Source organism: Camelus dromedarius, chromosome 11, assembly GCF_036321535.1.
Source record: "Camelus dromedarius isolate mCamDro1 chromosome 11, mCamDro1.pat, whole genome shotgun sequence".
Lineage (NCBI taxonomy): Eukaryota > Metazoa > Chordata > Mammalia > Artiodactyla > Camelidae > Camelus > Camelus dromedarius.
Genome location: NC_087446.1, coordinates 72311807 through 72369164, shown reverse-complemented (window position 1 = coordinate 72369164; position 57358 = coordinate 72311807). Strand labels below are relative to the sequence as shown.

Sequence of the window (57358 nt, the reverse complement as noted above, 5' to 3'; positions counted from 1 at the left end):
GAAGAGCCCAGGTAAGACCAGGGATGGCTTTTTATTCACTTGAAAGCCAGCATTCCTGCCTTTATGGAGAAGCCTGTTGGACGTGACAGGTAGATGATCAAGGTCCAATGGAGGCCATTGGCTGCACAGAGCGCTGTGACTGTGAGAACTGGAGACCATCACCATGGGAAATCCTTGGCACCAGGAAAACTGCAGGGGAGCTGGGGAGCCTGTGTGTTAAGGATTTTCCAGTCCTGGGAGTGAGAAGAGCAGACTCTGCATTCAGATCTGAGTTTGAATTCATCCTCTCTTGTTTACTGGTCCTCTGACTTTTGTCAAGTTATATACCTGCTTTGAACTCCTGTTTTCTTGTGTCTCAAAATAGGAGAATTACAGTCTGCTGCTAGAGTGTTTGATCAGGGTAAATGATTTGTGTCTATAAGATGCCACGTACTGTCACAAGTTCAGTGAGAAATGGGCTGTTGCCTATTCTGCAACTCAGTGTTCGACAAGACATTGGGGGAAAGCCAGTCCCTAATTTGTGTGTGATGCAAGTAGGAAAAAAATTAATGTCTTGCTTTTCACTAGCAGTATTCTTACTCCTTTGCTTCATTTACTTCTTTCCTCCTTTCATTTCCCCTTTCCCCTCCTCCACCAAAAGAGCCTGAGAATGTCTCAGAACACTAGATTCAAATTACTTCAAAGGTTGTCTCAGCCTCATGAAATGACAGTAACATAAAAAAATCTGTACACATCCCAGAATTCATTGTATTTGATTTACACACACACACGCATGCGCACACACACACACACACACACACAATCAGGCTACCTCCCACTTACTGAGGAAGGAGAACCACTTATTCTGAGTTTTCATTCACTGACCGTGAGAGCAAAGTGTCTTACGCAGACTTTCACCTGGCTTCATGCATGGTGTTTTAGTTGGATTTCTGCTTTGTGGTCATAGAATTATTCTACTAACAGAAGAGAGGAAGTGGAGACATAGACATTCTGCTGAGATATTGGTGTCATCATATTTGAGTTGGGAAGGACTTAAGACAGCATAGAGTCGTAACTGTTTATGGGTGAGAATCCATGATGTTGTAACTTGGACAAGAACCTGGATCATCTACCATCGTGTCCATGCAGGTGAAGAGGCAACTTGGTGGGGGATGGCAGTGATCCTTCTTGCTTGAGTTCCAGGGTCTTGCTAGTTTTCATTGCTCACCTGCCTTTAGTTTATGTCCATGTGGCCTCTCATGGGAAGGTCACTCTGTTCTGATAAATAAAGTTACTAATCAGCAAAAGCTCTGGAACCACTAATATTTCCTAGAGTTTTTCGCTGACCTGCTGACACTTTATATAAATGAGACCTAAGAAATTATTGGATATAAAATCCTCTGTGTTATCATTAGCCCTCGAGTTCCATAGGAATGGGGTGCTGTCTCAGGCTGTCTAAGGCTAGATCTGAATAAAGATAGGGTGATAGACTTTGCTGCTGGACCCTCCACAATCAAATGTGTTTTCCACCTTAGTGTTTAGAATCAGGCAGATGAGATCAAATCTTGCCTTTACCAGTTATTAGCTTAGTGACCTTGGGGAAGAAACTGTACTTATTTGTGTCCAATTTTCTTTGTTTGTAAATAAGTTCAGTATTTATTTTAAGGTTTTTGTTTTAGAATTGAATGAGCTAATTTCCTCATTTATACCTAAAATACAGATCGCGTGGCTCTATGATGGTGCCTTGGTTGTTGATTACTAAGGCACTCGGCAGGGAGAAAGTGGGTGGGGGACCCCTGGATTCTAGAGCTTATATTCCAGGATATGCTTGTAAAAGACTGGATGTGCAGTGGATTTTTAGTAAATATCCATTCCTTTCCTAATCTGCATTGATTGTGTATATACCTTTATATTAATATATGAACAATTTTATAATGCAATTTAAATCTTTCTGTAGAATTTAAAATATGTAGTTGTAACAAAAATACATGAAATAAAATGATTTCACTTTTATTTTCTTTTCAATAAGCAAAACAAAATAAAATAGAAAAGAAAAAAAGGTTTGAAGGAGTAGAAATAACTTTGTTTCCGTAGAATCAATTCCCTAACATAGGTTTATAGGTTGTTTTGTTAAACAGCATATAAAATTGATAGGTTGTGACATATTGGAAATGAGGAAACAATGGAGACATACTACCACCAATGCAGTCATTTTGTTACCAAGTCCAAACTCATTCTGCTTGCTGCATGACAGGCCAATAAATCAGGAGATGAGGTGTTGGAGCAAAGAATAGTGACTTTATTTGAAAAGCTGGCAGACTTAGAAGATGGCATACTGATATCCTGGAGAACCCTCTTCCCCAAGTCAGAATTAAGTCTCCTTTTATACTAAAAAGGGGCAGGGGTGTGGTTGATTGTTGCAAACTTCTTTCTGTATGAATTGTTTGTCCTTGGAGTCCTTTGTTCTTACAGCTGTCCATGTGGGTCAAATCATGTGCCCCTGTAAAACCTCCAAAAATAAACAAAGTTTATTCTCTGTTTTAAAACTTGCCATCTATATATAAGTGCAGAAGAGCTAACATTCTTAAAGATCAGAGCCCGGAGAATAGTCTCTCCTGGATATTTCAGCCTAAAGGCAACTTTCTTTTACAAAAGGTCCAGAGCTAGCAAGTCTGAGCCTAAAAAACAAGGCAGAGGTTTAAAGCCAAAGGAACACATCTAATATGGAGTCAAATTTGTTCTTTTCTATTACAATTTCTTTTCCCACCTCATAAATAATTTTAGTAAGAAACATGGGCAATTTTTTTTTTTATTTTTGCTTCTTAATAACTGATAAGTGGTCCAAATACATTTTTGTGATCAGGGATGCTGTGCGTGCCTTGGGGTCACAGCAAACTCTTGTTGGGGGTGGTCGACCCTGCAACATGCCTGATGCCCCATGAGTGTTGGTGAGGGTCCCCCTAACCAGGGGCTCTCCTCAGGAACCAGCATATGGACATTGACCTCAGGAGACCTCTTTTTCAGGTGCAGGAAATTTTTTCAGATTCTGTGATTGAAAAATCACTCCAGCTTGGGAAAATTAGGGAATAAAGGAAGAGGAAAAGGGCTTGGAGTAGAGTAGAAGAGAAGGACAGAAGATTAGGGAGCCTGGGGGCTTGGCAGCGTGGCCTCCGGAGAGAGAGAAGCAGGGGTGGGGAGGTGCCCGGCTCCGGAACCAGCTCCTGCACCTGTCCCCGTGCCCAAGCCACACAGCCTTTAATTACCCAGGACTCTCTGCTGTCTGGGCATCACCCTAGGCAGAACCTTGAGAATCAAAATTAAGGGGTGGGCAGTGCTAGTTAGGGGGTCACAGAGGACTTTGTTAAAGTCCACGGTGCGTTTTCTGGTCATGTGTCTTCACTTGTCCTTTATCTTAGGATCTGAGGAACAGGAGCAGGGAACTCAGAGAGAGATCCAGGAAGACATCTGAGTGTGTTAGGGGGGACATTCACAGCGACACGGGGAGCGAGGACACTTGCAGCAAAGAAAAATGACTTTACAACTATTGCATCAGAGCTGCAGGTGTGAGAGAGCCTAAGCCTGTTTCAGAGTGCAGGGGACAAGCGGAAAGGAATGGTAAAATTTCCACTGACAATTGAAATTTTGTTAAATAGCCTGCTACTCTTAATTGTATCACTTGAATGTAGGCAGGTGTATTTCTGTGAGCATTTATAGGTTCACACAAACCCACCAGCCCCTCTTGCCCCCATCGGGGATAGGCTTTCTCAAGCACAGTGCACCTCCTGCTTTGGGGGACCACGCTGCATGTCCTCGCCTGGGGCTGGGCTGCTGCAGGGCACTGAGTCCCCGAGGCACGGGCTGTGAGACACGACAAAAACATCTCTGCTCATGACTGAGAGCCTCCGTTTCCCCCTGCAGTGTAAGGATGCAGGTGACTGAGTTAGAAGCATGCTTCGAAGCTGTCCGTGTCCTTGTCATCCAGAAGCGGAGCCTGGGAGCTTCCGAATTTCTCCAGAATGTGGTTTACATTCACCTTCAACAGGTGAGTGTATGTCCACTTAAAAGTGGAGGAATTACTGCAGTTTTTCTGAAACTTACTTACCACTATTCGATCTGATTTTTCTGTGCTAGGATTCAGTATACCCTGCTAAAAATTCTGGAGTCAGATCTTGAAACCCTGATGAAGAGGACTATTTATCTTATTTCTTTATATGATAGTATTTTACTTTCAAAATTCAGAGTTTTCAGTTCCTTGAGGAATTTTTTCGGGGGTTGGAGAATCAACTTTGCTATTACCATCTTTGTGACCTGTTGCTATATGCCTCTCACCTGTCTTCTGTCACTTGTGAGGCAGTTCCATTTGTGACCCTGTCTGGGTTGTTCATGTTATAAAAAATAAAGTCTATAAAAGTACAGTCCCTTTTACTCTGAAGACATTCCACAAGTACTACTTAAATCTGGGTGTGGTTTTTAGAAGACAGAATCATTAGAACATGTACTTGCAGGTTGCTAGTGCAAAACCCCCAAATCAATAGTCTAGCTCAACATCTAAAATCTTTCTAATCTACCTTGGATTTATATGGACAAGTGAAGCAGTTTGCTAAGAACAGAAGACCAGGTTTACAATACAGGCTGGTGTAACTCAGCAGGTCCTCCCATGCTGAAGCTCTGCCAGAGGGAAGGGGCCGACCGGAGAGGGCGTGTCCTGCCCGCCCTGAGCTGACAGTTTGATGACAAAGATCTTCACCAGGTGAAGAACTGGGAGATTCTTCTAAGAACAGTGGGTTTGAAAAGAGGCCTAAAACCGCGGGAGTGACACAATCCCATTTGTCTCAAGTAGGGGGGAGCAGCTGTGGGGCCACTTGGGAGACTCGTGAGTCCAGGTGGTCAATGTTGGTGGCTTCCTCTTGAGTGGTGCGACGGTCAGTGGGTAAAAGCGAACAGATTGAAGGCATGTTTAGATTGTTAACAGGAAAGGATGAATGATGTCTGTGAATGTAGGATGGAGTAAGGCCCAGGTTTCTGTGTGCATTAATGAGGTAAATGATGGTCCCGCTGTGCTCTGAGGAGGGAAAGCTGCAGAGGGATTTCTGGGGGAAATCTGATGAGTTCAGCTGTAGGTAAAGTGAAAGGCTGTTAGATGTGTGGTCTGGGAGCTCCGGTGAGAGCCAGTAATGAGTAGGGTGAGGGGAGAGGGGGGGAGAGAGACTTTCAAATCATTTTGTCTTGTGAACATACAAATAAGTGTGAGCAATGACACACTTTACACCTCTATATTCTGGATTTAAAGCCCTGTAACATTTTGCTATATTGACTGCAGAGATTCTTATTTTTTTAATAGAAATAAAATAAATAGAAACAAAATAGTGGAGTTAATGAACATCTTAGAGTTGATGTGTGTCCTTGTATATATTTTGATACCTCATCTGTTTATAACCATAATCTACAAATAGTTAACTTGCTTAGCATAAGAGTTAAACATAGGGACGTGAAACACACTGTTGGGGGTTGAAGCTGATCACCTTGGGCAAACTATGTCACCTCTCTGTGCCTTAGTTGCATCTTCTGTGACTGCCCCCGGGCCCCTCATCACAGCTGATTTCCTAGACTAGGTGTTGGGAGGGAGGCTGCTGAAGGGAGTAAGAAGAGGCAACTGCTAGGGATAATGAAGAGAGAGACAAAAACAGATTAAAGCCGATAAACTGAGTGCAAATACCCTCAAAAGAGAAAGAATCCCACAGTGTTTTGAGCCACTTAGCGTAAGGAAAACAAAATCACGTGAACCCAAAGCTCTTGAGAATGTGAGTATTGTGGGTAGGAGGGTGTCATCAGAAAACAGTTGAGAAAAGGCCTTTTGTTTTCCCTTGATGTTTCCAGTAAGGATGGGGAGCAGAAGCTAAAACCAACCGCTTCACAGTGGAAGCTGCTGTTTTGTGCAAAACTGACCAAAGGTTGGAAACCAGTCATCAGCGGTGCTGGCAAATGAAGAGACTTCTGGATTGGGTGGGACACTTGCTGTGACTTCCAGGTGAGCTGCTGGCTGGGGGCTGTGAGGTGGGCAGTAGGTTTGCAGGGTGACCAGGGCATAATCCCTGGCTTGAGGCTGCTGGTCTGATTAGCAGACCTGGGCACCCGCAGTCCTAATGGGGCAGCTAGGGATGTGGCCTGGGACATCTGCCATGCTGAGGGCGAGAAGAGGTCTCCCCTGAGGGGGTGTCCCTGCGGAGAGTGGAAACATCCTCCTGCAGGGGAGGAAGAGCCTCTGAGCAGGGGGCCGGATGCACAGGCAAGACCAGCCTGAGCATGGAGGGTTTGGGAAGCTGGAATTCATACAGTGGCCCAAACAGCCTTGTTCCTGAGATACTGGAGGGAAAAGATGATGATAAAGGAGGGCTAGGGTCCGAAACTGTGTTGGGTTATGAGTGACAGGAAAGGACTAGACGGGCAGGCACGAGAGAACCCTGTGGGTGTCCCAGCTGGGGCGTCACACCAGAGGGAGGAGCAGAGTTATAGACTTTGCCACTTATTAGCTGTGTGACTTTGAGCAATATCACCCCACCTCTCTCTGTATGTATCTTCATCTGTAAAGTGACAGAGTGACAAGCTCGTGTCATCAGAAGGCTTAGTTTAGCTCTGATCCTCTGTGTCCAGTCCTGTCAGTGCTGCCCTGCAAGGTTCTGCAGCGGCTGCTCTTACTCTGAGATGGGAGAGCATAGATGGACATTGTAGCACCCGAGGGCAGGAAGGGGTTGCTTTAAAAGCAGACATGTAGCTTCCTGCAGCTGCAGACCTGCAGTCAGTTTGATTGATGGTCGTGGAGAGGACTTTGGAGGCCTTAGCGTTGTCTTAAGACTTGTTTTCACTTGGGGACCAGATTTGCCTTTGCAGATTAATATTGAAAATTTGGGCTTCTAGCAAAGCTGTTTTCAGAGATGGGTATATACGTAACATATCATATAAATTAAAATGATTTATTTAACGTGTGGGACTTTGCAACTTTTGGGAACAGCTCTCTTCGCCTGGTCTCCACGGAGGACTCTAGGGGTCAGCAGAGCGTGCGGGAGGGCAAGCAGCCCGCAGTGCTTTTGCCGGCTCTTCTCCCCAGTAGGGCAGTCTGCTGAGTTGACTCTTCTCTGAGTTTGGTTGCCAGATGAGCAGACAGCAAAGTAATGAGTTCTGGTGGGATTGTATAATGACAGGAAGAAAGAGGAACCCGTAGATTTTTGAGACTAGAACACGCTTTTGGTTCCTGATCCAGTGTGTTCCATTACAGAATTGGTGAGTTTTGTCTATTCTGGGATTTGATTGAAAGAAACGTTCAGCCTAAAAGTTAAGAGTTATGTTTTATTTGGCGGGAGGAATCGAGCCGGGATGACAGCCTCTCAGATCACTCTGAGGGACTGCTCCCAAGAGGTAGTGGAGGAGCTAGGATATACAGGAGCTTTACAACAAAGACCAGGTAGTTGGAACAATAAAACAGTGCTTGTTATCTAAAGAAAGCCAGGTATCTCAAGTTCAAGTATTTAGTGCTTTTCTATGTATGGGAAGAAGCAAACATTTTGGTAATCGAATTCATTCATTTTACAAGCACCTAGCTATCTAGGGCCAGTATCCTGTCGTTTCTTATTCTGAGTCAGCTCAGAGGGCACCACTGTGATTGGCTGAGAGGTTGGGCTGCAGGAATGTCCTCGCTGGGGAGTTGCAGCAGCCACTGATGACTTGGGTTCAGCATTCTTTGTTTATTGACATGGTTGCAGTATTTTCATTCACATTGTAGTACTTTCATTCACAGTACTACCCCTTGGTCCTAAATTCAACCAATATTTTGACAGACATTTCATGACCTATTTTGTCCCACGGTGCTAGGATGGCTCATTCCTAGTTCAGGTGAAGAATCTTCTGAGCTGTCATTCAAGGTGTTAGTTTTTCTATCAGGACCTGTTGATACTAAAAGTTCTCTGGATCACCTGTCTTACTAGTCTATTATGATCCAGGAAATGTTTAGCCTTCGTTGTGCATTCCCATACCTAGAATCACACTATTACAATTATTTTATGCAGGGTTATAAATTTTATCTATTTCTTCAAGATGTTTGCCACCATCAATCTTTTAGGCCTAGTTACACATTGGGAAATGTAACAGACAAGTTTATTATATAGACAGGATATAAGTAATTCAGCTAGTAATGTTAATAAAGTCATGAGTAAGAATTTAATATTCGAGAAGTTATATTTTTTGGTTAAAATATTGCTTGTGTTTCCGATTGAGTTTGAGTGATCTTATGAGAAATTTCATATTTATGGTCAGGGTCAGAGCAGGTATTAATTGGCCAGGTGAGGTCTCCCACCTTGTAAGATCAACAGTGGCCTAAACAGAACTATAATTTCCTTTTTAGAATAACGTTTCTGAGGGCTATCTAGTTTGTGCCTTGGAGTAGGGAAACCCACCAAGGTAACACAGAAGTACTAGACATAGGTAATTTACCGTAAACTTAACAATTGGAGTAGTTCATAATCAAAGGTAGGGGAAATTATCAAAGTAATTGGTATACAGGCCTGGTCCGGTGTCTTGGGTCAGCTGTCTTACCTCAGATGTCGTCTTCTTCTCATCCTGTCCTGGGTAGCTTTTTCTCCATTTGGGCATTGTTTTAAGATGAGCAGTGCTCTATAGGTCAGGGCACTGTAGGGTCTGATTCTGATAGGAAATTAATTGGAAAGTCTGTTTCCTTCAGCTTTTGTGTGTATGGACTAGTTAAGAGTACCTGATAGAGGGTCCTTCCATTCAGCTTGGAGACAGTTCTTTAAGTCATGCCTGTTCCAGTATGTATAATCCCCTGGCTGCAGGTCTTGGGGCATTGGAACTTTACCCAAGGATAGATTACTGAGCTTCAGAAACAAACCTAGAGTATCCTTTTCATAATTCAATTAAACTTTACAGCAATGTGACATAACAGCAAGGAATGATCTGGGAAATGTCTTATTAAACATAGACCTCAATTAACAAAACTAGAATTAAATATCCACTAAAATATACTCCTTTTTCTCTCTAAAGTTACCCTCATTTTTCTCAAATATAGCCAAATCAAGATTAATTTGTTTACAAGTTAAGTCTGACTATTTGATCATATAGGCTTTTTTAAATTGGCTGTGTTGGAAGTTTTAATAAGGAGTCTCAGGGTAGAATGTTAATAAGGTTTCCAAAGGCCAGGAAAGCCACGTCAAGGGCTTGTCATGGGTTTCTGCCTTACAGATATAGGTAAATTCTTTTCTCTTTAAAATCCTTAAAATACCTTGAGATTCCTATATCTGTTAGGAGATAATCTTCCTAATTTGTCTGATAGAGCCACTGGGGACCTAATAGTTTTTAGTCTCTTGAGGGATCTGATAGAAAAGATAACTGTTCCAAGTCGGATTACATAGGTATAATTTATCAAATTTCTGTGAATCATAACTAGCTTAAGCAGAATAGTTTCCTTATGTCTGGGAAACAGGTTAAAAGCCAGTAGTATTTCAATCAAAATCAAAAAGTATAACCATATTCACCAGTTTACTGAGTCCCATGTAACTAATTCATTTAATCAGAGTTTTCATTAGACCTTTAAAATTTCTTACCCAGTTTACTTCAGTGCTATAGTTTGAAATTTATTAGAAATCAGTAAATCTCCTTGAAGAGAAAGCATTTTGCAAACTCATTAGAAGAAAACAATTAACTGTCTATAAATGACAATAGATTTAAAAGCATGGTTAAAAACCACTACACTATAATCAATAAAGAAACCTGGTCACTACAACCAGAATTATGACTGGTAACATTTCAGATATACCAGAAATTTAGGGAGTCCATATAATTTCTAGAATATCTATATTAATAATACTTTCTCATACAGTATAACCTAGGAAGATTTATTATTCATTTGACAATACCATGTTATTTAACATGCAAAATGAAACTTACTAGTTTAAAATCTCTCTTTGGGATGTTTCAGGGGCCCTCTGTAGCATCCCAAACTTAACTGGAGATTAAAAGAACTTTAATTAGAAATTGATATTTGGGTAGCTTGTTAAAAGATTTGAGAACACGTGGTCAGATAAACGTATAGGTCACTGTAAACAAGTACTTATTCATTAACAAGAAAATACATCAAAGGTAAAGGCAGAACAGATCAGGTAAGTGGTATAAAAGCTTTACAATTTGTTACTGAAAGTGGATTAACATTTTAAGAAAATTTTGTCCTCTTAACAGTGAGAAAACCAAATCTATTCTTGTACCAGCTTGCCTCTAAGATTAATTTACTTTGCCCAAGTTGATTCTAAACTTAGCCAATTCCGACCACGTACAAAACTCTTTCCTCAGGGTTCCTCTTCCACAAGCCTTCCACAGCTTTCTATACTTATATTAGTGTGTCCCTTATTTTCTCTTCCATTCATAAGTAGCCAGCTTCAGGAGAAAGTCACTATTTTTTATTAACTAAATATAATTCCATTCTTATATCTTCCTTTACACGTTTATCTTACTTTCCTAGGATACTTAGATCATTGCCTTAATAATAGAGACTATTTCAGTGTGGCACCAACCATTTATTAATATTTCTAAACACCTTTAGTTTCTCTGTAAGAAGAAGTTAAATGTTAAGTAATTCATATTTCAACCTTATTTTATCTGAAAATGGCATAGCTATTTAATAAAATCCTATCATTTAACTTAATTTAGCACAACTCTAGAATTTAAAGATAACAAACATTTAGAGAGTATCTTAACCATACATTTTAAAAATATATTTTAAAAATTTACCCAAAGCTCTCATCTCATTTGCATTTAATTTACTTCAAATTTTACTACACCACATTACTATTTTTTTTCTTGACAATTCTGCAACAGATATAACAGGATCTTATTTGACTTTCATTAAAACTAGGTAAAGTAAAGGTATTGTACTTAATATTGATGACTTTAAAGATGTCTATATTAATTAGAACATACTTAAACTAAACAATACCAAGTGTTATCTTAATATTGAATATTTTCCAGTTCACGTGACGCTGAAAGTCAATTTGGTAAGTTTTTATTTTAAAAATACTTAATTTGTAAGCTCTTATTTTTTTTACGTCAATTAAGCAGAGATCTTTGACTTTGATTTTTTTTTCAGCTGTAGAAATATCTCATATCTATAATGTGTACGCAGGCTTATAAACAGACAAAAGCTAGAGATCTCATAGGTTCACTTTAAAACTTACTTATAAGATAGGTATAATAATAGTTGGAGTAAGCTGAATTTGCTTGCTCAAATCACTAAGGCTTACTATTTATGAAACCGACATTTAAGATTTCTTGACAAATGCTGAAGGACGCGTCAGAGTTATGAGTTCTAAAATGCCAAAAATTTCTTCGCCTTAAGTATTATCTCGTTGAGCTAATTAGGCTCAGTCCTAGGTCACTGTTTGCTGTATTTATATTTCTGATCTGCAAGACAAAGACAGAAGCTTCCAGTTCCCCAGAGAACTGCTCTGTCACGCAGGTCCAATTGTATCTCCTTAATTGGCTTTTTTGTATCAGTGAGAAGAGCTGTAAACAAAGAATTCCATGTTTTAAAACTTTAAGATTTACTTTAGCATGTCTTCCAAAGCTTGGATAAGGTATTTAGTGAGGTCTCTTTTCCTTGAGTTATAAGTTAAACCCAGGGTAAACTTCTTATTTTATTGTCTATTAGCCACTGAATATTAGTTTTTAATTTTACGTTATATTGGAAGGCTCACAAAACTCTATTGGTTTCCTTCACTTTGTTCAATTAATATTTTCTAAGGGACAGATATGTGCCCAGCCTTATAATACCAAGAAGGGGAAGCGTTTTTCCATTGAAATATATCTATCCCACAATATAATTAAGCAAAAGTTTTATATAAAGCCCATTTAATATACCAATTTTACAAACTTTTATCTCAATTTTATTAAATCTTGTACCTTTAATTTTTATATTTATTAGGTTTAATCAGTAATTCCTATTTCTAGAAGGAGTGTCAGAAGCTTTTTTTTTTTTTTTTTTTTTTGTGCACTGTATCTAATTACATAGAAAAGTCTCTGGGATTCCCAAGTTTCAGCCAAAGAGCTTAGGCCCTTCTCAATTTTCAATTTGATTAATAGGTCTGTTGTCCCAATCATTGATCAAGTATTTCAGTCTATAAATATGTATTTTTTTTAGCTCTATAAATACATATATTTTAAACTGTGCTAAAGCGGACTTGTTTGAACTTTAATGTTGGGGGGCAGTAGGTGATCTCTTTGGCCCTTTTTTTTTTTAACTTTACATAGTGTAGTATCAAAACCTTGTATCTAAATCCAAAAATGTCCATTTTATTTATCTCATTCAAAATAACCATATAAAAATATTTATCCATTTGGGATAAGCCCCTTATCTTTTTTTTTTTTTTTGACATTTTTACAATCCTTTATCCAGTTATTCAGCATAATTAACATTAATTATTCTAAGTATTAATTAGCATCTTTAAAACCATTGATAGGAAAGGAAAAACACAAATGTAGGTTTTCAAACCATTTTTTTTTAACTAATTTCTTAGGTTAACCATTAGATATATTTTTCTACCTTTAAACTTGATTTTAATAGGTACCAATAAAACGGCTGTTTATAATGAGAGCTCTTTCAACTTTCACCAATTTAAAAGTTTTCCCAAATTAAAAGATCCATCATATGGCCATCAATTTATATATATATATATAGTGATTTTAAACCAATAAGATGAAGAGGCTTTTCCACATGAGAGTGGGGGTGTTGCTTAAATAAAATTCAAAAGTTTACTTTCCAAAAGCTAAAAGCCTTTGTGGTCCAGGCTGATGCAACAACGGTTAAAATGGCAAAATATCTGAAAATTGGTACAATCAAAGGATTTTTGAGAATCCCAATTTATTTGCGTGGCCACAATATGTACACAATACTTGTACCTTTTGTATGACAGAGTCCAAGGTGTCGTTTAAAAAAAAAGAAACACATATATACATACATACACACACATAAAACACCCAGAGAAAGATAAAACATTTACATTTCAAGGACACAGGAAGAGAAATCCAAGTTCCCCCTAAATGGGATTTTGTTCTTATAAGTTCAGAATTCCAAAAAATATTTTATCAGGCCTGGTTAGTTACTTTCAGGGTGAGTTTTTTTTTTTCTAATTCCTAATTAATGTTGTAAGTTTTGTACGTATATAAACCTGGCTAGTGTATTAGTTGGAGGCTGGCAATCTGTCATTTCTTTTTCTTTTCTGTTCTGTGTTTTTATTTTTTTTTTAATTTTTTTTGAAAATTCTATTTCCCATTGTAAGTTCGGGTTCTCAGAATAAAATTGCTGGTAAGATTTCCCGCAGGGACAACACTATGACATGAAGTCTTTGCCTCTACCATTCCTGAAAGTTTCTCCGTCACCCAAGAATGCTGTTACCAGCCAGGAGGAGGGTCCCATTTTTGGAGTTGAAAGGTTCCTCATAAGAGTTTTACTTTTATTCCGAAAAATTCAATGGAGGTAACCAAATCGAGGACAACATTAGACCAGCCTCTTACCTAACCACTTAGTCCTGAACCCAGTGTCTTTCAACTGGGACCCACTCAGGACGTTTTCACTGGGTGAGTATTTTCCTGGTATGTTTCCACCAGCCCCACTTCAGACGTCTCCTCAAGATGGGTGTTTCCTGTTATCTTTCAACCAGGCCCCACCCAGTATGTCTCCACTGGGTGGGTTATTCTCCCCCAGTATCTTTCAACTGGAGGGCCAGGTACCTGGATACACTGCCAAATAAAACTCAGGATCATCAACCAATATGGGAGATCCGAGAACTAGGAGAGACTCACCCAAATTCACCTGGATTCCCCAAGGAGGCAGATGGGCACAAAGTGCCAATGCTGGTACCAAGGCTCCGGTAACTCTGAGAGTTCAGCTGGAGAGAAGTCTGCTCTGGGTCCCTTCCTGGTGTCCAAAACTTTTGACTGAAATACATGTGCAGCCTAAAAGTTAAGAGTTATGTTTATTTGGTGGGAGGACTCTAGCCGGGATGACAGCCTCTCAGATCGCTCGGAGGGACTGTTCCCAAGAGGTTGAGGAGGAGCTAGGATATATAGGAGCTTTACAACAAAGACAAGGTTGTTGGAACAATAAAAGATTGCTTGTTATCTAAAGAAAGCCAGGTATCTCAAGTTCAAGAATTTAGTGCTTTTCCATGTGTGGGAGGAAGCAAACATTTTGACTCACTGAATTCATTCTTTAGACAAGCACCTAGCTATCTAGGGCAAGTATCCTGTCCTTTCTTATTCTGAGTCTGCTCAGAGGGCACCGTTGTGAGTGGCTGTAGAGGCTGGGCTGCAGGCCTGTCCTCGCTGGGGTGTGTTGGCAGCCACTGATGACTTGGTTTCAGCATTCTTTGTTTACTGACATGGTTGCAGTATTTTCATTCACACTGTAGTATTTTCGGTCACAGAATGATTATGGATAATCTGCAAACTTGGAAAGCAACCGAGATGGAATTACTTCAGGTACCTTCTAATTTAATAAGCCGTGTGCAAACATAAACATGGAGGAAGCATACAAAAGGATTTGGTGGTGTAGGGAAGTTGTTCTGCACATTCCTTTTCTTTGTGGGCAGGGACGTAAGCCCACCTTTCTTTTCCGTAGTGGTTTCTGAGAACAGTTTATGGTAATTAATGAACATTGAGAAACGGTGGCAAACATTGCATTCAAGAGCTGGCCGGCTGCAAACTTGTGTATTGGACAGGTGGATTTCATAGGCAAGTGGTCAAGTGGATGGGAGAGAGATGGAGCCCAGGCCTGGGCCCAGATTCAGGTTTAAATTGCCATTTCCTCACCATGGGGCCTTGGACTAGAATGTAACCTCTCCTAACCTGTTGGTGAATCTGTGAAATGGGCATGAAAATATTGGTTTCTACCTGGGATTGTTGTAAGTTGTAAAGAGTATTATAGCACACATGAAGCACTTAACACACTGGCACTTAGCAGTGTTCACTGTGTGTGGACGTCCCGCTTCACGTGTGTCAGAGCCGTAAAGGCAGCATTTGTCTGTTGAGGATGCACTGATAGCCCCTTGAATAGGTTGTGAATTTGGTGATTTCCTTTTATCTTGGTAAATCTGTGTGCCATGGGCAGTTATTTTCATGGACAGATGAGGAATCTCAGGGTAAAGAAGACTGTGTAATTTGCCCAAAGTCAGACCATAATTTTGGGTGCAGGGGCCTCAGTTCAGCATGGGCCCCTGGGCCTTCTGCCCTCTCCTTTCAGCACCTGAGCCAGATGTGTGCTCGGCTGTCTCCCAGCCCAGAATATCCAGCAGGGAGCAAGACATACCTGGCCCTGTGCTGCTTGAGCAAAACTCAGGGGTGGAGGCAGTTACAAAAAGGATAAACATAAAAACAGATGACTGCAAACTGTGATCAGCTCTGAGAAGGAAAGGAACAGGCCTCGCCGTGCAGCGCTGGGAGCTTACCCATCGGGGCTGCTCTGGGGGCGTTCAACTCAGCTAAACAAGCTCTGCTGCTGCACCAAGGCAGGAAGGCAGGGCACGTGTGACCAGGTAGACTGGGCCTCGTTAGTCATACTCATTCCCCATTAAGCGGCAGCTGTCATGGGCACTTACCTAGTAAACAGTTGTTGGCCATAATCATCACGCACTTTGCTTGGTAGTTTTATTGGCCCCACCTTTGAGATGAGGTCATTGAAGCTGGGGAGTTTGCTGCATGCCCGTAATCACCTTGGAAATACCCCCACTGGTCTTTCAACCTAGACTGGTTTGGCTGTCATGCCCCAGCCCTGTAAATGGCATCGTGTAACTTCTCCCAAGTGGCCCAAATGACTGACATTGATTTTCTTAATTCGTAGGAAATGGTATGTGACAATAGGAGAAAAGGGTAGTAAGAAATTGTTTGGAAAACTAGAAAAAAATTGAATTCTTCCCCAGCTGGGGGACCATACCCTGTGTTACTCACCCCACTCACTGCCTGGCACCTCCTCCCTGCCGACTCCCTGTTCAGAAGCCACTCTGAGCCTTTGAAGAACATTTTGCCTCATGACACTCTTGACTAGGACCTGCGACCTCTCTGTCCCTGGTTAACAGTCTATACAAAGCCATTTAAATTTTATGCAGGCTTCTCTGCTCAGATGTAAGAATAGCCTCTTTAAACTTCTTGATGCAGCTCCTTAATGAAGATCTTGCAAAGGAAACCTAGCCAAAACCTGGGAGGTATGCACACAGTGACTGCAACCTCAGCACTTTGTGAAGTTCAGAATCAGAGGGGTGGGAGACTCAGGAAAGGCTTTTTAAGGTAGAAAAGGGAAAGTGAAAGGATGATGGCTGTGTGAGACTGAAACATCTTTGTCCCAGCCAGCAAGGCACCTCAGTTCACGATGGTGTGTGGAGAGTGCAGAGTTGTCACAAAGAAAGAAGTGGTGGGATGGGAGGGAGGACAGTTAGGTTCTTTATTGGGGAAGGAAAATTTGGGCTGAGCACTTCCTGGTTGAACAAGAGGATTGTGACATGATGTGCTTGTATTTTGGAGAGAAGGGTTTTGTGGGGACAGGCCTAGAGAAAGCTCTCTGGATGGGGAGTCAGCACAACAAAGAAACACAGAGAACCAGGCAGACCCCAGGGCCCCTGCTGGGGGAGAGGTTGCCCGCCAATTAGAGCCCTGGGGGCTGCTTCTGTCCCTTAGCTGGGGCCTCAGAGCTCCCTTCACAACACAGTCCTGCTGATACAAGAAAAAATACGTGGGGCATGAGAAGGGCTGTGTCCCAGGCTTTCGTTGAAACCCTGGGATGTGCCCCGCCAGATGTTGGTCCTTGGCTTCATGCAGGAAAGGATTCAAGAGCAAGTCAGTGTTGAGTAAAGGTAGATTTATTCAGAGAGATACATAGAAAGGCAAGAGAAACGCCACGAGGTGTGGGGGTTTGATGCTCAGATTAAAAGTAGGTACACAATCCACAGACAGATTGTGGGCCTTCTCCGAAGAGGGAGAGAGAGAGGAGTGACCGAGTGGTGGCGCTGTGTTGCTGGTTTTCATGGGCTTGGTTGTTTTATATGCTAATAATTAGAAGGAGCAGCCTAAGGGCAAGGGGCTGGGATTCCCAGGGAGTTGGCCATTTCCCACCTTTGACATTTTGTGGCTAGCCTTGGGACTGCCATGGTGCCTTGGGGCATGTTATTCACCATGTTACTATTACAACGGATGTATAATGAAGCTCAAGATCAGCTAGAAGTTAAATCTCTTCATCCTGAGCCTCAAGGCCTATTGGGGGTTGAATCCTTCACCATATTGATGTTAATTGCTGTGGCCTTCATTGAATGGCTGTGCTCTGCCCCCTTCCATCCTGTCTCACTGTGTTGACACAGAGAGAGCAAAGGCCGGGCCCTGCCTGTGCTCCTGCATTTAACAGGGGGAGGGGTGGTGTGGGCTGAGGATGACTCTGAGTGGTGTGAATGATGTTTCAGATTTTCCCACGTGGGACATGGGGACGTGCCAGCAGCCACCGCAGATTTATCTCATAGGCATTATCACTTGTGTCACTCATTTGTTTCTATTTTTCTTTTTTTTTTCAAGTATTTAATCTAAATTTAATATCAGGATTTTTTAGGAAAGAAATTTTTCTTTTTCTTTTCTTTGGGGCTCTTTTGAGGGGTAGGTAATTTGGTGTATTTATTTGTTAGTAGAGGCCCTGGCGCTTGAACCCAGGACCCCATGCACGCTAAGTACACGCTCTACCACTGAGCTCTACCACCCGCCCCATCATCTTTTTCTTTTTGCTTTAGCTGCCAAGAATCTTACAGCTGAATTTCTAATTGGCCTTTAACACTTACCCTGACGTCATGGCAATCGTTTTTATGACTTTACCTTCCCCTGGTTTCATTTAAGTATTGAATCTCCATTTTCTCTTCACTCTCAATTTTGTCTTTTTGTTGTTATGGTTGTTAAGTTGTGTTTAAAAAATTGATTAATTTCTCTTTTAGCAGAAGGCTAAAAGTAAATAACTATGTAAACAAACTTATCACAATTTAATGTTTTATACATTCTAAGCTGTTTAGTAGTTACTTAAAAACCGAATTGAATACTAAAGTGATAAAATTTTTAAATTATTTTTTAATTTTTTATAAAGGTAGAGCTGATTTACAATATGATATAAGTTTCAGGTGTACAATAGTTGCACAATTTTTATTGTTATGCTCCATTTATAGTTATTGTAAAACATTGGCTATATTCCCTGTGTTGTAAGACACATCCCTGTAGCGTGTTTACATAACATGTTACAGTTTGTATAAGAAAGTTGGGTAACACAGAGTCTGGGGCGCCGCTGTGTCTGACACAGGTTCACGCTCACCCTGCCTGTCAGAGCCCAGGCCCTCACTCCTGTCTTCAGGGCAGCGAGTGGAGGCAGCTCTCATCAGCGCTGGCACCATCCTCTGAGTGGCAGTGACAGCAGTGACTTTCTGTGGACGTGCAAACTGTTGTTCCAGGAGTTTTACATGCATTTCTGCATTTAATAATTAAAACCCTCCTGTGAGGAATCATTTTATGTTTTTAATGAATAATACATTTTATTTTGATATTGATAGACTTCAAACCTCCAGAAAATGTACTGGAATAGTACAATAAATGGTTAGATACAGTTCACCTAAAAGGGAACTATTTGCTCTTTTGTGTCTGGCTTATTTTAGTATAAACTTTCAAGGTTCATCCATGTTGTAGCGTCAATCAGTACATTATTCTTTTGGTTTGATAATATCCTTTTTCTTTTTTTTTTGTTTTTTGTCTATTTAAAAATACTTTCATTGAATTCTAGTCAGTTTATAATGTTGGATCAGTTTCTTGTGTACAGCACAACCCTTCATTTATATAGAAACATACCTGTATTCATTTTCATATTCTTTTTCAACATAAGTTACTGTAAGATATTAAATATATTCTCCTGTACTATACAGTATAAACTTGCTGTTTATTCTATACATACTGAGTATCTGCAAATCTTGAACTCCCAATTTATTCCTTCCCACATCCTCTTCCCTCTGGTAACCATAGTTTGGTTTCTATGTCTCTGTGTCTGTTTCTGTACTATAGATATTTTTATCTTTTTGTTTGTTTTTCCTTTCTTTTTTTTTTTTTTTTGATTCCACATGTGAGTGATCTCATATGTTATTTTTCTTTCTCTTTCTGGGTTACTTCACTTAGAATGACATTCTCCAGATCCATTGATGTTGCTACAAATGACATTATTTTATTTTTTTTGTGTGTGTGAATAGTAGTCTATTGTACAAATATACTAAAACCTCTTTATCCAGTCATCTGTCAGTGGACATTTAGGTTGTGTCCATGTCTTGGTATTGTAAATAGTGCTGTTGTGAACATTGAGGTGTAGGTGTCTTTTTGAATTACGGATCCTTCTGGATATATGCCCAGGAGTGGGATTGCTGGGTCATATGGGAGGTCAATTTTTTGTCTTTTGAGGAACCTCTGTACTGTTTTCCACATTGGCTCCACCAAACTGCATTCCCTCCACAGTGTATGAGGGTTCCATATTCTCCACAGCATCTCCAGGATTTATTGTTTGTGAACTTCTGAATGGTGGCTATTCTGACTGGTAAGAGGTGATACTTGATTGCAGTTTTGATTTGCATTTCTCTGATAATGATATTGAGCATTTTTTCTTGTGCCTATTGGCCATTTGTATGTCTTCATTGGAGAAATGTTTCCTTAGGACTTCTGCCCATTTTTGAATTGAATTGTTTGTGTTTCTTTCTTATGAAGTGTAAAAGCTGTTTACATATTCTGGGAATTCAGCCCTTGTCAGTTTCATTCATTGCAACTATTTTCTCCCATTCCATAGATTGTCTTTTTGTTTTGCTTTCTGTTTCCTTTTCTGTGCTAAAGCTTGTAAGTTTAATTAGATCCCACTTGTATATTTTTGCTTGTATTTCTATTGCTTGAGTAGATTGCTCTAGGAAAACATTGTTGAGATGTATGTCAGATGTTTTTTCTATGTTTTCTTCTAAGAAGTTTATAGTGTCTTGACTAAATGTTTAAGTCTTTAAGACATTTTGAATTCATTTTTGTGTATGCTGTGAGGGAGTAGTCTAACTTCACTCATTTACATGCAGCTGTCCAGTTTTCCCTACACCATTTGCTGAAGAGGCTGTCTTTACTCCATTGTATGTTCTCACCTCTTTGTCAAAGATTCAATGACCAAAAGTTTGTGGGAATATTCTTGGTAATTGTGTTTATCCATTCATTGATGGATGGATATTGTTTGTAACCTTTGGCTACTCTGAATGATACTGCTATGAATATTGATTGCAAGATTTTGTGAGAATACGTTTTCATTCGGTTGGCTGTACAGTTGGCCAGCCATATCTGTAGTTTCCACTTCATGGATCCAGATGGCTGATTGTAAAGAGACTCGAACATCCTTGGATTATGGAATCGAGGGTGGGGGGTTCCTGAAACCAACCCCCCGAGGATACTGAGGGATGACTCTACATGTAGGAGTGGAATCGCTGAGCCATATAACTCTAACCATTTGAGGAAACACCAGACTTCTGCAAAGAAGCTGCACCATTGTCCCTTTCCACTGGCCACATATAAGGTATCTCTTCCTCCTGAACAACACTTGTTATTGTCCATGTTTTGATTATAACCATCCTAGTGGGTGTAAAATGAGATATCGTTTTGATTTTGATTTGGCTAGTGATGATGAGCATCTTTTCATATGCTTATTGGCCATTTGTGTATTTATTTAAATCCTTGGCAAATTTAAAAATTGGGTCGATTTTCTTTGTATTGTTCAGTTGTAAGCATTTGTTATATATCCTGAATACTAGTCTCTTATTAGATACACGCTTTGCAAAATTTTTCCCCTATTCTGCAGATTGTCTTTTCACTTTAGTTTTTTAAACATTAAAACAGTTTCTTTATAGGGGAGGTAATTAGATGTATTGACTTATTTTATTTTTCTTGCTAAGCACGCACTCTATCACATGAGATACCCGATTCCCCTGTCATTTCACTTTCTTGATGATGTCCTTTATAACAAAAAGGTTTTAATTTTGATGAAGTCCAGTTTATCTGCTTTTTTCTTCTATCACTTGTGCTCTTCGTATTGTATCTAGGAAACCAAAGCCTATCCTAGGGCCACAAATATTTATACTGTGTCTTCTTTTAGAAAGTTTATAAGTTTAGTTTTTACATTTCTGTCTGTGATCCATTTTGAATTAATTTTTATTTGTTATATAAAATATGGGGATCCAGATTCCACATTCATTCTTTTGCCTGCAGATACCCAGGTGTCCCTGCACCATTTGTTGAATAGACTATTCTTTCAATGGAGTGTTGTTGGCACTCTTGTGGAAAACTGACTGTAAATGTAAGATATTTCCCCCTGGATTTTTATTGTGTCTCATAGATTTATTTATCAAAACTTATGTCAGTACCATAATGACTTAGTACTATAGCTTTTTAGTACACTTTAAAGTGAGTCCTCCAAATTTTCTCTGCTTTTTCAAGATTGTTTTGTCTGTCCTGGGCCCCTTGCACTTCCATATGAATTTTGGTATCAGTTTTTCAATTTTTGCAAAGAAGTCAGCTGGAATTTTGATAGCGATTCCACTGAATTTGTAGGTCACTTTGGGGAGTCTTAACATTTTAAACAATATTGTCTACCATTCCATGAACATGGGATGTCTTCCATATATGTAGATCTTTTAAATTTTAATTCCGTGATACTTCAAAATGTTCAATGTACAAATATTGTAAATTTTTGTTAAATGTATCTCTCATTTTATTTTTAATGCTGTTGTAAATGGAAAGGCTGAGCTTCTTGTGGGTAGGACTATACATCAATTTGTTTATTTCTAGGATTCCTACACAGCAAATCCCCTAGGTTTATATTTGCTACATAAATCTATCCACAACTCTTACCACCCCCGTGTTACAAGAAACCAAGACCCAGGTTAAGCTACCTGAACAACTATGTGGAAGTGAGAAATGAGACATTTTTGTGGGGCTTTGTGCAGATGATACTGAGAGCTTACTTAGGATGGCTTCATCTTAATTTCTTTTAAACAACACTTTCGGTGTTGTCAGATACATTAAGATCATGCCTTTTGATGTGCAGAGGAGCTAAGACTATCATTTTCAAATAATTTCTAGTGAGACTGTTGTACTTGAAATCTAATTTGAATCAGTCTTTGAAGATTTATGTTTCAGGAGCTTTGACTAAAGAACACATGTCTTTATTCATTAATGACAACTAAATGCTCAAGCAACATGTAAGAGTTTGAGCAAACTGCCCCCGCCCCGTAGTGCTGGGTGGCTGCAGCTGTAACTGGAGTCAGCGCTTACCTCTACCAGCATGCTTGGGCTGATCTGCTCAAAGGGGTTCGTCCAACAATTTATCTGTAGTCTGTTGGACAAAGCCATAAAACACTGAGTTAAGATTGCTGGAATGCAATATATTCTTATTAATATTAAGTAAGCACATATTGAGTTCTTACTGTATGTTGGGAATTGTCCCTCAGCCTCACATGAATATTATTTCACTTAAAACCTCACATATTTCCTTGTTATTCTCACTTTACAGATAAGGAGGCTGAGAATTAGGTCTTCTTTCTTTTGGGTGGAGCTCATTATCAATGATGGGAAGTTGTAAGGAAAAAGATATTGATTCACCCCGAGAAAACATTTTTCTGAGAGTCAGCAGTGAAGAGGGTGAACACTGAAGAAGGTGATCATTGTTTGATTGAGATGAGCCCCGGGTTGTACGGAGTCAGCATCCTTGTCCTGGGCACAGCCAGTGTAGTGCTGCATGGTGGGTGAGGCGGCGCAGCCATGCAGGGAACGCGGATGCCGGGCCGTTGGGCTGTGCTCAGGCCCGGGGGGGCTTTCTCCTAAGGGCAGTGGACTGTCATTGACAGATTTTAAGTAGGGGAGTGGGGTGCTCTTGTAGATCACTTTTGTCTTGTAGAATGGTTAGAAACATTTAGAAGGCTCAGCAGGAGGTGATGTGATGAGTCAGAGTAGGGTGGCTGCCAGGTGTAGGAGTGTAGAATTTTCAAGTGGTTTTCAGTCCCATGTTTGTGGCTCAGTAGCCATGTCACTTTGGATGATGCACTCAAGGAAGTGAAACAATTTATCTAATCAATTCAAGCAGTGATGTACCGACCTCCCAGGACTGCTGTGGAGATCCAGTGAGATAACGTGTTCGCAGTGTGCAGCGTGGTCCCCAGCACAGAGTCAGTGCTGCGTGAGTGCCAGTGAGTATCTGGTAGGACAAGTGTGGGTGGTGGGCCTCGGTAACTGATGAAATCTGAGGCCTTAAGGAGGGGTCCAGTCACATCTGTGAGTGATGGGCCTGAGCTGGGAGAGGCAGAGAGACCTTGCCACCCGACCAGGGGCCCAGGGCAGGACGGCTATGGGAGGAGAACCGTGAAGTCAGCTCTTTGCAGGTGGAGTTGGAGTTGCCCTTGAGACATCTAAGTGCAGTGTCACAAGCTGAAAGTTTAGGTCTGGGCCCGGGCTGTGAATTTTCCTATAATCTTAATCCCTGAGGATGCTGAGATATTGATCACTGAACGTGAAGACATACTTTACAGGACAAGTGAATAGTAGTATCATCTCTTTCATCAAAGCTCATGTCTCTTTATTCATCACTCACTTTGCTATTTGGGTACTTACAGAGCTCACTTCACTGCCCTCCCCTGGGCTCAGGCTCCACAGTAAAGAGCTGGTGAGACTCCCTCCTTTCCAGAAGAAGACACATTTAGCTGGTAGCCTTCTGTACCTCGCCAGACTTAGAATTTTAGTTTGTTGTTTTAATTCTATTTTCTGTTAGCCATCTCCTGACAGGAGAGACGTTTTACATCATGGTCATATTTCAATTAGCTGTTACTGAGAATTGCTGATCTGATCCATAGTGTAAGTATTATATTAACCTTGTAGAGTATTTATCATTTTTCTGTCTTTGCCCTTTAATTTTGTATGCCCCTTCAAGTCTCTATCCTATTTGGGGCCTTATTGTTTTTAATATAAAAATGTCTGTTGTAGTTAAGAGAATGAAAGAAAAAATACACATGATAGCTAAACTTAGAAAATATACATTGTGTTTTCTGTCTCGGCAATGGAGTGTTGTAGAAACTCATGAAAACTTTCATTACACAAGTTTCTTAAAATGCTAATTAAGAAATAAAACCTTCCTTCCTCATCTTTCAAGCTGCACAGCTAATTGTCAAGAAAGTGAGGGGAAATCCTCAGAAGCCAAGACAAACCAGAAAGCAGGGCTTCTGGGAGATACGTGAGCCTTAGAAGCCCTGGGGTGCCTGTTGGCTCCTGTACTGAGTTTCAGTTGCCCTGGCAGGAGGGCAGGAGTTGAGCCCGAGGCCTCTCACACTGGGAGTTGGATGACTGATCATATGTAAGGCCAAGCAGAACCCGAGAAGCATGGTTTACTATAGGGTGAACTACGAAAAAAATACCTCAAGACAAGACAGTAAGGAAAGTCAATTTTGTTGGAAGAGGGGAAAAATAACAAATCCAAAGTAAGGATATTGTTTAAAGCTGTTCTGGCATGAGAGTGACCACAAACTCCTGGCAGAGAAGCACAGCTACTCCTGGAATGAGAAGCTGTGGTTTGAATAAATCAGTGAGCAGCCATTCCGAAAAAGGCCTCCAGAGTCTTGTGGATCAAGATACTGGGCCGCAAACACCTCTCTTCCAAGGTCTCATTCAAATAACCAGAAAGGTTTTAAAGGAAAGAAGCCATAATCATAGTTCTATTTATTGACATTACTATATGCTAGGAATTCAGAGGTGACTATGGAGTTGTCTCCTCTTTTATGGATCTTACTTTCTCCTTGGGGAGACAAACTGACATAGTCGGGGAGCTTGGTGGAGGGGGGTGTTAGTCTGTTGCAATTAGCCAGGAGAGGAGATTAAGAAAGCAGTGAAGGGTGGGTGAACTTTTTACCTGAGGACAGACAGTCTTGTTCAGTTGGCTTTTAATTGCAGGCTCAATGAGCTGTCACTGGAGGGAATAGATCTTATGGAGGATGGACTTAGCTCAGGCCTCTTTAGAATGGACAAGTGAACCTGGACAAAGACAGTCAAATCTGTGCATACATTGAAGTTCACTTGAATGTGCTCGAACCCTGAGCCAAAGATAGGACAAATATGCAGCACTTCTTGAGGACAGAGGAGTGGTTTTTAAGGTTCTCCAAGAATGAATCCCAGGGAACCGAGATGGCCAGTTGTCAAACTGTGACTTTGCTTTTTCGACGGTGTACCCACCAAGTATATTGGACTTTTATAGGTTTTCATTTCTCTTTAATACATGTCAGGTGATGAGGACGTGGGCAAAAGTGTTTGACACCTTGTCGAGGTGACTTTGGGTACCTGCCTAGAAGCACGGGCACAGCTATGGCTGCGTCATACATCTTGCCGCCCATCCCGCTCCCCGGATCCGTGATCACGGCAGAGTGGTCCCTTGTTGACCTGTCCGTCTCCTCTGTGACATCATAACCCATGAAAAGACCAGAGTGTATTAACTTGGCTTTGTTAAAGTCAAAGGAACAGATCAAATATGGAGTCAGATTTGTTTTTTCCTATTTCAGTAGTACCATGGAGAAGGCAGTTTGGGCAGCTTTTGGTAGGGTCCTGGAGGCTTTCTCTCTCAGCCTCTGGGCGCCTCTATTGAAAACCCTTCATAGCTGTCTGGCGTGCTGGAAAACCACTCCGACTGTTTTGCCCTGAAGATGTGCTCTGTTTATAACTCATCTCTACTCCTTGGAAAACAACTCAATAAAAACTCAGTTGGTTTTCCACCAGCCATGGGCAGGGGTGAGGGATACCTTGTTATCATTTCATAGAATAACAATAACAGTAATTATAAAAATAATAATAATAATAATAATAATAATAATAATAATAATAATTAATAAAAATAATAAAAGAAGTCTTAAAACACCACTGGGCACATTGGAGAGAGTCAATAAATGCTTCCTGGCTTAAATCAAAAGTGATGACTCAGTGATTCCATGGCTGCTGTATTTGCTGAGCTAATTACTCCTTTGCTCGATTACACATTTTTTTAACTGAAAAAGAAATACATGCAAATTTTTTTTAAAAAATTCAAACAGAGCACAAAAATACACAAGTGAAAGAAGTTTTCTCTCATGCTCTCTTCTTTCAGCCCTCCCTGGAGATGCCACTATTTACTAATCTTTGTGTGATTTTCCAGATAGGCTATGCACATTTCCACCTATGTATGTAAATTCCTTTAAAGTTTTAGTTATTTTTAACTTAAAGGGATTTAAATCCTCAAGTGGCTTCTGCCTGGGTAATAGAACAGAAAAAATCTGACTCCATATTAGATCTGTTCCTTTGACTTTAACCCTATGCTCTGTCTCCTAGGCTTCATCTTGCTTGTAAAACAATGTTGCCTAGAGCCTGAAATATATAGGAGAGCCTATTCTGAAGGCCCTGACCTTTAAGGATATTTAACACTTTTTCATTCATAAAAAGATAACAAATTGCAGAATAGAAAATAACGTTTGTTTTGTTGGAGGTTTACAGGGATCTGACCCAGGCAGATAGCTGCAAGAACAAAGGATTCTAAAGATAAGGAATTCCTACACCAAGAAGATTGCAACAACCAAGCATGTAGGAAAGGAGCCTGAATTCTGACTTGGGGAGATGGTTTTCCAGGACATTAGTTTGCCATCTAGGTCTACAGAAACTTGCTATTCCATGCTCCAACACCTGGTCTCCCAACTTATTGGCCTGTCCTGCACTGAGGAGAATGAATTTGGATTTGGTAACACTCTTATCTACCTAGCAAGCTGGGCACTGGAACTGAGTGTTATGGAAACAACAGGCCAGCCAAGAAACAAGCACCACTCGGAGTGTTGGTGTACTCAGATTTATTATGCCGGCGGATTCAGACTGGTTTCTGCTCCGAAGTTATGAGCACCCCGAGACGTGCACATGAGGTTTTAAAGGGTTAATTACAAGTAAGGGGGTATTAGCCAATAAGGCTCAAACAACAAAAAGCAAGGAATCAGTACACTAGAGCTTATCTACTTGTAATAGTTCAGGTTACTGACAATTGTTGAGCTTGGATTTACGAGATAGCTTGTTAGCCCAGTAAACTGACACTAAACCTCAGATTTATGAGTTAGCCCAGCAGAATTTAGATCAGTAAACCGACACTTATCACACTTAGATTTGTGACTTAGCTTGTTAGCCCAGCTTGGCTTTTCCTTCACATGAGGATAGCTCTCCCACACCCAGGGAACTACTGTGAGCCCTTGATGGTTCCACTAGGGTGGGGTGTGGTTTACCCAGGAGGGATGGGGACTATGCACCAACACTCAGGCAGTCTGCTCTGTCTGGGGCTCTGATCTTGTACCACCCCGCTCCCCGCCAGCCCAACACCTGGGACAGTGGAGCTAAGGCAGAGATCGTGCCTGCCTGTTTCCCAGCGTGTAAAAGGGGAATATGTACCCTTCCCAAGGTAGTTCTGAGCGACAACACCTGCGGGTGCTTGGTTCCCAGAGAAACAGAAAACCAAGCTCCGTGTGGGGCAATGGGTGTGATACCCCTAGGGGTTCTGCAGAAGCATCGGAAGGAGGGCTGGATCAGAGAGGTAAAACGTGAGCTGCGGGCCTTGAAGGGTTACAGAAGGGTACAGAGGCAGGACTGCCTCCTTCTTCGGGGTGCCCCCAGAGGTAAAGCTTTTTCTCTCCATCTCCGCTACTCCCCTCCCCTCTCCAGATCCCTCCCTTTTCTCTGCTCTTCCTGTCCATCTGTCTCCCTCCACTTTTCCCCTCCTCCCCTCCCCCTCCTCTCCTCCCCCTCCCATCTTCTCCCTCCCTCGCTGCCCCACCTTCCCTAACAGAACCCAGAGGATCGCTGGCCCTCCTGCGCATGGGCAGTCAGTGCCAGCTGGACCCCGAGTTGGAAGCTCCAGCTCCGAGCCAGGAATCGGCCCCAAAACCTTCTCAGCTCTGTCGCCCGGTAGGCCTTTGGCTCCTGCCCGGGACCGGGGCCACCGGCTGTGGAAGAGCAACGTGGGGTTTCCCGGGAAAGGGGTCAGGCGACTGCGAGAGGGCGGTCTGCGTGTCACAGCCCCCCAGGGCGCCAGTCAGCCTGTGTTCAGCTGAATTGCTCGGGCCAGACCCCTCTGCCTGCGCCACCTGCCCCGGGGCCCCGGCCAAACCTGTCCAGGGCCAGGTGTGCACCTGCCGCCTCTCACCCAGCCGGGCACCACTCAGTCCGCGAGTGGCGTCCCCTTCCCCTCTCCCGCCCGCGAGTCCTCTCCTCCCGGGCTTCCTCTCCTCGGCCAACGGGCAGTCCCCACACCTGGGCGGGCTGTGTCCCGGGCGGGCGTGGTCTGCCGACCCGGATGGGGGCGGGCGGCTGGGGCTGGGGCTGGACTCCGAGCGGGGCTGCAGCCCGCGTCCCCAACCCCCCGCTTTCCCTGCCCCGCGACCCCGGGGCTGCCCTCCTCTCCCTTTCCCACTCCCTCAGGACCAGCTCAGTGGCGTGGGCACTGCTCCCCCGGCTGAGAGCCCCCGGCTGTAACGCCCAGCTTCTCCTAGTGGAGTCGGGAAAAGGGATCCTCAGTGTTGAGCGAGCTTCTATCTCCTCCCTCAGTGTTTCTGCCGCAGGTAAGTATCTTGAACACTTTCAGGTGTTATGATGGCGGTGCTTGTTTATGTCACTTTTTTTATAGTGCGAGGGATTACAGTGTTGAAAGCAGGGCTTGGTTCAGTTAAAAATGTGCTGAAGCTATGAGGCTGTGACATCCTCCTTCCTTCCCTCTCCCAGGGTGAAACGTGTGACCGTCGATTTTAAAAAGATAGTTACCGTCCCTAACTAGAGCAGCCCATCTAGGGTATTTTAACAGGAACAGCACCACCAGGGGCGTTGGAGACCCAGGGATATTGAAGTCCTAAAGAGCTCCTGGCACAGTTTGGTTTGTTTTGGTTTTTTGTTTTTCTTAAATTGTAGGGCAGACTAGTAGTATAGAGGGAAAAATAATTGTCAAGAAATATTTTTTCATATAACAGCTTTATTGTGATATTGTTCACACACCATGAAGTCCATCCATTTATATGGTACAATTCAGCAGCTTTTAGCATATTCACAGTTGTGCAACAATTATTATTCCAGAACGTTTCATCACATCAGAAAGACCAGAGGAAATGAGTGACCTATCCACCCCTCTCCAGTGGTGGTTCTAAAGAAGGTTCTTGGCTATTCCTGACCATAAAATAACTTGTTACATTCCATGAAAAATCTGGTAGGAATTCTAATCAGAATTGCAATGCATTTGTCTATCAAAACAGGAAGAATTAATGTCTTTATGGCATAAATTTCTTCTAAACATGAATATATCTGGAACCGTATCTTTCCATCTCTCCAGAGCCTGGCCCATGGGAAGCCCTCACTAATTTTTGGGCTTGTGAATGATGAGATTCTATACATCGTTAGTTGCTACTGTTGCCTTTCACAGGGGAGGAAAGTAACCTCAGTGAAGCCAAGTGACTCTCTGATGGTCAGAAAGAGTGACAGCCAGTGCTGGAGTGATCCAGTGGACTTGGTGCTTGCAACCAGGATTCTCCAGCACCTACAGCTAAGGGGATTAGAGTATTCTTTTATTTTTTCTTAATGGCGTTGCTTTTATTTTTACTTATTTTTTAAAATTATTTTTTATAGAAGTGTAGTCAATTTACAATGATAGTTTCAGGTGTACAGCAGAAATTCAGTTATAAACATATGCATATGTATATACATAAGTTTTAGATTGTTTTTAGTACAAGTCATTACAAGAAATTGAATATAGTTCCCTGTGCTATATAGTAGGTCCTTGTCATTTATTTTATATTTATTAATGTGCATCTGTTAATCCCCCCTTTCCTGGCTGCTAACCACAGTTTGCTTTCTATGTCCATGAGTCCATTTCTAGCAGCACCGTTTTTCCTAGTAATATATGCTCTTTGGCTGCTTTCAGCTTCAGTAATTCCATCTTATCTGTGGGCACTTTTCTTCTGGTGGCCTTTATGTGGTTTGCACACATGGTAATAGAGATCTGTATTTGGGAGAACTCCAGGCCTAGTGTACTCCCTGGTACAGGGTGCCCACTGAGTTGATGCTTGAACTGGGAAAACAACATAGTAAATGTTGGAATTTCCACTATGGTTGAGACTTCCAGGTTTCTATAACCTGTTTAGCCCACCTTAATATTGGCTGCACCCATAATGGGTAATTTGGTGGAATTTCATGGTATGGTGGTGTAGAGACAGGGTCTTTTATGCTTCTTCTCTTTCCGTTTTCTAACACTCATTCTCCTGGGCCTCCCAGATCCTCCCCTAGAAGTTCCCAGGGCTGGCTTGGTGCTGCGCTGAGGCAATATTTATTAATGAGGACCTTTCCTCATCTCTTCTGACCCTCCGTTTCTTTCTCTGCACAATGAGGGCTTAGACTAGATAAGTGATTTTCAGTTTCTTTTAAAGCCATATTTCCTTTGAGAAACAGAAAATGCAAATCTCTCCTCCCATCCCAACCCTTTAGATTTTGATACGTCCTCCAAGGAGTGACATTGCTGTTTGTGGAAAATTGATGTGATTGTGATTCCAGGTGGCACAGAAAAGACTCTTCAGAGATTTATTGCAGGGAGAGGGCAGGAAAGCGGCAGTATGTCACACTTTCTAGTGTGAGCAGTGGAGCAGGGGCTTGGATTTAAATATGGTGTCTGTCGTGTCCTCTCTTTAATCTTGTACAATGTGATAAACTTCTCTACCTCAGTTTCTTGATGTGTCAAGTTGGGGTGATAATATTTTAGGGCTTTTGTGAAACATTATACACATAATCCATTTGTGTCTCAGTAGAACCAAGACCTGCTAGTGTTTCAGGAATTTGTTTAAAAAAAAATCTTGTCCATAGCACTCTGTCGGTGTGTATTTTGAATTTCCTGGAGGGTGAGGGTTGAGTCTAAAGTCCATCTAAAGTCCATCTGGGGCTTGAACCCAGACCCCGTGTATGATATACACATGCTCTAACACTGAGCTCTACCACCCGCCCCTTCATCTTTTTCTTTTTGCTTTAGCTGCCAAAAATCTTACAGCTGAATTTCTAATTGGCCTTTAACACTTACCCTGACTTCATGGCATCCATTTTTATGACTTTACCTCCCCCTGGTTTCATTTAATTATTGAATCTCCATATTCTTTTCACTCTCACTTTTGTCTTTTTGTTATGGTTGTTAAGCTGTGCTTAAAAAATTGTTTAAATTCTCTTTTAGCAGGAGGGTGAAAGTAAATATTTATGTAAATAAATATCACACTTAAATGCTTTTATACATTCTAAGCTGTTTAGTAGTTACTTAAAAACCGGACTGATATTAAAGTTATAACATTTTTACATTATTTTTTAATTTTTTCTAAAGGTATAACTGATTTACAATATGATATGTTTCAGGTGTACAATAGTTGCTCCATTTATAGTTATTGTAAATCATTGACTGTATTGCCTATGTTGTAAGATACATCCCTCTAGCGTGTTTAAGTTACATGTAGCAGTTTGTATAAGAAATTTGGGTAACACAGAGTCTGGGGCGTGGCTGTGTCTGACTCAGGTTCCAGGTCACCCTGCCTGTCAGAGCCAAGGCCCTCACTCCTGTCTACAGGGCAGCGAGTGGAGGCAGCTCTCATCAGCGCTGGTACCAACTTCTGAGTGGCAGTGACAGCAGTGACTGTCTGTGGACGTGCAAAGTGTTGTTCCAGGAGATTTACATGCATTTCTTCATTTATTATTTAAAGCCCTCCTGTGAGGAATCGTTTTATGCTTTTAATGAATAATACACTTTATTTTTAATTTGATAGACTTCAAACTTCCGGAAAATTTACAGGATTAGTACAATGAACACTTAGATACACTTCACCTAAAAGGGCAGTATTTGTCCTTTTGTGTCTGGCTTATTTCAGCATACATTTTAAGGTTCATCCATGTTGTAGCCTGAAACAGTAATTTATTCTTTTGGTTTAATAATATCTTTTTTCTTTTTTTTTTGTTTTTGGTCTATTTAAAAATAGTTTCATTGAAGTCTAGTCAGTTTATAATGTTGCATCAGTTTCTTGTTTACAGCACAAAACTTCAGTTATATAGGAATATATATGTATTCATTTTCATATTCTTTTTCAACATAAGTTACTATAAGATATTAAACATATTTCCCTGTACTATACAGTATAAACTTGCTGTTTATTCTATACAAAATCAGTATCTGCAAACCTTGAACTCGCAATTTATCCCTTCCCACACCGTCTCCCCTCTGGTAATCATAGTTTGATTTCTATGTCTCTGTGTCTGTTTCTGCTCTGTAGATAAGTTTCTCTTTCTTTGTTTTTCTTTTTTATTTTTAAGATTCCACATATGAGCGATCTCATATGGTATTTTTCTTTCTCTTTCTGGCTTACTTCTCTTAGAATGACATTCTCCAGATCCATTGATGTTACAGCAAATGGCATTATTTTATTATTTTTTATGCCTGAGTAGTAGTCTATGGTATAAATATACTGCAACCTCTTTATCCAGTCATCTGTCAGTGGACATTTAGGTTGTTTCCATGTCTTGGCTATTGTAATTAGTGCTGCTGTGAACGTTTGTGGGAAAGTGTCTTTTTGAATTAGGGTTACTTCTGGATATATGCCCAGGAGTGTGATTGCTGGGTCATAGGGGAAGTCAATTTTTTGTCTTTTGGTGAATCTCCATACTGTTTTCCACAATGGCTCCACCAAACTGCATTCCCACCACAGTGTAGGAGGGTTCCACTTTCTCCACAGCCTCTCCAGCATTTATTGTTTGTGAACTTCTGAATGATGGCTATTCTGACTGGTGTGAGGTGATACTTGATTGTAGTTTTGATTTGCATTTCTCTGATAATGATATTGAGCATTTTTTCATGTGCCTATTGGCCATTTGCATGTTTTCATTGGAGAAAAGTTTCTTTAGCACTTCTGCCCATTTTTGGATTGAATTGTTTATTTTTCTTTCTTATCAAGTGTAAAAGCTGTTTGTATATTCTGGGAATTAACCCCTTGACAGTCTCATTTATTGTAAATATTTTCTCCCATTCCATAGGTTGTCTTTTGGTTTTGCTTACTCTTTCCTTTGCTGTGCAAAAGCTTGTAAGTTTAATTAGATCCCACTTGTATATTTTTGCTTGTAATTCTATTGCTTGAGTAGACTGCTCTAGGAGAACATTGCTGAGATGCATGTCAGATGTTTTGCCTACGTTTTCTTCTAAGAGGTTTGTAGTGTCTTGTCTACATGTTTAAGTCTTTAAGCCATTTTGAATTTATTTTTGTGTGTGCTGTGAGGGAGTAGTCTAACTTCATTCATTTACATGCAGCTGTCCAGTTTTCCCTACACCATTTTCTGAAGAGGCTGTCTTTACTCCATTGTATGTTCTCACCTCCTTTGTCAAAGATTCAATTTCCAAAATTTTTTGGGACTATTCTTGATATTTTTTTTTACCCATTCATTGATGGGTGGATATTGTTTGTAACCTTTGGCTACTCTGAATGATACTGCCATGAATATTGATGTGCAAGCTTTTGTGAGAATATGTTTTCATTCTGTTGGCTGCACAGTTGGCCCGCCATAGCTGTAGTTTCCACTTCATGGATCCAGATGGCTGGTTGTAAAGGGACTCGAACATCCTTGGATTATGGAATCGAGGGTGGGGGGTTCCTGAAACCAATCCCCCGAGGATACTGAGGGATGACCCTATATGTAGGAGTAGAATTGCTGAGCCATATGATAACACTAAACTTTTGAGGAAACACCAGACTTTTCCAAAGAAGCTGCACCATTGCCCCTTTCCAATGGCTGCATATTGAGGGTTCCCTTTCCTCTGCCTCCTGACCGACATTTGTTATTGTCCGTGTTTTGATTATAACCATCCTAGCGGGTGTAAAATGAGATCTCATTTTGATTTTGATTTGACTAGTGATGCTGAGCATCTATTCATATGCTTATTGGCCATTTGTGTATCTATTTAATTCCTTGGTAAATTTAAAAATTGAGTCGATTTTCTTTGTATTGGTCAGTTGTAAGCATTCGTTTTATATCCTGGATACTAGTCTGTTATTAGATATATGCTTTGCAAATTTTTTCTACTATTCTGCAGATTGTCATTCCACTTTACTTTTTTTAAACATTAAGACAATTTCTTTATAGGGGAGGTAATTAGATTTATTCATTTATTTAATTTATTTATTTATTTTTTGCCAAGCATGCACTCTATCACTTGAGCTACCCACTTCCCCTTTCATTTCACTTTCTTGATGATGTCTTTTGTAACAAGTGGTTTTAATTTTGATGAAGTCCAGTTTATCTGGTTTTTTTTTTTATCACTTCTGCTCTTGGTATTGTATCTAGGAAACCATAACCTATCCTAGGACCACAAAGATTTATACTATGTCTTCTTTTAGAAAGTTTATCGGTGTAGATTTTACGTTTCTGTCTGTGATCAATTTTCAATTAATTTTTATTTGTTATATACAATAGGGGGTTTCAGAATCTAAATTCATTCTTTTGCCTGCAGATACCCAGCTTTCCCTGCACCATTCATTGAATAGACTATTCTTTCAATGGAGTGTTGTTGGCACCCTTGTTGAAAACTGACTGTGAATGTAAGTTTCCCCCCTGGAATTTTTACTGTGTCTCATAGATTTATGTATCCAAACTTATGACAGTACCATAATGACTTCAGTACTATAGATTTGTAGTAAAATTTAAAGTGACTCCTCCCACTTTGCTCTGCTTCTTCAAGATTGCTTTGGCTGTCCTGGGCCCCTAGCACTTCCATATGAATTTTGGGATCAGTTTTTCAATTTTTGCAAAGAAGTCAGCTGGAATTTTGATAGCAATTCCACTGAATTTGTAGATCACTTTGGGGAGTCTTAACATTTTTAATAATATTGTCTACTATTCCATGAACATGGGATGTCTTCCATATATGTAGATCTTCTAAAATTTTTTCAGTGATACTTCAAATTGTTCAATGTATAAATCTTGTAAATTTTTGTTAAATGTATATCCCATTTTATTTTTAATGCTGTTGTAAATGGGAAGGCTGAGCTTCTTAAGGGTGGGACTATATATCAATTTGTTTATTTCTAGGATTCCTACACATCAAATACACTAGGTTTATATTTGCTACATAAATCTATCCACAACTCTTCCCTCCCCTGTGTTATAAAAAACCAAGACCCAGGTTAAACTACCTCAACACCTATGTGGAAGTGAGAAATGAGACCCTTGGGTGGGGCTTTGTGCAGATGATACTGAGAACTTATTTAGGATGGCTTCATCTTAATTCCTTTAAACAATTCTTTCAGTGTATATAGTCAGATACATTAAGAACATGCCCTTTTGATGTACAGAGGAGCTAAGACTATCATTTTCAAATAATTTCTAGTGAGAATGTTGTACTTGAAACCTAATTTGTATCTATCTTTGAAGATTTATGTTTCAGGAGCTTTGACTAAAGAACACCTGTCTTTATTCAATAACGACAACTAAATGCTCAAACAACATGTAAGAGTTTGAGCTGTAACTGGAGGCAGCACTTACCTCTCCCAATACACTTGTGCTGATCTGCTCAAAGGGGTTCGTCCAACTGTTTGTCAGTAGTCTGTTGGACAAAGCCATAAAACATTGATTTAAGGTTGCTGGAATGCAACATATTCTTATTAATACTAAGTAAGCCCATATTGAGTGCTTACTGTATGTTGGGAATTGTCCCTCAGTCTCACATGAAATTTATTTCTCTGAAAACCTTACATATTTCCTTGCTATTCCCACTTTACAGATAAGGAGACTGAGGATTAAGTCTTCTCTCTTTTTGGGGGAGCTCATTATCAATGACTGGAAGTTGTAAGGAAAAAGATATTGATTCATCCTGAGAAAACATTTTTCTGAGAGTCAGCATTGAAGAGGGTGACCACTGAAGAGGGTGATCATTGTTCGAGTGAGACGAGCCCCGTGTTGTACGGAGTCAGCATCCCAGTCCTGGACACGGTACTGTGCTGCGTGGTGGGTGAGGCAGCGTGGCCATGCAGGGAACGAGGATGCCGTGCCGTTGGGCTGTGCTCAGGCCTGGTGAGGCTTTCTCTGAAGAGCAGTGGACCGTCATTGACAGATTTTAAGTAGGGGAGTGGGGTGATCTCGTAGATCACTTTTGTGTTTGTAGAATGCTTGCAAACATTCAGTAGGCTCGGCAGAAAGTGATGTGACGAATCAGAGTAGGGTGGCTGCAAGGTGTAGCAGTGTTCAATTTTCAAGTGGTTTTCAGTCCCATGTTTGTGGCTCAGTAGACATGTCACTTTGGATGACGCACTCAAGGAAGTGAAACAATTTATCTAATCAATTGAAGCAGTGATGTACCCAATTCCCAGGACTGTTGTGGAGATCCAGTGAGATAACATTCGCACAGTGTGCAGCGTGGTCCCCAGCACAGAGTCAGTGCTGAGGGAGTGCCTGTGAGTACCTGGTAGGTCAGGTGTGGGTGGTGGGGCTCGGTGACTGAGGAAATCTGAGCCCTGAAGGAGGGGTCCAGTCACATCTGTGAGTGATGGGCCTGAGCTGGGAGGGGCAGAGAGACCTTCCCTCCCAAACAGGGGCCCTGGGCAGGATGGCTATGGGAGGAGCACCGTGAAGTCAGCTCTTTGCAGGTGGAGTTTGAGTTGCCCTTGAGACATCTAAGTGCAGTGTCACAAGCTCACAGAGGAGGTCTGGGCCCGGGCAGTGCATTTTCCTATAATCTCAATCCCTGAGGACGTCGAGGTATTGATCACTGAACGTGAAGACATACTTTACAGGACAAGTGAATAGTAGTATCATCTCTGTCATCAAAGCTCACATCTCTTTATTCATCACCCACTTTGTTAATTGGATACTAACAGGGCGGTTCTTCACCGCCCTCCCCTGGGCTCAGGCTCCACAGCAAAGAGCTGGTGAGCCTCCCTCTTTTCCAGAAGAAGACACTTTTAGCTGGTAGCCTTCTATACCTCGCCAGACTTAGAATTTTAATTTGTTGTTTTAATTCTATTATCTGTTGGTCATCTCCTGACAGGAGAGACGTTTAACTCATGGTCATGTTTCAATTAGCTGTTACTGAGAATTGCTGATCTGATCCATAGTGTATGTATTATATTAACTTTGTAGAGTACTTATGATTTTTCTTTCTTTGCCCTTAAATTTTGTTTGCCCCTTCAAGTTTCTATCCTATTTTGGGCCTTATTTTTTTTAATTAAAAAATGTGTGTTAGTAGTTAAGAAAACAAAAGCAAAGAAACAATGCACATGGTACCTAAATTTAGAAAATATCTATTGTGTTTTCTGTCTCGGCAATGGAGGGTTCTAGAAACTCGTGAAAACGTTCATTACACAAGTTCCTTAAAATGCTGATTAAGAAATAAATCCTTCCTTCCTCATCTTTCAAGCTGCACAGCTAATTTTCAAGAAAGTGAGGGGAAATCCTCAGAATCCAAGTCATACCAGAAAGCAGGGATTCTGGGAGTTACGCGAGCCTTAGAAGCCCTGGGGTGCTGGTTGGCTCCTGAACTGAGTGTTAGTTGCCCTAGCAGGAGGGCGGGAGGTGAGCCCCAGGCCTCTCAAACTGGGAGTTGGATGGCTCATCCTATGTAAGGCCAAGCACATCCTGAGAATCCTGTTTAATAAAGGGTGAATTAGAAAGAAAGAAAAATATCATTCCTCAAGGCAAGAAATTAAGGAAAGTCAATTTTTGGGGAAGCAGGGAAAAATAACAAATCCAAAGTAAGGATTTAGTTTAAAGCTGTTCTGGCATGAGAGTGACCACAATCTCCTGGCAGAAAATCACAGCTCCTCCCGGAATGAGAAGTTGTGTTTTGAATGAATCAGTGAACAGCCATTCCGAAAAAGGCCTCCTGAGTCTTCTGGATCATGATACTAGACCCAAACAGCTCTCTTCCAAGGTCTCATTTAAATAACCAGAAAGGTTTTAAAGGAAAGAATCCATAATCATAGTTCTATTTATTGACATTAGTATATGCTAGGATCAGAGGTGACTATGGAGTTGTCTCCTCTTTTATGGACCTTACTTTCTGTTTGACATAGTTGGGGAGCTGGGTGGAGGGAGGTTTTAGTCTGTTGCAATTAGCCAGGAAAGGAAATTAAGAAAGCAGTGAAGGGTGGGTGACATTTTTAGCTGAGGACAGTCCTGTTCAGTTGGCTTTTAATTGCAGGCTCGATGAGTTTCACTGGAGGGAATTGATCTTACAGAAGATGGACTTAACTCAGGCCTCTTCAGAATGGACAAATGAACCTGGAGAAAGACAGTCAAATCTGTGCAGACATTGAAGTCCACGTGAACGTGCTGTATCCCTGAGCCAAAGATTGGACAAGTAGGCAGCACTTCTTGAGGACAGAGGAGTGGTTTTTAAGGTTCTCCAAGAATGAATCCCAGGGAACCGGGATGGCCAGTTGTCAAACTGTGACTTTGCTCTTTGGACGGTGTGCCCACCAAAGGTATTTTCCGTTTATTAGTTTTCATTTCTCTTAAATACATCTCAGGTGATGAGGACGTGGGCACAAGCATTGGACGCCATGTAGAGGTGACTTTGGATACCTGCCTAGAAGTGCGGGCACAGCTGCAGCTGCATTGTACATCTTGCCGCCAACCCCATTACCCGGCTCCGTGATCACGGCAGGGTGGTTCCTTGATGACCTGTCCGTCTCCTTTGTGACATTGTAACCCACCAAAGACCGGAGTGTATTAGCTTGGCTTTGTTCTTTTCCATCCTTCTCTTTGAATGGACTGATAGTGGACCCAGTTATGTTAGCAGATGTTTTACAAGTAGGGCTCTCAGTACAAACCTTGTAATCCCCGCTGTGTGATCTAGAGAAGAAAGTTACATTCTTTCCAAATTGTTTTGATGCACTTATGTGGGAAAATGGTGTACGTTTGAATATGTATTTCCTCTCTGAATCATCATGGCTAGAGATGAATGTGGGCAGACATGGAATGTGTTTTCTGTATTTGAAATGTATGGTCCCCTAAATTCTCCCCAGCTTTTTAAAGTCATCACTGGAGTGCTACCTCCAGAGTGTCCCAAAGCATCCACCACTGCCTGTCCTTCAGACACTGTGAGTTTCCAAGTTGGAGAAGGCTGCTAGCTGGTGAGGCATTCTCTGGCACATCTCTGGCTGGCTGATGTGGGCTTAGCACCCAAGACTTGGCAGACAGTAACTAACCACGATCACTTTCATTTCTGGGACACTCATTAAGGATTTTAGATGTATGCTAGTGGCATACGTTATTTCAATTAGTTTTCACAGCAATCATAATTAGATTTTTTCACCTGTATTAAAATGTAAACTGTCAAAGCGAGTGACGTGCAGACTTTGGACTGGAACACGGGTCTTTCTGATCCCTGTCTCTGTTCCCTCCCCGGCCTATCCTTCCAGATGGCCAGGAGACTCTTCCTCAGTCTTGAGTTTCCTGCTGATATTACCACTCTCTTTGTTTCTAGGAGAGGAAAACAAGTCTAAACTTACCTTCCAGTTGGAAATGGAATGGAGAGTTAACGTTGGAAGCCGGGAGAGTCTGTCCTGTAATGAAGCGGTCTCCAAGCCACTTCCACTGGGACGTCACGTCACTGTCTGGGCCCCTTTCTCAGCCTGTGCACAGGTGACAGCACAGATGTGCCGAGCCGTCCTCCCGGACAGGGCAGTGGGTTGGAAATGAGTTTGGGGATTTGGTTTCATTTCATAGGTTTCTGAGGGCCTTGGCCTGGCACTTCGAGTGGGACCATTCCCTGTCTCACATACTCATGCTCTGGGCCCGTGCAGACCTGACGTGGCCTCAGCCTGAGGCTCAGGGCCCATGGTGAAGTGGAGAATTTTAGTCCAGGGTCTGTGGAGGCTCTGACAATTCTGGGTCGTGGGACATTGTCCAGGATGATAATAATTCCTCCCCGAGTTTCAGATTTCCTTGCCTGTGAGCCGTGGTAGTAATAGTTTCTGAGATGATTGTAATGATTCAGTAAGGGGCGCAGCGTGTGCTGGCAGGTAGCTGGTGCTTAAGGAGCAGAAGTCGCAGTCACTCTGTCAGCCTCTCACTGTGTGCTCTGTGCTTTGAGAAGATGTGTTTTTGGTGAAAGTCCTGCCCAAATACTAGGGTCTAGATGAAACGTTGTTCCTTTACTTTTCCTTTCTTTTGCTCCTTCCTTTCTCTGCGTCTCATGTGTAGGGAGCAGATTCCTCTGTTTCAGGGAATACAGGCCTTTCTAGGAAAAGGACAGGATGAACGTGGAGAGGTGGGGCCGGAGGGGGTCTGGAGCATCTGCACAGCGCTGCTTCCCTGCATTTCTGCATACGGTCCCATCAGTGCACGAAGTCAGCCTTCCTCTTCCTTCCTGTGTCATCAGGTCTCTGTTTTATGGGAAAACCTTTTTTACGTGTCTTTTTTCACTTACATGTTTCGTTCAGATGCTTGTTGCTTTTCTCCCTGTGCTTCAGCGTTCCTAGGAGAGAATTCAGCAGTGCAGCATCTTCTCCGAGCTCTATGAGTTGATCGGCTTCCACTGCAAGTCCATCTTCTTCAAGTGGGTGGCCCCCGTGCAGCGCATGGCCCCCGGCATCCCGGAGCCTGGCGGGAAGGCCTGCTACCGACTCCTTCTGCAGACGCTTCCTGGCTACAGTCTGTCACTGATTCTGCAGGACTTCAACAAAGGTTTTGGAACTAAAACATTGCTTCAGTCCGATTAACCATGCCTTGTTTGGGCCCTGCTCTCCTGTCTCATCAGGGTGAATTGTGATTCGTGTAGAGCAGGACACAGCAGACTTTTTTCTGTCAAGGGCTTGGGAGTCAATATTTCTGGATCTGCAAACCTCCTGATCTCTGGTGCAGCTGCTCAGCTCTGCTGTTCAGACGCCAGAGCAGCCGGACAGTCCACACACCCACAGAGCTTTATTCACAGCAGTGGCTGGGGCTGGATTGGGGGTATGAACTGCAGTTTGTCCCCACAGCCTCCTCACTATTGACGCCTGTACCTGAGCGTGCATTTGCGACAATGGGTGAACCTACACTGACACGTCATCATCACCAAGTGCCCATACTTGACACTAGGATTTACACTTGGTGGTGTGCACTCTGTGGGTTTGGACAGATGTACAATGACACGTTTCTACCATCACAGCATCATACAGAGTAGTCTGTCTTAGTGACCCTAAAAATGCTCCGTGCTGCACCTCATTCATTACTCCTTCCCCTCTAGCCTCTGACAGTAACTGATCTTTTAGTCTCTGTGGTTTTGCCTTTCCCAGAACACCATACAGTTGGAATCAGACAGTTGCGGAACCTTCCCAGATTGGCTTCTTTCACTTAGTAATATGCATTTAAGGTTCCTCCATGTCTTTCCATGCCTTGATAACTCACTTCATTTTAACACCATAAATAGTCCATTTTCTGCCTGGACCACAGTTTATTTATCCATTCACCTACTGAAGAACAGCTTAGTTGTTTCTGAGTTCTGGTGATTATGAATAAAGCTGCTATTAACATCTGTATGCAGATTTGTGTGTGGACGTAATTTTCCATTTTGTTCAGTAAACACCAAGGAGAACAGTTGCCAGATCATATGGTAGGAGTACGTTTAGTTTTGTAAAAAATTGCCAGACCGTCTTCCAAAGTATCTGGGCCATTTTTCATTCCCACAAGCAATGCAAGAGAATTCCTGACACTCCACATCCTCACCAGCATTTGGTGCTGTCAGTGTTCTGAGTTTTGGCAGTTATGACTGGTGTGCAGTGATATCTAGCTGTTTCAGTCTGCAGCCCCTTGATGACAGATGCTGTGGAGCATGTTTCCATAGATTTCTTTGGCATCTAGTTTCCATGTTGAGGTGTGTGTTGAGGCATTTTGCTCATTTTTTAAGCAGGTTATTCATTCTTCTTGTTGAGTTTAAAGAGATTTTGGTGTATTCTGGATATCAGCCCTTTATCAATGTGTCCCTGCCCTTCACCTACAGCACCGGAGTTGTCCTTTGGGTCTCAGTGGAGTGTCAGCTCTTCAAAGAGGTTCCCTGTCTTCACTCACCTAAATACTGTCCTTGAATTTTTCACTTTCATTGACTCACTTTGTTCTTTTAAAATAGCATTTCCCATAATTTGTAAGTACATTAAAAAAAAAAAGGCAATGATTGAACACTGCCTCCCCCACCAGGCTGTGTGCCCTGTGAGAGCAGAGACCCTGTCCCCACTCACCATGTCCCATGACAGCACATGTCACATGTCCATGTAAATGTGTGTAACGTGGGGCCAAACCTGATGAGCAGCTATGATGACATGTGTTGGCTACCATTCATTGAATAGAGTTTGTTTCTTGATCTTAATTTTAAATCACATGAATGAAACATGTTTCTTTTGAAAAATAAAACAACAAAGCACACCTCCATGTGATTGGTACTTTCTACTTAGCCTTCTGACCCAGGAGGGGACATTCACCATCATTTTGTGGAGGAGGTTGGGGAGGTAAAGTAGGAGAGTGAGATCAAATAAAGTAAAAATGATAACTATCAGCTGGCTTTATTTTCACTAAGACAAATGTTACTTTAAACCATATCTCAGCTGTTGTTCTGTTGTTTTAAACACTTCTCATAGAATTAAATGGAAGCCCACTAAACCCTGAAAGGGAAATTATGTGCTCAGGTCCTGAAAAGTGTTTATGTCTATTTCTTGAAATGCACATTTTCCCTGCTGGTTACAGAAAGTCATGGCGGGAACACAGCCGTGAGCTGTGTGTGTCTGCCGGCTTCACGGGCTGCTCACTGTCATTTTCATTTTCTTGTGTTGCAGTGTATGAAGGTTTTCCATCAGACTGTTTGCTCAGCCCCTTCCTGAATGAGGGATTGAATTTTCCACAGGAAATCTTATGGAAGAGAGTGACAAGGCACATGGGTTTCCCAAAAAGCAATATTTGTTGTAATAAACTCTCACATTGGTGAACTTTTTGAATACAAGCGAGTTGAAAATTTTATCACTAGGTCATATGCCACAAATCTGTCTTAAGAATAAAAAGATTCAGATTTTATAGAAGAAGCAGTTTGAATCAAGTATAAATTACAATTTGTACACTAGTTGGTGTTAGAAATTATACTCACTCTTACCATAATTGCCTGTGGTAGGAACTGGATCATTATTTATTTATTTAAAAAAAATCCTCAAGGTTCTACTTGCCCCATTCTTGATGCGGCAGTGCTGAGGTTAGTTAAGTTGGGACATTTAGAATTCTTGGCTAGGTTTTCAGGACATTGATTTCAGCCTCTTTATCTTTTTTAGAATCTCTTCTTTGTGTCGGTCTTTGGTCTTTTGACAATGTGGAAATACTGCACAGATCTGTCTTTCCCTTTTTTCCTGTCTTTATGGGAAAAGATTTCTGTAAGACACACTACTAGGACATTAAGGATTTTGTGTGGGGTAAGTTTGGTCGGCTCAAAGGATTTCAATTAATACGTATTAATACTTGCTATTCAGCTAATGATAAGAAAATTATAAAATAACTTAAGTATACATCAATAAATATAGTACAATAAGCACATCACCCAGATTAAGGAATTCACAAACATTTCCATATTTCCTTTATTCAGACCTTTGTTCTTTTACTTGTCCTTTGTTGAAGTATTTGACAGCAAATTCAAGAAAACATGTCATTTTACCCTATGTACTCAAGTAGGCATGTCTGAAAAATGAGGGCCATTTCTTTGATCAGGTTTTTCCATTTGACTTATGTGCTCGTTAAGTACCAGCTGTATCAGGCATCTCACTAGGCATTAGGAATCCTTGGGGCAATGAGACAGTCCTGGCTCCCAAGGAAGTTAAGGGCTGATGGAAGAAACCAACACAGGAGCTTAGGTGCCTCACCTAAGGTCCCTGCGGGATGACACCAATTGGAAAAAATTTGTGCACAATACAGTGGGATTCACAGAAGGGACTGGTCAGACTAGTAGGGCAGGCCGTGAGAGAGGCGGTCAGCAGGGCTACAAGAGGAGGAATCATTTGATCAGAATCTGAAATCTTTTCTGCCAACCTTCCTACCAAGCCCCTCGGGCCCATCACACACAACCCTATGCTGTAACTGTTTTTGATTCCTGTTACTACGTCTCATTCAGGAAGGATTTTAAGGTGGAAAATATTTAAAATCAGTAATTGTTGCCAGAAGGGACATAGAACAAAGAACATGGAAACAACACAAATGTCCATCAGCACATGACTGGATAAAGACAAGGTGATACATATCTACAATGGAATACTACTCAGCCATAACAGATGCAATTTGCAGCAACATGGATGGACCTGAAGACTGTCATTCTAAGTGAAGTGGGGTGAAAAGAGAAAGAAAAATGCCATATGACTTCATTTATGAGGAATCTAAAATTAATAGCAATAATAATAAGACCACAAATGAACTAATTGTTATTTTGATTTCTTGAATATGCTTAAGCACATATGACTGTCCTTTGTGATTGGATTACCATATTCTGTTTATTATTCTTTTGTAGTTGGCTTTATTCCTCTGGTAACTATGTAAGTTTAAAAATCTGAAACTCTAATCTGTTCTTAGAAACAATAATTAGTACATATATGTAACTAAAAAAATGCAGTATACTCTGTAAATGTATTTACATGCAATGTGTATGTGGAGTTGAACTGTAATAATTATACCTAATAATACTGAAAAAGAAAAAAAATAAAATAATATATAAAAAAAACGAATCACCCCTCTTTAAATATTAAAACATTCATTTCTGAGATTCTGTGAAAGACAGCATGGAAGTAGGTTTTTAAGATTTTCTCCTTGCTCCTTGGTGAGCAGCCTGGGCTGCACAGCTTGGCCGCCACAGGCACGCAGGACTTGCCGGCTTGCTCCTCACTTGTTGGGAGGAAGATTAGCTGCTTCAGGAATATTTATGCTCTTAGAAGTTGCTGAAAACCCACAGAGCTTCTGTTTACATGGAGTGTATCTGTCAATATACCCCATTTTAGAAATTTGAACAGAAAATTTAAACCCAAGAACTGACAAGCACACGCTGCCCCAGCACGTGGTCAAAGCAGTGCTGCCACGGTGGCGTGTGTTGGTTCTAGAAAAAATGCACCATACACTCAAGAATGAGGGTGAACCCACAGATCTCATCTCAGCAATGCTATGAGGAGGTGGGATCCAAAGCCCCTAAAACAGTGCTGAAGTCCCCAGATGTCCCAGAACACACAGAGCCATGGGACCAAGAATCCAGTGTCTCATGGATCATCAGCCGTGGAGACCGCGTCCTGGGTCAGGAGAAGCAAAAGTAGGGATACCAGGCACACAGTCCTATTACAGCAAAGCTTTAAAGGTGTTGAATTGACTAAAAGAGTGGCAAAGATTTGCATTTAGAATACTACATTTCCTCTCCTGGAGACGTTAGAATGATAACACTGATTAACAGAGGATGATTGTAATGGATTAACTATGATACTGATGACATGAGCTGCTCACACTAACCCTGCACTCAATGTAGACTAAGCCTTTTATGCACACACTTCATTAGGTCTCCACATCCCTGCAAGGTGGCATTAAGCACTCATACAACCATGAAATCAGTGACTATAAAACAGTCACAAGGCTTTCTCTGCAGCATGAGGTAGCAAAACCAGCAAGGATTTTCAATGACAAAATCCAAAATCATATATATTTGGGAAAGAAAGCAAACAAAACACAGAAGGACAATAAAACAAAAGAGCAGATGGAATGGAAACTTTTATTGAAGAAAGCAATGATTGATTCAATTACAACAGGTAATGTCCCTGGTATAATTGAACCATCAATCCAAATTTTTGGAATAGTGAGTTGTGAAATTACTGTCTCAATTAATATTGGAATTCATAGTTGGACCAATTTGATATACATCACTGGTGTGATGTTATCTATTTAGGTAAATAACAATATTCATATTTTTTAATATTGTTAACAGGAATCATAACACAGGACTCCAGATTTAGAGAATTCAAACAACTACTATCATACTCCATCCAGTAAGGACAAGTGTCCCTGCGTCACCAAAGCAATGAGAATTTGCACACAGAAAACACAGTTCTCCAGTTGTGACAAATACAAGACCGTGAACCATGAATTACGAGAAGAAGCAACTGTTTAAATGCCATGGGCAAAATTTTTTATCATCTTGAAAACATCACTGATGCACTAAGAAAAAAAATTGTTTTACTAGCAAATCTAACTGACACAGGGGATTTTCCAAGTGAGAAGGTAATTCCAAAAAGTGCAGTAAAATGAGTTAAGATGATCTGTGCAGTGAAGGAGCTGATATTAGACTGACAAGCATCACGATTTCCGGTTTTACACTTGCTCTCTTCTTGTCACCTCTGACACAAGAATGAATCATATGATTTTTTTCTTTAGGGAAAAAAAGATAAATAAATTCTAACTAGAAGATGTGGTATGGAAAGCAGTAATGAAGTTGTCTAACCTAATAATGCAGCCAGTGTAATGTAGCACTTATTCGGGCACTAGAATTTTTTAAATCATGAATTATTTTATATCCTATTTCTATCCTAAAGGAGGCACTTAAAGTTTTCTACTTTATTCAACATATCTTGTGGGGGTTGTGATATATACTGGTATGGCAGTTTTCAGAGATTCAAAATCACCTCTGTGGTTGTGGTCAGGAAAGGCAAGGCTCCCTCACTGCTGCGATGGAGAAGGAATCCCCAGAGTCAGCCTCCGGGCAGCTTCCGAAACGCATTTGCTTGCACTTAGCACAGGACACCATCAGCAAGTGTAAATCTGACAAGATTTCCCTGGGGACCTGGGAGGTGCGCTAACATTCTGAAGCCACTTGTTTCCCAGTTAGGTAAGGCTTGGAAAAACAGTTTATTAGAAGTGACTCCCTTTGTATGTGCCTTTTGTCCTGAGAGGTCACTAATTAGCATAAATATAAAATACCCCATAATATAAGAATTTAGGTACCCCATTTTTCAATCTACCTGTCTATTTGTTTATCATATTTATGCTTAGGTTACACTTTCCATGATGTTCAATTCCGGGCACCAAAAAAGAAAGGTTGCAAAATATTTCTTATAAAAAGCAGGAATGGGTCTAAGGTTTAAAAACCACTACTGCTAACAATAAAAGCCAGAAAATATTTTTAACCTCAATTGCATCAGACCTTCCCAAATTCCTCCCTTAAGTTCACTGTTACAACAATAATGGAATCTCTGTCCTTCCAAGACTCGGGCCTGATCGCCACCCATCCAGATATCTTTCTGTGGGTCCCTACTTGTCCTCGAGGCCCCCAAACACAACTTACGGGTTGAAATTTCTTCAGTGTTCCTACTGTAGGGGAAACCTGGAAGTCTCAGGCACTGTCCAGGAGTCACACCTACCTGCAAAAATCAAAGTCATGTGACTGAAACGGGACAACCCAGGTTGTGTGGTAGGGCTGAAAGCTTACCAAAAACAGGTTTGGGGGCCTTACCTAAGCCCTCCATCTCCTAACATGAAGAGGGACAGGGAGGCCAAATTAACCACGAGACTGTGTGGCTTAATTACCCCATGAATAAAGGATTTGTGCCAGTGCCACCTTTAGACAGGGAACCCCAGAACCCAGACTTGGAAGCACCCTGTCCCCTACCCTCTGAACAAATATTCTCTCAAGACACATAGTGAGAGATGGGAGCCCCGGTGAGCTCTGGAATAAGATGCGACCTGAAAGACTGCTGGTAACAAATGGTGTGCAGCTCGGGCAGCCCCCAGGACCACCAGCCATTATGGTACCACTGATGCCCACACTTCCATCCACAACAGTTTCTTCAGGACACTTATGCACATATAAACATCACACAAAAATGATTGCTTAGACATATTTTAAGAGAAATATCATTATGAGAATGCCAAATTCATGACATGTCAGAGTCAAGACCCCAGAGTATTTACTGGATGAGATCTCACGTGTGCCCCGCAGTGAGCTTTAAACCCTTAGGACACAGTCATGGAACAGTAGGCATTTTCTTTCTTTCCTCCAAGTTGGCTTTACTGGAGAACTCCATAGACACAGGAAGACTCTGTTTCCCACCTCTACTACTTACACAAAGGGCTCATCATGTGGTGAGGGATCAGCGCTGGTGCGACCGGCTCCAATGTGAGCACTGCAGTGCCCAGCTCCTCAAGGAGCAGAGCTCCACCCACAGGAGCAGAGACCCCCCAGGAGCAGAGCGCCCCCCACGGGCACTGCAGTGCCTGCAAGAATCAGGAGTCTGATGAGTGAGCCAGGGGCGGGCAAGTCATGAAGCAAGCACTGCTCCCTCAAGCTCTGCAGGGGATCTCTGTGTCATCTTGAATAAATACAGTCAGCATTAAAGATGTTTGACAAGAGGGTAAAAGGTAAGGCCTCCCCAAATCTCCTTGCATTCCTTTAGTTGGAGACCTGGTAGAACACATGGCGACAAGAGACTCTGGCTTTTCATGCCCACGTTGGCCTCAGGGCTACAGGGGAGGCCACGGTGCTGCCTCCGCCCCACCTCCTGCCTTCATCCTGCAGAACTCACAGGGGCTGCTGACTCGTTTCTCTGACTTTCTCTCCTTGGTTGTGCTGCTCTTCCAGCTTTTAAAAACTCACAAAATCCTTACCGGAAAATCTTTATCAATGAACCCAAGTCAAATGAAATCAACCAAAGAGGCACACTGCCTTCTTCATTACTTTATATTTTAGGATGAAATTCTTGAAGACGACTCCCTGACCTGAAGGGGTAGATGGAGGAGAAAAGAAAACAAGACAAGCATTTTTGGGCCCATAAAAAATGAGAGGTAACCAGATGGTGTCTAGTCTTCATTGCACCTCTCTGCCTGCCCCAATTTCACATGCCCTTCCCAAGTGAACTCATCAGAACTCGACTGAAGGAGACGGCTGTGCAAATTTATTGGAAACCAAATAAATCACTACGGAAACAGTCTCCCAAACCCAGCGAGAACACTGTAAGCTGACCAGTGCCAGGATCTGAATACGTGCAGATCCAAATTCCGATCCCCTCCCTGGTGGGTGTACTTACAGTGGGGGTGTCGCCGTGCAGTTTGTCTGCATCCAACATATAAAAATGAAAGGGACTCCAGTTTTCAACATCACAGTCCCTCTGAAACAACTGGTGGTCAATTAGCGTTTGTCGCCAGCAAAACTCGATTTTCTCCCCTGCACGTGGAGGTGAACACACAGAAGAGACTGATGATCCCCGCTGCGAGTGTAGCTAAGTGTGTCTAAGCAAGCTGGCTCCATCAGCATCCTGATGAGCAGGGGAGTGTGTGAGCCGCGGGGCTCTGCAGACTAATGGCCAGGCAAGGAAGGCGCTTTCTTACATCGGGGAGAAAAAGGCTGAAGCAGCACTCGCTGGAAATAAATTCTAATTAAACCTTCAGGTGCTGTTCCTGCAGCAGAAGCCACGCCAATAGATGAGGCTCCCTCCGTGCTGTCCAGTCATGTGAACCAGGCTCATTAATATACCTGTGTGTTTGGTTTAGCAAGTGAAACATGTCTGTTTTCTGGAAATTACATGAGGGTGGAAAACCTTCCAAATATGTTCATTTATTTGCTGTGGACTTTGTTTAATCCTCTTAAGAGCATTTAGAATGACAAACTTCTTAAATTAGCATGTTTGCCCGAGAGACCTTTCCAGGCACATGGGCCGAAACCTAGGACAACCCAGAAGCAAATTCAAAACCGTTCCAGCTGCACAGCACTGCAGAATGTGTCCAGTTTGAGAATCAAGGATTTTTTCTCCACACACTTTTCCTCCTCTGCCCAAATTAATCAGCCTCTGCTGCTCTTGTATAATGAGTATCGTATGACTCATCTTCTCTGCCTGTAAAATAGAAATGGGAAATACTTCTGCCCAATAAAATGACATAGAACTAACCCCCCAAATTATATATATTTTAAAAAAAAACAGGGCTTTACGCTGTCCAGGGATATGAATCATTTATTTAATATATCAATTGTTACTAGAATAATCTTTTCAAAATATAACCCCTCCTCAGAAATCTTCAACTACTATTCGATAAAAATATCACAGAAAATTTCTGAAAAGAATTTAAAGGAAAATCATTTTTAACTGAATCATATTCTAGGCACACTGAATAAATTCTGTTTAGAGAACTACTTGTTTTTAATAAATGACCTATAAAAATACACCCAGCATTAACCAGTAAATCTTCATTCCTTATTTTAAAATTCTTAAGGCATGCTATATTTCTTAAATCAAATGAGGAGATATTTGCAAGCCAATGGACAACGGAATTACCTAAGAAGACATTATAAAGCAGCAAGAGCAACTAGCACTTTGCCAAGCATTCTGCCTGAGAGTCACTCGTACCATCTTATTTTGACCTGACTGCTTAGAGGTGAGCTCCATCAGCCCATTTAACACATGAAGAAACTGAGGCTATGTGTGGTCATGTTTCCAGTACTTGGTGGAGCCAGGATCCAAACCCGGATCTTTGTCTATAGAGCCTGTGCCTTTACCAGATCACACTAAATTTCTCACTCTTCAAATGCACTCAGTCCCCGAGGTAACACACCTTCCTTGCATTTCTAGGAGTTTTAGGAATTACTGAATTACAAGGACTAATCAGACATTTGTGTGAGCTAATTTTTTATTTTCTGATTTTCCTGAATCAGTTCAGGCTGAATTCATTCTACTTACGAGAAGTCCTGAGGCAGAGGAGAGAGGGGAATATAAGCCAGACATAAACAATTTCAAGAGATCCACTTCATCAAGGAAGCAAAGTATTAAGTAAACCATTCTGCAACATGCTTGTCAATAAACCTTGGTGTCTCTGTCTCAGCCTGAAGGAGGGTAAGCCCTCCAGCACATCTGCCTTCCAGCCACATACCCTGGATGATCTTGGTTCCCTCACCGGTGACACATGTGTTCTCCTGGGACTCTTTGTAGAGATTAAATGATAAAACTGTATGCAAAGGGGCTACTTCATTGCCAGACAGTAGGCACTAAACAAATAAAAAAATTATTTTGTCTCATGAAAATGGGAGGCAAGTCTCCCAATTAAACATTCCTGATAGAATCCCAACAAGCACTTTAATTTATCTACAAGAAATTGTAAAATAGCATTTCTTTTTTGAAGGCCGTATCCATTCTCCCTACTTTTTACCAATCCTGGTTGTTATCCTGAAAATCTATTCCCAGAACGTGGCATCCATCTCCCATATTTAAATCCTTTAAGTTTGAAATTATGATGAAGCTTGGGCACATAAAGATTCACACCATAATTCACAGAATAAACAAAGACCACAGGAACAGGGCCACCTCCAGACCCCATGTGCTCAGGACAGGCTCCAAACTTCACAAAATCAGAAGCATACTGTTTGAAGAGAAAGAAAATTGAATGTGATCAAGGAGGCTGACATAGAGCACTGGCCGGCTCACGAGGCAACCCCTTCGCCCCCTCGTCTGACCTAAGTCATCGAACACAGTTATCCGTTGATCTCTAACTAAAACTAGAACACGGGTAGGGTTGGAAAGTAACATTTTTTCCTACAATATATACATATTTTCAACTAAAAATTGGCACTTGTCATCTGCCTCTAATTTGGTTAAGTCATGAGCCACTGCAGCTGCTGACCTTCAAAACCCTCTGAAAGTAGTTAAGTGTGGAGATCAGGAATGGGGCGCTCTGTGCTCTGGGAAAATGGGCAGAAGAGTCTTCAGATAGTTAGACATTTTCAGGAAATTTTATGCGCCCAAATTCTTGCATCCCCTCCTATCTAGAAAAGCACTAATATCATTAACAGAGACACCTGCTTCTTGACTAGCAGCAGCCTCTGCCTAAACTTGTATTTGACCGCACGTCCCCCTTCACTGAAATCTTATATAATTCTGAGCTCCCCCTCCTCTTCAGAGCAGTTCCTCCGAGCTCTCTGAGATGCTGTCACCTGGGCTTGTGTCCTTATTTTGCCCCAGATAAACTTTAACCAACAAATCTCACTTTTTGTGGTTTATCGACAGTACCACAAAAATTAAGCTTACATGCTTGAACTCAGAGTAAACATTCAGTATCAAATATTTCTTGACTTAAATTCCTATTTAAATGTAAATAATTATTCCATTTCTTAAATATAACATCTTTAAATATAAATTAACGGATATTTGTGAATCTTTGAAAAATATAGTCTAGAAAAAAATTTTAGCAATTAAAAAAGCTATTGTGTGGAGCTTTAGAATTTCAAAAGTGGAAGAGAATAGTATTGTAACTCAAGTTCTTGTTTTAAATGCAGAGATCCTGAGGCCTCAAAAGACATATCAATTTGCCTGATTTTATACACTGTCCTTTAACAGAAAAACTTGAACTAAGTTCCTGGTCTTTGAGAAACCAAGACTTGCTCTGCTGGTGCAGGGCTGAACTTTATGAAAATGGGTGGTGAGAAAGAACCAGAATGCGGGGGCCTGGGAGAGGCAGCGGAGGAAAGGAGGGTCTCACCTGGTCGTGGGTGAGAAATAGGCTCCTGCAGTGCTGGTGTGATGGGCATCCCTCAAGTGCCTGAAAACTACTATTTGGCACACCTGCCACCGAAACGCACACAAGCTGTTTAACTAGAAGGCTGACCAGGAGGCTTTCTCAGTGACACAACAAGCTATTTTCAAGTTAACTCTACAACTACAGGAAGAGAAAGAATAGAAAGCTGATATTAATTATTAAAAATTTACACCAAGAACCAAGGAAATTCCAGGAGAAATATAAAGACGTTGGACGTTTCATTATGCGAACTTACTGCCAATTCATTTGTCTTAAAAGCTGTGCTATAAAATATATTGTCCTTTGTTGTTCCAAATCACATTTGAAAGAAATAATGTTTCTTAAGGGTGTTTCTGGAAATTTCTTCTATTTCCTAACACCAAATCTCAGACCCTTAAAGAAATGGGGGGTTGGCATTTCGTCCACTGTTCTCTAGGCAATTTGTTTTTTCCTTCAAAGAACAAGGGGGGAATCACACAGAAAAGAATTTGAACATCAGGCTGCTTACATTTCCTCCGGGAGTCTTGGAAAATAAGGTGGAAATGAACAGTAGGACAGAAACATGGCGGGAGAGTCACTGGCTAGAAGGTGAGAACAAATGTGTTCTCCAACGTGCTCTGGTAGCCACTAGTTTAAATGAACCGAACAATTGTTCGAGCATACACGCACTTCTACGGGAAAATCTCAACCGTTACCAACTGATCAGTGCAGCCCGAAGCAATGGACGGACTGCGGAGGCCCCCGGCATCTCATCGTGGTGTCTTACACCATGTGCAGTATGAGCAGTGCCTCCCCGCCCCCTCCCTCCCCTCCCCTCGAGGGAGATGGCTGGTCCTGAGCTGAGCTTACCTCATAGCAAGCTGTCTCTCAGCCCTCTGTCTAAAGCAAGATAAAAGCAGGAAAGCTACCTGGGACTTTACAGAACCAACCCAAAAGGGAACTGAAGCACCTTTCTTCCCTCCTTTCTGCTGCCTGGAATGTGGGCCTGATTTTTGACCCTCAGTCAGACACTTTGGGCCATCAAGTTGATGGGCTGAAAATAAAAGGCATCTGGTTCTCTGACCCTGGGACCTTCATGCAAACCAGCCCTGTGGTACCGATTGCTTGACTTCTTTATGTAAGAGGGAAATACAAGTTTAGCATGTGTAAGTTACCGCTGTTATCTGGGGAAGTAGGTGTTGTACATTGCCACGGTAAGTCCTAATAATAAAGTTAAAGATTCACCAAAAACTATTTACCAAATAGTTAATAAATGATAAAGAGTTCCTGATTTTTGTTTTAATGCTATGAAATGTAAATCAAGTTTCAGCATATGCTAGTAAAACAAGACACTGTGGAGAAAAAGCAAAACAGAGATTATAGAACAGAGACACAAAGCCTCCTCTTCTCCAAGGCACAGGAGGACAGCCGTGACTCTACGTGCCAAGGTTGGAGTCTCATGGGCTCCCTGTTTTCCTTGCCTTGGGTTGTCTTTTCTTTCCAGCCTTGGGAAAAATGGATAAGGCTGCTGGTCAAATCATTTCAGGAGCAGCTTCCATCGTGTAGAACCCCTGTCTCTTCCTTTCCTCTGCCTCCTGGAATGTTCTGACACAATTAATCAGTCCAGCCTTCTAAATTGAGCAAATGGAGCTCAATCAATCTGCTTTTAGACAGAGTTAGGAAACAGACATTAAAAAGCATAACTAGGAAATCTTATCTTCCAGAGGTCATTGCACAGATGAAATAGGAGAATATCTGTGAATCACTCTGTAAACACTAAGTACAATACAAACAATATTACTACTGATTCTATGTCACATTCTTCAAAAAACGAAAACAGAATAGTTTTCTACCAGAAGGAGAAGGTGCTTTGCAATTTTCTGTCACTTTAATTCTTCAAAAGTTTCTATAAAATTGATGTCTTTAAAAAATCAATGCACATTAGGGACTAAATTTAATTCCTTCATCTTCCCCTGTTTAACAGATATCAAGAATGATACCATTTCTAGACATTTTATCTAGGAAAGCCTTTGGTATACATGAGGCACAGAGCATGACAAATTGTCACTATCACTCAGGATAGGAAACCCATGTTTGATACCCGAACTTGAAGACATGAAGAAGATGCCTGGCATGTCCCACTGACCTTTCAAGCTGTTATTTTTGAAACACTTGTTTCTTCTTGGTCCAGAACAGACCCGCATTTGTTGATGTGAGACTCTTTAAGTGAAAAGGTAAACTCATCATTACACTTTAGAGACTGAAAGTTTACCCTCCTCATCCATGTGGACATAGCATCCTTACTGATTCCTAACATGAAAAATGACCACCAATGACATCTCAGGATGCTCCAATGCAGAGGTTCTCTGCTGCAGTGAGGAGGAAAGAGCCGTGTGCTTCAAGATGTACTTACTGTCTGTAGCTCACTTGGCAAGACACGGCAACTTGTCTAAGCTAAAGCTTAAAAGTGGAAAATAGAGACAACATCCATGGCAAAGGGCATTCGGAGGCTAATTCCTTGGCCCCACTTCATCGCTTCTCAAGAGCCGTGGGCAATACCTTGAGAAAGGCAGCAATACATTACCCAACTCATCAAAAAGCTGTGCCTCCTACTAATTGACAGTAAAGCAAGTGTCATCTGGCTCAACAGATCTCCCTGTGTCTAACAGTGGTCGTCTACTTTTTCTTTATTTTCTCAGTTGGGGGACACTCCTTTTTTGAAAATCCTCCTCCCTGCAGTAGAAGTTCTTATTTTCCCAACCAGAATGCAGGCTTGAAGGGGGGCAACAGAGCTGAGAACACATAAATCAGTATTTATTCCTTGATATATTTTTTACACATGGACTTAAAATCATTGGGTCAGTTGGACATCAATATCATATCTAATTTACACTATTGTCAACTTTCATTTTACTACCAGCTCCTGAAACAGTCACGTGGTCACTAGGGTTTTTTTTCTTCCCTTGACCCATGGGCTCGATGATTTCTAACCAGACACAATAGCTTTTTGAAAAGAAGTCTGTTTCACCTTTTGCTTTTAAACTAAACTTGTGTGCTTGACCCTGATTTCATTCTAACATTCACAAAAATCTATCCAAGGACAACCACATTTAACATCATCTCTAGATGTCTTGAATACAATGGTGAGTGATTCTTCCAGATCATTAAACTATATATGCACATTATGCTGTGGTCCTCTTCAATTTGTGGTGTTTACAGTAATCGTTACCTCTTTGGATACTTTATTACACATTTAGCATTTCTTTATCCAATTCAGTTACATTAATATATAAGATTTCAAAAGATCTGCTTTCTCAAAATGATGATGTTTAACATCTATAGTCTATTTTAAATCAAGTAATTCAATAAGGTTGTCAAGGACAGCAGTGAAGGTTGTGTGTGGTGATTGCTGCTTCAGAGTCTCCGGTCCTGTCCCTTGATCTTACAGGTGTTTACGCATCCTTGTCAATGTCATCACATCAGTCTATTAGGAGCTGAAATTAAACTACCTGGATGCTAAATTTTTTTAAAAAACAATATACTCAATTTCCCCTTCTAATACTTTATTGTTTCTCATACTGAGGCTCACCAGTTTTCCTAATATATATATTTGGTGGGGAGGGGGGCACAGCCCTGAATGCCTGCAGACAGCACCAACTCTATAAGATTAACCAGAGGTGGCCGTGGATGTTCTGTGACTTCAGCCACTGAGCATGAGCACCTGCTGTCCTTCCAACTGTTCTGCCTCCATTATTGACAGCTCTGAAGGTCACTGCCTCTTGTAAAATTCTACAACATTACAGTTCATATATTTTTAAAAGTTATAAATTTGTGAAAGTCGTCTGCTGTTTGTGTAAAAAGAGGGGTACTTCCTTTTGCTCATTTCAGGCTAAACTAAGTCCAGAAGGACACACACACACACACACACACACACACACACAGAGACACACGCAGTTCTGAGTGCCCCCAAGGAAAAGTTTGAAAGGCTTCGGGACAGTGGTGGCGCTCAAACCTTTGGAATTTTGAGCTCTATGAAAGCATCACTTATTCAGAAATTAAGCATTATAATTCTAGACAAAGAGAATCAGAATCACCCACAAGATACTTACCAGAATTTTTTTAAAGAAAGTATCTTCCCTAAAATCCAATGATAATTCAAATATCCATGGAAAGAAAATAGATCAGTAATATCAAGCAATAATTTCTACACTATTGCTGATTAGACTTCAGCCCCAACCAAAGAACATAGAAATAAGATACCTGGAGATAAAGAGATGGAAATGAGGTATTAAAAAGCAAGAATATAAAAGAAGTAGCGGCCTTACGGAAACCTGCTCATTTTCTTTGAAATAATTTCTTGTTTACAGGAACTCACTCGTAAGGATCTGGAAATGCATCAAGAGGAAATCTAGCAGGGAAAAGAAGCAGAAGCAGAAGCAGGTCTCAGTTTTCTCCGAGGCTGATCCTAAATGAAAAAAACTTTCCTTGGCCTCCAGAATAGACAACCTGCATGGTTCCCTTAGCAGAAGAGTGAGGAGGAGAGAAAACCGAATGTGTTTGCAAATCATCCTTCACCAACCCTGTTGGAACACAGAATTTTGGTGTTAGGGGCACTGCCCGACCTATAAATATAAGAGAAGGAACAAGCTCTAATTAGGTTTTTGAGCGAAAAATGCTTTTAGCTTTAAACCTACTCTAGAAATCATGCTGAGAAATCATGGTAAGTGCTTGA

General features: G+C 41.4%; 2 long non-coding RNA genes across 3 annotated transcripts; both read left to right on the top strand.

The window, feature by feature from the left end:
- The first annotated feature begins 27936 nt into the window (after positions 1 to 27936).
- LOC135322444 (uncharacterized) lies at positions 27937 to 34717 on the top strand. Its single transcript, XR_010383021.1, has 3 exons — positions 27937 to 28041; positions 28555 to 28694; positions 34637 to 34717. It is a non-coding gene; the product is annotated as an uncharacterized LOC135322444 (long non-coding RNA).
- A 1093-nt stretch (positions 34718 to 35810) lies between these two features.
- On the top strand, positions 35811 to 42529 carry LOC135322443 (uncharacterized). Of its 2 annotated transcripts, none has more exons than XR_010383019.1 (4): positions 35811 to 36195; positions 38321 to 38603; positions 39608 to 39765; positions 40596 to 42529. It is a non-coding gene; the product is annotated as an uncharacterized LOC135322443 (long non-coding RNA). The 2 variants fall into 2 exon arrangements; XR_010383020.1 differs by having other exon boundaries at positions 35813 to 36114.
- Positions 42530 to 57358: the final 14829 nt, after the last annotated feature.